Below are 66,277 nucleotides of genomic sequence, written 5' to 3'. Positions count from 1 at the left end.
ACTGGGGGATCCTGGGCTGTGAACAGTGCAATGTAGAAGGCAGTGCTTGGTGGGTGCCTGTCCACCACAGCAAGCACTTGAAGTCTGTGAAAGCATGGTCTCTCCTGCTCACTGGAGGCCTGCAGCACTTGCCTCAGGTAGGATCCCATGTTCCAGACTCACTGGGCTGAGCAGGAGCCTGTGTATGTCTGATGTGGAGCAGCTGACTTTCAGCTGGGGCCGTAGTGCCTCACATCACTTATCCAAGTCCCCTCAGCTACCTGGGCAGCCCTGAAGGCCCCAGGGACCTTTGCACTCTACAAGCCACAGCCAGGCACCAATGCCCTGAGCTAGCACCACCACATAGGTGCTCCCTGACTCGCAGGGGTACAAGTGCCCTCAACCCAGTAAGAACAAAGTGCAGGTTGCTGCACTGATGTTGGCTGCTGACACAGCAGCAAACTGCTGGACACCCTGGAACCCCATCACAGAGGGGACTGGGATACAAGCTTCTGCTGCTGTCACTGCCAGCTAAGAGAGTGTTGTTCAGGAGGGGGTGGTCTATGAAGGCTCACCTGCATCCTGGAACTGCGTGCAGAAGGGCAGTTGCTGACTCACCACTGTGAATTTTTAAGCAAGGCTTTTTGGACACAGCTCTTTAAAGAAGGAGAACAGACTTGCACAGACAGGGCAGGATCACCCCCTGCAAAGGAGCCTTGAGCAGTGAAGGGAAGAAAACTCTGCGATCAGCTGAAGACTGTCTAGTGAACCGTCTCATCTCTGCCACTCTCATCTCTGCCAGTTGCCAAGAACGGCTCTCTCAGTCAGTTTAAAGAGGGGACGCAGATACCACAGGGCTGCCCAAACTCCTCTGCGAGCCTCCAGGGATCCACAGCTCAGGCTTCAGAAGCAAGTGGGATCTTGGATTTAGTTGAGGTAAGTGGATTTTTTTCTCCCATTAAAGTGTTTAATTTCTTTCTGAATGTATACAAACTTTGGGAACTCTCCATATCCTATGTGAAGCACCAGAAAAAAAAAAGAACTAGTTTTTGGTTTGTAGTTGTTACCTGTTAATTTATGGGCTGCTGCTGCTTCTTATATTGAAGGGACAGTGAGAAATCATACTGCAGACAACCTCTGTATGGCAAACTTGATTTTATAATCCTCTTCAGTCACTTCTTCTCCAGGCTGAAGAGACTATCTACTTTTTGCTCACATGGAAAATATTCTTTGTATTTAATCATCCTTGTTGCTCTTCTCTGAAATGCTTCCAACTCTTTTTCTTGGGAGGCAGAACAGGGCTGCATATGGTAATCACAGGGCAACTTCCACTGTGGATCTGTTCAGTGGCATAACTATGATATGGTCCCCATTATTTTCCTAATGATTCTTAACAGTTTGCCTTTTGTGCTGCTTCTAGGCACTGAGCAAACATTTCCATAGAACCATCTCTATCTGGCTTTATCTAGCCTAGCCCCAAGCCCTCACTCCTGAGGAGGGAACAGAGCTACAGCAGCTGGGACTGCAAGGGAAATCTTGTAAGAAAGTGCAAACATCCCAGAACTCCAGCAGGATAAAGACCATCTGGCTGTGCACTGCACCTTCACCACAGGGACAGCTGCTAAACATCTGAAACCAAGGAACACTGAGTTCGGATGATCCTAACACCACTGCAGCCCTGACCTCTTCCAGGCACGTCTGCCCTCAAGCATCAGCCTTGCCTGAAGCTGCCAACACTGTCGGAATTGCTCAAGAACCTGCTCCTTGCTGAAGCCAAACTCAGGGTCCGTCCCAGCAGAACCACTAGGAACAGCCCATGTCTGCCCTGCACGTGGAGCATCTCCAAGCAAAACACCCATGCCCATGGAACTCAGGCACCCTTTTAACCTTATGCAAGGATTCCTTCCAAGATCCCCATTCACTTCACAGCAAGCACAAAGGCTGATGCCATACATGCTACAGGACTGGCACACAGATAACGCATGTTCTTAGTCCTTCTTTGCATTTTTTTCCTGTAAATTCAGAGTGAGCAGGCAGGGACCACGCAGGGACCATGCAGTCTGACCTTCTGCACCTGCAGTCAAGAAAATTTCACCATGTCATTAGCTAACTCAGTAACTTGTTTGACAAAAGCAGCTTCTGCAGGCGCTCAGTGGGGCTTGAAGACATCAAGAGATGGCAAATGCTCTGCTTCCTCCCTTGGCAGTCAGCCCATTTGCATCACGCCTACTGGTTTTTTTCCCTCTGGTTATTGCTGTGCCACTGGAGCTAATGAAGCTTTCTATGCTTTATCTTTTCTGTATCTTAAAATATTCCTTCCTTTTTGGTCAAAGACTGAAGATTAACTGTAAGGAAAGGAAGGGCATGAGGATGTTCTCTTTCTGCCTTCATTTTTGCGTTCCTGTGCCCACCCTCTCCAACGGGGTTCTCCCTGTGATCCCCACTGCAGGAGTGTTTTTCCACCTACCCAGCTCTCTCTGGTTTCTCTCTGTTTTCTGCCTCCACGTTTTCCCCTTTTCCCACCTGCTGCTGCATGGCACTGGTTTGGGAGAAGGCCCCCTGAGCCGATGCTGGTGTACCTGTCTGGGTGCACCATCCATCTCCTAGCAGCTTAGTAGCTGTAACTGAAGGAACAGTGCCCAGACCTGAGCAGCACTGCTTTTCCTTCGCTCATTCCTTCCTTCTTCCAGCAGGATTTCTGCTTTCTGATTTGTGGCTCAAGGTTCCTTACAGAAACGTGGCAGATCCTGCACAGCTTATGCGTGGTCTTAACCCTCAGACATGAAACCAAGAGACAGCTTGTGGTAGCAGTGGTGGTGATGGTTGCCACGATGAAGTAAGTACAGGACAGTACTGAGCAAGGCACTGCCAGCGCGTGGCACTGAGGTGGAGGCAGCTCCAGCAGACTGGTGCCCTTCATGGTTGCCCTGGTGTCTACCCATGCATTCCCCTTACCCCAGCCAGAGGTGCTGAACAGCCAGGGCTGGAGGACAGGGGAGACACAGACTCCATGCTCCCACTGACCACAGCTCCTCTCCCACCAGCAGCACCAGGCATGGATGAGCCAAGGGGTCTGGTGCTTGAGCAATGGGGCTGTCAAGGGCTGGCTTCTGCATGACCGGGCTGGGTGGCCCCCACACACACCACCAATCACTTCAGCACCTCCTGTGTACAAGGGAAGGTGCGGAGTGCCAAAGGGACAAGAGAGGCACAGAGCACTTCTGCCTGTGCCAGCAATTGGCTGGGGCTCTCAGCCTGGGCTGGAAATGCAGCAGGGCAGGTTCCGACCGAGCTTTGCCACTGTAGCTGTTTCCCCCTCCTCTGTGTTTACACAACCATTTATTCGTTTCTCCCTTCTCTGGAGGGAACCCTCACCAAGAGCCGCAATGTTTTTTTAATAGGTATTTTTCAGGGGGCTGGCTGGGTCCCTGGAAAAGATAATGAGATCATTTTCACTGCAGAATGCAAAGCTATGCGAGGCTTTCCTGTTATTTCTCCTCTGTAGGCTCTTGACCGTGCTTCTGGTAATTTATGCCTGTTGATGTTCCTCCCCACCCAAACACAGAGTGCCCCACACGGTGCCCGGTGCGATGAGACCAAAGCCACCAGCGTCCTGCCTGCACCCGGAACTGGGAATCACCGCTGAGACTGCACAGAAATAACCTTTAAGGCCATTAAAATTCCACGAACGCAAACACTGTTCCCGTCCTCCCTCTCTCGGATCCAGCGGCTCCGCAGGGGGGGCACCGACCCAATGTCCCCCCGCCCGGGGCTCGGGGTCCCGCGCAGCGCTCCCCGCACCCTCCACAGCCCGCCCGGGGCTCCGCCGCCAGGGCTGGCACCGCCGGGGAAACGGCGCGTCCGGGAGAAACCCGGGAAGGGCCCCGGTGCAACGGGCGGGTGGGGCAGCGCCCGCGGCACGCGGAGGCCTCGGGCCCGGCTCGGAGCGGAGCGCGGAGCACGGAGCACGCAGCGGCTCCGGGCAGCGCGGCAGCACCGCGGCCCCGGCAGAACAAAGGTCCGGGTCCGGCGCCAGCAGCCACCGCAGCGCGGAGCGACAGCGACCCCTGCCGAGCGGTCACGGCACCCGCGAGCTTCCGCCGCACGGAGCGAGCCTGCTGCACCGAGCTCCGGGCGCGCAGGGCGGCCCAGTGCGGAGCCCGCTGCGGGCGGCGGTAGAACAGAGGCCGAAGGGGGCTGAGGTGCCGAGAAGGAATGTGGGTCCGAACAGGGGCGGGAGGCCAACAAGAACCGGGGGGCTGAGGCCGTGGGACACCAAAAAGGGGTGTGAGGGAGGCACAGCAGAACACAGAGGATGAAAATGCGCAGGAGGCTGAAAATGGGAGGGAGGCCAACGTGAAGGAAGAGACTGAAGAGGGGCAGGAGGCCAAATAGCAGTGGAAGGCCAACGAGAACATAAGAGGCCAAGACGGAGTGAGAGGCCAACAGGAAAGTAGAGCCTGAAAATGGGTAGGAAGGTTAGAAAGGGATGGGAGGCCAGGAGCAAAGCAGAGGCTGATGCCAAGAAGATTGTGAAGGCTGAAAAGGTGTGGGAGGGAGGCCCACATGGGCTGGGTGGCCAACAAGAAAAGAAGAGGCTGAACAAGGTTGGACGGCCAAAAAGGGGTGGGAAGACAACAAGTAAGCAGAGGCTAGAAACATGTTGGAGGGCTAACACATGGGAGGCCAAAAGAAGACATTAAATGGTGAAATTGGTTGGAAGTCCAACAGAAAAGTAAACTGAAAATCTGGGAGGCCAAATAGCTGTGGGAGGCCAACAGCAAAGTAGAGGCTGAAAATGGGTACAAGACCAAAGAAGAGTGGGAGACCAACAAGAAAGAGGTTGAAAAGGGTGAAAGACCTGACAAAAGCATGGAAAGCCACCAAGAAAGCAGAGACCAAAAAGCAATGGGAGGTCAGCAAGAAAGTAGGGGCTGAAAATGAGTGCAAGTCCAAAAAGGAGAGGAGGCCAAAAAGAAAGTATTAGCTGAAAACAGGTTCATACAAGAGTGGGAGGCCAAAAAGAGCTTGGAGACACAAAAGGGGTGGCAGCCTGAATAGAGGTCAGAGGCCCAACAGTGGTATGAGGCCAAAATGGGGTTGAAGGCCAAGAAGAAATAGCTGCTGGAAAAGGGTGTGAGGCTGGAGAAGAGTGAGACACCAAAAACTGTTGAAAGACCAGCAAGAATGGAGAGAATGAAGAGGGGTGGGTGGCAGAAAAGTTGTGAGAGGCTAACAAAATGAAGTAGAAGCTGAAAGCACTGGCAGGCTGAAAAGGGGTTCAAGGCCAAAAAGAAGGAAGGTCGACAAGAAAGTAAAGGCTAAAAAGCAGTGGAATTCCAAAGATGGTTGGAGGACTAAATGGGATGGAAGGCTGGCATGCAGTCAGAGGCTTTGAAGGGGCAGAAGGCTGAACAAGCCAAAATGAGATAGGAGGCTGAACCAAGATGGGACGCCAAAAGGTGGGTGGAGGCTGATGTGATACTTGAGATCAAATAGGGGTGGAGCCAGAACCATGGCTGGATGCTAAAAGTGTATTTGGAGACCAGAAATATGTGAAAGGCAGAAAAATAGAGCACAAAAATAGAGCCCAAATATGACACAAACATGTCTTTGGTCCCCTCAGCACACATAACCACAGGTCACCTGTGACACTGGAACAGCTCCTCTGAGAAGGACCAAAACCTGAATAAAGCTTCCAGCCCAGGCTGTCTTTCAGCTTGCCCAGAGCCTGGGTCACCCCTAGAGCGCAAGCCCAGTGACAAGCACAGGGATGGGGGGGGTCTGTCTCAATGTACCAGTGGATACCCAGCACATCTCCCACCCCACCAGAATTAATGTCTGCTTTGGCATTGGAGACTGGTGAGCAGAGGTGGAAACACACTGTCCAAACTTCTCTTTCAGTGGCCACTCATGGCACGTCTGCAGCAGTCCCATTTACTCTGCTAAGAGGTAACTACTAATTCATATGGGGTTTTTTTCCAGTTTGTTTAGCTTGTTTCCTCTTGCAGTCATCAGAGATGCACTTTCCTCCACTAGATCCAAGAGGGTTCTATTATCAACTCTGTTGTCCACAAAACCACTCACATATCCACATGTGAGCAAATTATCCATTGTTCTCCCTCACCAAACCCTGCGTTCAGCATCCCTGGAGTCCTGCAGGCTGAGGCAGTGCCTGTGACTGCTCCTGGAGCCCTTCCCAGAGCTCCAGCAGCCCCCACACCCTGAACATCATGCCACCCCCAAGAGCCCACAGCCCCTCAATGAGCCAACTCAGCCATACTGTTGCCTCATCAGCCTCAGCTGCCTCTGAGCACCCACAAGCCGTGATCAGTCTCCAAGAGCACAGCAGCTTCCACCCTGCCTGTGATCCTGAACAAGTCACTGTACTGCTGGGAGCAGGATTTTACATTTTGCACTGACCTGGTATCATCTGCCTATTCCTGTCACACCACAACACCCAGAACTCTGAAGTGGCGGGACGCCTCCTTTGTTGTCCCCTCATCCCTGCATGCAGGAGCATGTCATTAATTATTTGATCAGTCTTGTCTTTGTTTTCTTTCATTTGTTAGGTAAAAACACTACCATCTGCTTTGATACAGGTCCCTTGCATTTGCGGAAGTTCACCATTCCCTGTGCTTCCAGGAGGTTGCTCAAGTTTAAAGTGATCCCATCTGGGCTTTACTCCAAACTGATTCTTCCTTTCCATTTGCTCAGCTGCAGTATATTGGGCACGGGTACAGGGACCCTGCAGTCCAGAAACCCATGTGGGGACAGTGAGGCAGTGTTTGGGGTGGGGGGAAGCGGGCACAAATGTGCAGGGTCTATCCCACATTTGGTGGGAAGGCAGAAGTTCCTTATGTTAAAAGGTGCTTCTACCTTTTAGCATTGCCCCCAAAATCACCAAAGACCATTCCATCAGTGGGGTTGACCCACTCTGGTGCCAGTAAATATATCTGATCAAAACCAGACAGGATTCTGGGGGTGTGATTATTTGCATACACATCAAATACTGAAATATAACTAAACTGACTCTCAGTGGCTCCACAGCTGTGGCATTCCCTCTTTTCTGCAGAGGGGACAGTGAAGAATGGGCTGTTGGAGAAAGACAGGTTAAAATGCAGTTTAAAAAGAGAAGGCTCCTTTTAAAGTACCACCCAAAACTCTCAGGTGTGTTAAGAAGTTGGACCTCAGGACATGAGCGCTGCACATATCTAGACAGCATGAGATAAGAAAGCAAACAAAGCAAGGATTTAAGATCTGCCCTGCCCAGGGGATTTTCCTGTTTCCTGTGTGCAGAATCATGGCCATTGCCTTCTAAAAACTGGCCATTTAGGCTGGCTTCTAGGAAATAACATGCAGCCACAGATACGGCTAGCGTCGGTGGGAGCAGCAGAACTCAGAAGCAGAATGAGGAGCAGCACTCAGAGCCCCTCCACCAGCAGTGAGCTGCTGTCGGGTCCACGCAGGGGGACAAGGTGACATTTGCTGCAGGGGCACATTCCCAGGTCACTGCAGGTGATTCCTGTTGGCAGCTATCACAGGCAGGATACTCTGACCTGCGCTTTGTTGGCTGTCGGTGAATGCTGGCAAACTGCCCCTTGTGTGCACCATGGCTGGCGCTGCACCATGGCTGTGCTGCAGCCGGGCTGGGCGTTCAGCTGCACAGCTGCCCCTTCCTGCGTCCAACACACTGCTGGTACGTGCAAATGTGATGGCTGCTGCTGCACAAGCTGCTTATGCATTCACATGGTTACAAGCGAGACCTTAACTTATCTGTGCTTCGGCTTCCCTGCGCAAAATGGGGATGATAATAACACTTGCTCATTTTGCAGAAGGGCTCTGCAGTTCAGTTCATGAATATCAAGTAGTTTGAGATCCTCTGATGGAAGGTGCTAGAGATGGACAAAGGGCCACTAATGGCACAAAGCTGACTAAGTCCCGAGCAGTAGTCGCACCCAGTGGCACTGTGTTTGCTAATCCAAGTGTGTAATCAGCGTATACAGAGGCGACATGTTGGTTCAGGCTGTGTAATACACAACTTCAAAGCACTCTCCCAACGTGAGCTCCTGCTTCCCGAGAGGGGCAGTCGTTGGCTCTGCACAGTGTCTGTGCACAGTGTCTGCAGCCACAAAGGGCTGTCAATGCGCACATGAACGTGGAGAGCTGCCTGGCAGCAAGAGCACAGGATGGGTGTTTGTCTAAATACAGACACGGTGCTGCTCCCTGGAACAGAAAACATCTACATGTCCCTCCTCCCTCCCCACCTCTGGCTGTCAGCTCTTCCAAATGAAGTCCCAGCTTTGTTTTCCTGATTTCCATTTTGTATCCTAAAATATTCACTCCAAGTTCCGCTTGACAGACATCCCTAATCTAATCTCCATGTCTGCTTTCTAATTTTCGCAGTCAGGATAAAACAAATTGGCTGGCGTTAATTGCCTGTGCAGCGGCCTGGAGCTTTGAGCCGTGATTTACGAGCTCGGAGCAGGCGCTCTGCAACACATTTTTCTTAATTTATTTTTAATGAGTCTCTCAATTAATTTTCTTGGAAACATCTTAATGATGTTAGAGGCGGGTGTTAATGAGGTTTGTACCAGTGCTTCATTTTGCATATTTTCAAGTACTGAATGGCATCCCAAACCAGCACCTAGTCCTAAACCAGAGAAAAGGCTGGAGAAAGGTCTCCTGCTCAGCTAACACTGCTCTCTCGGGCTAGGCTTTCAGGCTGCATTGGGTGGTGGGTGATTTAGAACATTGAGATGAAGCCGGCCGAGCTCACAGGGACAGGGTGACCTCAGGAGGCGCAAGGGGTTGCGCTGGGACACGGCTCGTGGCCGGATGCTTCCTAACAGATGGGATCAGGGCCTGGGTTCTGTGCCTGTCCTCAGCTCCTGGGCTTGGCTCCGTCCCGCCATGCCCCATAACTGGGCACCCCGTTGTGTCTCCCCAGCCAGATACGGTGGGAGGCAGCACCCTGGGTCATGGGGCCTGCTGGGGCATGGGGCCAGGCCACCTGGGACTGTGGGTGCTCGGGGTGTCTCTGCGGCTTGCAGGGTCCCCAGTCATTGCTAGTGCATGTGCGGGTGAGAGGTAGCAGCTGATTGCCTTTGTTTTCTCTCAGCATGTCAGTCTTCATTAAACCAGAGGGGAATGAAAAAGGATTCACTTTTGTCCCAGCCAGAATGTGGCAGCTGTTTAATTTCAATTAACGTGGTACTGAAAAGAATAACATTACTGCAGTAATTAAAGTGAGACAGCTCCCACCCCAGCCCTGTGCAGTGCTGCTCAGCAGAGTCCGGTTTGACTTCCCATCCTCCCAGCACTAGGCGAGCACCAGCAGGCAGCTGTGGGTCCGGGCCGTGGGGCTGCCCCACAGGCTCACAAGGAGCTGGAGTAGGGCTGAGCACTCCCAACCAGCCCCAGGGCAGCAGGATCGGCAGCACATCAGCTGCAGCAAGTGAGAAAGCCACATAAGCAGTGGCTGCAAGTGGACCAAGGTGCTGCTGGCTGCATGTGGGTGCGCTCTGCTGCAGGACGACAGCGCAATGCCAAGCTGTGCTGAGCTGTGCTGAGCTGTGAGCCATGTGCCGGGCAGAACTGTGCCAGGTGAGCGGTTGGGGCTGCTCAGAGCTCAGTCCCAGCATGGGTGTGACATGTGGGGTGCTGCCAGGGGAGGGCAACCAGCTTTAACTAAAGCAGCAATGGCGCTGTGACCAAGGCAGAGGGTGGCACCATGGGGGTTCCGTGTCCTGGCTGCCCCTGCCTGAAGAGCACTGAAACCCACAGAGAACACCCCAGTTCCCCTGCACTGGCAGAAGTTGGGACTAAACTCAGTAGCATTGCGCACGGCGCGGTTTAGGTGGCTCTGCTTGCGGGACTGTTGGTGCTGCATCTGTCCCACTGCCTGTGGCTGCAACCCGCCGGTGCAGCGGATCGTCATGGCAACTGATGGTTCCTGAGACTGTACATCTGTGTTCACCTCCTGGGCCCAGGCTGGCCTTGGCGATTCCCGTTAGAAAGCTTACCTGTGAAACTGCACGAGCACCAAGGAGCGGCAACGGCACCGGGAGCTCCAGGGTGCAGGCAGAGCCAGCGGCTGGTGTGTGCCCCAGGCACCCCTGTGCAGCCACACTAAGGTGGTGCTGGCAGCCGGTGGCACCAGCGCTGCCACCTGCGTGTTGTGTGGCCCTCACAGTGCAGGCAGAGCAGCCACCCTGTGCCCGGAGCTGATGAGCCATGAGGGCGCTGACCGGGGTGCAAGGCTCCCCCAAACTCAGCACCGCATACCCCATTGCACCAGCCAGCAAAACCATCCATTGTGCCTCTACGGACTGGACTTCACACACCTGCACTGCTGCACCCATCTACACTGAGCTAGCACTGCCTTTCCCTGTCTGGCCACCATCGCACATGGTCCTTTGGCAGGTCAGTGAATTGCTCCCCAGCTCCCACTTGCTACAGGGTGCCCCTCAGATAGAGCAGGTCTCCTGTGCCCCGGGAACTGGCTGGAAGTTACTGCCTGCCAAGACAGGCACACATACCTCCTGCCAGGATCTGTGCACCATTCTCCTAGAAGCCCTGGGTGCAGTATCCTTGGCAGGATTTCCCTTTGCAAAAGCACTCGCCCTCTCCCCAGCAGGTCAGTGTCACACGTGTACCTGCAGGTTTGGGTTTCTGTGGACACCCCAGCCGGGCTGGCAGCCAGGCTCATCCCCATCCTCAGAGCTCCTCCTCACCCATGGGTGCTGTGCTTGCTCCAGGAAGCTTCTGGGGCACGCTCAGCCTCCACACAGAGACTGAGAGCAGAGAGGCTGCCCCGTGCAGCAGCAGCACACAGGCTACTGCCATCACTGAGCCAAATTCATTCGTGTTTACCATAACACACACAGGCAGAGAGTTTGTTTTGGGTTTGTTTTTTTTCTGGTGCTTTAAGAGGGGAAAACACATTTCTCCCTCTCTGTCTAAACACTATTGATCTATGCCGGGGAGCCGCATGGAGAGGGAAGGGCGTGGAGAAACTGAAATTTCATTTCTGACAACTTGTTTCTGTTGTTTTTACTTTTTTTGGACAGCGAGAAGCGGGGCGCAGCGGCCTGGGGCGATGCGGTCAATAGCTCCCCACCCAGCCGTGGCCGAGGGTGCTCACCGCGCGCACCAGCGCGGCACCGGAGACACCTCACCGGGAGGGCTCCCCGCTACGTGAGGTCACCAGGTTCCGGTTCTGGGCGGTGTCCCCGGGCCGCGGCCGGGCTCGGGCTGCAGGCAGGGAGGTGCCGGGGCGGGGGGGGCCGGAGCGCGGCAGCGATGGCGCGGGAGGGCTGCGGTGAGGACACGGGCAGCGCTGGGGCCGTGCTGCCATGGAGGGGGCGCTGGGCCGCTGCGCAGCGCTGCTCTGCCGCTGCAGGAGCCCCAGGCCCGGCGGTTGAAGAGCCAGTGCCACAGGGCGGTGGGGCTGCCCCAGGCCAGGCCGGGCAGCGCATCGAAGAACCCCGCTGGGACCGAGGGTCGTCGGGGCAGCAGGCAGGGCCTGAACCGTGCTGTGTCCTTCCCGCAGCGAGAGAGTGGCCAAAGTGTGGCACATCCAAGGAGGCTCCTGCACCTCCGGGCCAGCCCGAGAGTCCCAGCGAAAGGCTGCCGACACCGGAGGGGGCAACGTCAGAGCTGAGCAGCTCCATCCGCCAGCTTCACCAGGAGACAGAGACCCAGGTGAGCGGTGCCAACCCCACTCCCACTCCAGGTGCTGGTTGTGGGTCCCCGGGCTGCTGGCTGGTGGTGCAGGAGGCCCTGGCCAGCGCTCACGCCTGCCAGCAGACGGCTCCTCCCCAGGGCTCGGGGATGTCCGCTCCTGCTGCAGCTGCACTGGTCCCACTGCCGCGATTTCCCACAGCAGCCACAGCTCCTGCTGGCATCACTGCAGTGCCAGCAGGGTCAGGGGTTGGCTTCGTGAGCCCAAGAGGACTTTAGAGCACACACAGGGTGGTACTGCCTGGGGTGGGGGGGGGTCTGCACCCACCAGTTACCAACATACCCCAGTGCTGCTCTCTGGGCTGCCAGCAGCCTCATCCAGCCCTGGTGCGTGCCAGGAGCTGGAGGAGGGTCTGGCTGGAGCAGTGAGCAAGAGCAGTGCTGCTCATGCTGTGTCCTAGGGCCAAAGGCAAGCGTTGGTGCCAGAGCCATGGCAAGGGCAGCCCCAGGCATGCCAGGACACACCGGAGCTGGAGCCAGCCTCCATACGGGCACTGCAGCTGTACGTGGACTTCTGCAGGGGCATGAATCACGAGCTGCTGGTGCAGCTGCAGCACCAGGAGAGCACAGCAGAGCAGCAGCAGCAGCAGTTTGCCTTTCTGAGGCAGCAGTGCCAGGCGGTGATGGGCAAGGTACTGCTGGAGGGTGCCACAGGCCAGGCTGCAGGAGTCCCCCACCCTTGGCCATGTTCTTACATCTTGGGCAAGGCACCATGCCTGCCCAGCAGCCTGCCTGTGGGAACTGCTGGTGATCAGTGCTCAGGGACGGGCAGGATATATCCTGCCAGCCACATGTGGGACAAGGAGTTAGCACCTCACCCTGTATGGAGCACCCTAGACATGGGCCAGGCATGGCTGGCATGGCCCAGTAAACCCAGCTGAGCACAGCTGGAAGACTGCAGCTCCTAAGGGCCCCACTGACACTCTGGGCACCATCCAAGGGCTGGGCACCCACAGGTCAGTGATGCACCTCTCCCCAGGAACAGAAGGATGAGGCAGTGCAGACAGAGGTCACCTTTGACGTGGCTGCCCATGGCCATGCGGACAGCAGCTACAACATCCTGGAGAAGCACACACTGCTTCTCGAGCAGGTCAGTTCTGGCACACTGGACCAGACAGGGGCCAGCACACAGCATACAGCAGTGCTGCTCACATAGGCAATGGTAGATGCAGAAATGAGGCACTGCAGGCAGAAGAGAGCAGCTAAGAAGTGCTGGTACTGACACAGAACACAGCTGGGGTGTGCGGCTGAGCCAGGCAGTGCTGAGGAAGGTGGGTGGGTGAGGATGGGGCATCCAAGGCCTCTGGGCTGGAACATGTGAAGGCTGCAGCAGTCTTGGGCTGCCACAGTCTTGGTGGCTCCAGCCAGAGCTGCAGCCCATGCATGCCCCAGTGGCAGAGAGCAGCAGCAAGGAGACATTTGGCACCCATAAAGGCCAGCATACATGTGGCTGGAGGATGAGGCACAAAAGGACCCCAGGAGGCAGCAGGCATCAGTTACTGCATGTTCACACACTGCAACACTCTGTCCATCCTGGTGTTAACAATGGGGAATGGCAAGACCCTGTGGTCACCAGAGGCTCCCTGTGCTTTTGGGTCATCACCAGTTGCAGAGTTAAGGGGCAGACAGGGTTTGCCTCTGCAGTCCTGGGAGGGAGGATGGGCAGCCCCTGAGCCTGGGGGGAAGCAGCCAGGGGGGCACAGGAGCCACGAGTGCCCCAGAACCACAGCGGCGGCTCCTCCCTGGGACAGGGGGAGGCAGTGCCAGCCGCGCTGTCTCAAGCAGCCGAATTAGGCACTGCCAGCCTGGACTCCCCGCAGCGCACAGGGGAGCAGCCGTGCCGGTGCCTGGGGGAGGACCCACAGCAAGATGAGGGCTGCGAGGTGGCAGCCGTGCTGCAGGAGAAAGCGGCCAGCAGCAGAGCAGAGCCGGCTCAGAGCAGGTGAGCCCCACACAGCCGGAGCACAGCAGGGCTCTCCCTGTGACTGCTCCATCAGAGGCGGGCAGCCGGGCGCTGCAGCAGCTCAGGCTGTGCCTGTGCCCACAGGGAGCTGGCAGAGCAGCTCAAGGCAGAGCTGAGCCAGTGGCAGTGGAAGCATCAGGTGACCCTCGAGCAGGCACTGCAACACATGCATGCTGCGGCCCATGCTGCAGAGGAGCTGCAGAGGAACCAGAAACAGCTCCAAACCCTGAGGGAGCAGGTAGGGAGCAGGCAGGACCTGCTGTGGGGTCCCTCCGTCAGCCTGGGCCCGGTCTCTTCTGCCCCTGTGGGTAACCTAGGGCCCACCCAGTGCCAGCAGCAGGCTGCCACACCATGAGAGCTGCAAGGGGAGCTGCGCTGTCAGTAGGATGGGAAAGAACAGCTCTAGCAAGAGCTGCTGCAGGCAAAGGAGTGGAAGAGCACTCTCGAGAGTTAATAAAGCCCTGTACCAAAGCCTATGCTGCAGGAGTGCACAGTGAGCTGGGATCAGCAGCAGGAGAGAGGGCACAGACCTCACTCGAGCACAGCAATGCTGCATTCCCTGATGCATTGCCTTCTCTCAGCTGAGGACACAGGAGGAGCAGAGCCAGGGCCTGCAGCATCACCTGGCTCGGCTGCAGGAAGAGCTGGGAGCCACCCACGCCCGGGAGCAGCAAAACCTGCAGCAGCTGAGTGAAGCCAAGGAGACCATCCAAGTCCTGCACCAAGAAGTGGCCTCCAACAGAAAGCACATGGCAGAGCTGCTGCAGCAGGTGAGGGCAGGGACAGGGCAGCCCTTGGTGCAGAGCTCACTCTGCCCCTGGGCAGCACTGCCCCTGGGTAGCCCAGCCTGCCATGGCCTGGCCAGCACCCTCTGCCCCGTGATTCTGCACACAGGTGAGGGACATGACCACCCTGCAGGCAGAGCTGGCCCAGGCCCAGCAAGAGAAAGCCAAGCAGGAGGAGAACATTGCAGCCTATGTGACGCAGAAGCAGCAGCTCCACTGGGAGCTGAGGAAGCTGCAGGGGTCCCAGGAGCAGTGTAAGCAAGAGGTAAACATGTCCTGGGCCTTCCCACAGGGCACCAGGAGTCTGTGCTCAGCCTGTGTCCCTCTCACTGCTTCTCTGTGCCACCAACAGGCCCATTCCCTCCAGGAGACGCTATGTGAGCTGAGGAGCCGAGCCCAATACTGGCAAGAGCTATATAAGGACAGCGCCCAAACTCTGGCTATGCGAGAAGAGGAACTAGTTGTTTGCAAGGTGGAGCTGGCTTTCCTCAAGGAAGAGCTCAGCAAGGCCATGGAGCAGATGCAGGTTAGAAAGAGGCAGCACCACAGCCCAAGACAGGAGCACAGGATGGGCCCCCTAGTACCAGGGAATGACAAACATCCTGGTCCACAGGCAGGGGAGGGGTGGAAAGGAAAGGACAGGGGACAGCATTCTGCTGCTCCCAGCTGCCAAGGGAGGAAGCTGAGGGTCTGACAGCAGCAAAGCACACCACCTTCTCCTTAAAGTACCCCTCCTCACTCAGCTGCGAGAAGGAAGCACCTCTGCATTAAGCTACCATGTTAGAACAACAGGGCAGTAGTGCTGAGGTTAACAGTGGTGCTCCAGAGCAGGTCTCCTGAGGCACCACCCTCTCCTCAGCCCAGCTCGCTGGTCCAGCACAGCCTGGGTTCTCCAACTGCCTTCAGCCCTTAGCGCATGGAGGCTGGGAAGAGCAGTCACAGGCACTGCAAGCACACATGGCACTGTGGTCACTCTTTCCAGGTGAAACCCCTGCACTCTGCCCAAGCTCTGCCATGCTCCAACAGTGGCAGACTGCAAAAGGAAACAGAGCTGCTGCTGGTCAACATCAGCCAGTGTGTGAAGGAGCCAACGTGAGTGAGAAGCCTTACTAGAACACAGGGGCAGGTGGCTGCCGCCTTCTCACACCGAGTCGCTCAGCTCATACCTTGTTTTCAGGCATTCAAATGAGAAACTAAGGCACAAGATCCAGTGGGAAATCAAGCAGACTGCAGAGCTGCTAGGTGAAAAGGAGGAGTAAGTTTTGAACACAGGAGTGGAGCTGAGCTAGCCCAAACAGCAGTTACTGCTGCTGGCAGGAATGTATGGGACACATGGACAACTGCTGGACTAGTCAAGCTCCTGAAACACCAGCAGATCAGGGTTGTCTTTGCATCATTGCATCCCCTCATTTCCTCTCCCTTTCCTCCAGGCATGTTCAAGACACACTGCGGGAAGAAGACACGTACCTCATGGTTGGAACAGATGAGCAGCAGCACAAGTGTGAGCAGCTGAAGGTGAGAATTCCTGGCACAGCCTGGCTTGAAACAGGGTTGGCCCTGTGGGCTTTTGTGGGCAAGGGCAGCTGAGCACAGGCTGTGGCAGAACTGCCTTTGCAGTAGTATGGGCCAGGGCGCCTTTGCCCTCTAGGTCAGTGTAACACTGTGCCTTGTGTCCTATAGGGCAACAACTTCACATTACCAGCCCCCCACAATTCTGCAGGGCTGTTTCCACCCCCCTCTTGCCCACGGGACAGGAAACAGTGCAAAACAAAGCAAGGACTAGACAACTTTTAAACAAATAAAAGTCTTTTCTCTTCTGTAGCAAAATCAGTGCCAAGCACTACATCCTTTCTGGGCCACAAGCTGTAGAGTGCCTCAGAGAGTACAGTGATCAGAGGAGGGGCTGGGCACACATCTAAGACTCAGCTTCTCCTGAAAGTCTTTAAGCTTCAAAACAATGGGCACTGCTGCCTTAGAGGCCAAAGCGTGCTGGGGTGCGTCGTGGTGTCAGGGGCTCGCCCTGCTCCTTCCGCCCAGGGGTGTAGATTTTAGTAGATCTGCCAGGAGAGAACAAGGGTGATTAGCGGAATACGTAACTTTTCCCTGCACCACAGCACCCATGAGAAAGTTGGCGTGCTCCATGCAGCTCACTACTCCTGCTCCTCAGCAGGCATCCCACGGCCAGGCAGAGCCAGCACCTACCTGGCACTGCCCAGAGGGTTGCGGCGCTCCTGCTCCTCCCGGCGGGCACGCAGCTGCTCCTCAGCCAGTGCCATCTCCTCCTCCATGGCAGACACTTCCTCCTTGGCACGGCGGCGGTTCTCCTGGAGCAGGGCAGGGGAGGTCAGGGAGAGGCAGAGCGGGCCAGCAGCCGACTCGCTGCAAGCCCACAGGCCTGCTCCCTCCACGTCAGAGAGCACACACCGTGCTGTAGAGCAGGTATGCAGTGGGCCTGCTGTCTGCCAGCTCATCCTGCACAGGAAACTCACCTGACGTGACTTGCCAGCATGCTTGATACTGTAGAACATGGGGCCCAGCTCTGCCAGCCACTCTCCATCCACAGCGGTGACACACTGCATGTATTCCTGCAGGGACAGAGGAAAGGTCAGAGTAGCAGGATGGCACTTGCAGACTGGGCACCATTTCCAGAGCCATGGCAGCTCCCCCCCTCCCCCACTTGCTGATGGCACTTTTCATGCTGGGCTACACCCCTTCCAGATCATTCCTGCCAGCCTCAGAAGCTGCTACGGGCTGGACTTGGTGAGACTGCAAAGTTCAAACATGTCCCACACAGGTCAGGGAAAAAAAGGAACAAACAGGACTCTGCAGATGACATAGACATGCCTGGTTGGTATAGATGGGAAATGCTGATAACCACCCCTCCAACAACTCCTAGTATCACGGCAAAGCCCTCCCACCTCCCTCATCATGACAGCACTCATCAGCCTTTCGGCCAGCCCTCAGCTCAAGCTCACCTTGGTGGTCATGACCAGCTCATGGTACACAATGTAGTCTGGTGTGTAGCCCATGCCAAACAGAGAGCTTGTGGGGTGCAGGTGGCAAGGCATGCCCGTACGGATGTTCACATACTCCCCAATGCCCTGCAAAGAGGAGTATCGTCAGTGCCCCAGCTCCCAGACAGGGCTTTTCAGCCTCAGACCAGCAGAGACAACTCTCACCTTAAGCTTTGCAGCTTGATGGAAATACGCAGCACAGATGCACTTCCTGACAACATCCCAGTCAGTACCACAGGATGCCAGGCTCATCCGCTGCTGCACCATGATGTCCTTGAGCTGGGCACGCACCTCCCGCACCTGCAGGGGTGTGTGACAGTCAGACCCCTCTCCTGTGTAATGCTCCCACCCACAGCCTCATTGCCACAGCCTCACCTTCCGCATGGCCTTGGCATGGATGAAGTGCTGGTTGCACCACAATGTGGAATAGCTGTTGTTCTTCCACTGCAGGTAAACATTCAGGTAAGTCAAGTGATCACTCTCGGGAACAGCAAATTTTTCCCGCACTTGGTCACTCTCCTCCTCTCGGCCCTGAAGGGTGAGAAAAGAACACAGGTTAGTCAAAGACCAGGCTGGACAAGGCCTTGGGTGATATGATTTAGCGAAAGGTGTCCCTGCCCATGGCAGGGGGGTTGGAACAGGATGATCTTAAGGTCCTTTCCAACCCTAACGATTCTATGATTCTAAATATCAGCGGAAAGCCCCAGACTGCTGAAGGAGCAAACAAGTACCTTAGGCCGATAAAAGATGGCAGGTACAGACAACATGGAGACAATAAGCAAGATCTCGGAGCTGCAACCCATGTCACAGGAGACAATGAGCATTTTGGAGAGTGCAGGATCCAGTGGAAACTCCACCATGAGACGTCCCGTTGAGGTCAGACCACCTATAGGAACAGCACAGGGGTCAGCAGCTGGGCAGGTCCCACTCCCACAGGGTGACAGCTTGCCCCAGCAGCCAAAGTACCAGTGTTATCCAGGGCTCCCAGGATCCACAGCTGATACATGGAGTTAAGCATGTTGTCCTCAGGGGGCGGATCCATGAAGTGGAACTGCAGCAGGTCCTGCACACCCAGGGACTTGAGCAAAAGCACCACATTGGCAAGGTTGGTGCGCTGGATCTCAGGCACTGTGGTTGTCAGCAGCTCATTCTTGTAGGCACTCTGGGTGTAGAGCCTGGAAAACAGATGACAAGAGCATGTTCCTCACATTCAGGCCATGGTGTCCACTACTGACTCACCCACCGCTGCCCCCCCCAGCCAGCAGGACATCAGAGAGGAACTTCTACCCTGGCCAACATGTGGCCTCCCCAGCGCTTAAGGGTACCCGTGCTGCAGCACAGTGCACACCCTTCACAAGCACAGTAATTCCCTGGGCACAGACCAGCCTCAAAGCAATGCATTGAGAAAGCTGCTTGGCTTGGCTGTTACCCTCACAGGATCAAGGGCAGAACAGCCACAAGTGAAAACAGGCAAGGGAAGAAACTGGAGCATGGCCTTTCCTCTGCAGAGGCACTGGGTCCAAAAGACAAGGGCTCAAGACCTGCCTACTGCTCTCATACCTCCAGAAGTTCAAGACAACAAACAGCTCCAGTGAGAAAAAAGTATGTATAACCTGATGCCAAGCTGCAGATAGGACAGGAACAGGAACACCATTATGTGCCTACCTGAAGCAGTGGCCTGGGCCCGTTCGGCCAGCTCGGCCTGCCCTCTGGTTGGCGTTGGCTTGACTGATGGGGTAGATCTGCAGTGCATCCATGCCTATACGGGGGTTGAAAACCTGCAGGACATAAGCAGAACAGAGTGAAGAAAGAGGAAGGCTGGGTCACTACCCAGTCACAGAACCCCCTCAGACCAAACCCAGAGATGACAGACATAAATAGTACAGGAAATCATGGCTTACCTTCAACTTGCAGTAGCCAGAGTCAATCACAAACATGATGCCGTCCACTGTTAGTGAGGTCTCTGCAATGTTGGTGGCAACAATGCACTTCCTGACCCCATCTGGAGCCTGCAAGCATACTGCACGTTAGTCACAAAAGGCACGCCTGCACCTCTCACTACCTGTCTTCCCTGTACTAGTGTCTCCTACCCCCACCCCTACCACAAAGAACACATCAGCACCTTCTGGAAAATCTTGGCCTGCAAGTCCGATGGCAGCTGTGAATAGATAGGCAGAACAGCGAGCGCAGGCGCCTTCTCCAGCTCTTCGAGGTGCTCAATGATTTGCTCTGAGGTCACCTAGGCACAAGAGCGGTGTAACCATAAGATGGGGTGTAATCATAAACAACAAGGGGGTAGGATAGTGCCTACCCTTCCAGCTCACCTCTATGTCCTCCTGGCCAGGCATGAAGATGAGGATGTCTCCAGGAGCACCAGACAAATGGACCTGCAGGGCTTGTTTCACTGCAGCTTCCACATAATCCTCTTGTGGGGTCTGAAAGGCACACCCAGATTTCAGACATCAGTATGTGACCTGCCCAACCCTTCGTGCAAGACTGCATCACAGCCCAGCTTCTCCTCCTCTATCCTTTGACCACCACAGAGTGCTGTACACCCGAGAATCAACCCCCTTCTGTCACAACAGAACTTTCCCCTGCAACATTGACCATACCTTGCTGAAAAGAATATCAACAGGGAAGGTGCGCCCAGGAATGTGGAAAATGGGAACGTTTCCAAAGAAGGAGGCAAACTTATCCGCATCCATGGTGGCTGAGGTAACAACAAGCTTCAGATCTGAACGTCGGGCCACCACCTACAAAGCGGATGAAAGGAACAGTAAGAAAAGGGCCCTTGGGCATGGCTGCAGGATGCTTCTATTGTTACTGAGACAACAGCACAGGACAGAGCTTCTGTACTCTAGAGTCACTGGCTGTTAATGCCAGGGAACACAGATGCAGTTAAGCTTATTTAACTGCTCTGTGCAGTTAAGTAAGACCAACCTTGGTCCAGGAAGCCTTAAGCCAGCAAAGATCTCTGTACCTAGTGACAGCTAGCCAGCAAGCTTCTGGCAGCACTTCTGGCATTAGGGGAGATTTAACAGCTAATTAAAACTAAGGGTTAGAACCACAGGCTAGGATGGTGGAGCAGCAATGCAGAGATGTGGCAGAGCTGCTTCCTTCTCCCAGACCTGGTAGAGAAGGCCCATCCCTGTCAGTACTTTGCGTTAAGACCAGCTCATGTCCTCTGTGCTGCTGTTGTCCTGTCCAGGCTCACATACCTCCCGAAGCAAGCCAAAGAGCACGTCAGTATTGAGCGAGCGCTCATGTGCCTCATCCATGATGATAGCACTGTAGTTGTCCAGGTCAGCCTCTCGCAGGGACTCACGAAGAAGAATCCCATCTGTCATGTATTTGATCAACGTGTTCTCGGACGTGCAGTCCTCAAAGCGGATGGCGTAGCCCACCTGGGAGGGTAGAGATACAAGTTGGTCTCTGAACAGTCCCATGCACTCACTGTCCTCAGCCCACAGCCCTGCACCCACTGCCAGGCTCACCTCCTCCCCAAGCCGCACGCCCATCTCCTCACTGACCCGCTTGGCAACGGACATGGCTGCCACCCTGCGGGGCTGCGTGCAGCCAATCATGCCGTAGTCGGTGTACCCATCCTCATGCAGGTACTGTGTCAGCTGTGTCGTCTTCCCGCTCCCCGTCTCCCCCACCACAATCACAATGCTGTTGTCTCTAAAGAAGAAAGGGAAAAAGTATTTCTTTACACACCATGAAGGGCTTTTGCACTCACAGCCCTGGTTGGTCACCCATGCATCACCCCCCTCAGACGGAAGAACTGCCACCAAGGCAGCGGGGTTTGTTTCCTGAGGGTGCAGCATCCAAACAGGCCATGTAGCTGGGAGAATTTCTCACTTGGGTTTCTGAGATATAGGTCAATGCCCTGGGAATGCTCTCTGACCAGCTCCCTAGCAGCCATACCTGAGGATGGAGAGCAGCTCCTGCTGCACAGCAAAGATGGGCAGATACTGTCTCTGCTCCAGGATTGATTTCTTCTTGGCAAACTCGCTGCTGGCTTCATTTTTTTCTTTCATGTGTTCAGCAAACTTCTGCTCAGTCCTGAGGAAACACCAGAAGTCCACACACTTTGTTAAGCAAATGGACCCCATATAGACCCCATTACTGACTGAGCAGGAGTAATTAAAAGCAAGCTCATACTTGTAATCCACTTTGCCATCTTCTGTCACCATCTCATCCTTCTCGTCTTCTTTCTTGATCCCCATAATGTCTCCCAGTTTTGTGCCTGCCAGCTCCCAGTGCTTATGCTGAGCCTGGAAGGAGAGAGAGCACCATAACTGCCACAGCAAGCCCTGACAAATCATTCTTCTCCAATCCTATTCATAAGACTAGGAAAGCATGTTAGCCCCACAGTTCTAGTGCTAGAACACAGAACACATACCCCATTCCTATACCAAGTCTCCCTCTTCCAAGTGAGCCAAAGCAGAGCTCTTTAGACACTGGTCTGGATACAGAGAGTATCCAGACAGATATGCTGGATAAACAATATCCCAGGTCACAAAAATATAAACTCCTTATTATCACTTGCTGCCAAAGCCTATACTCTGCAAAGTCCAAACAAAGGCTGTAAAGCACTATATAACATATACAGGGCAGTAGTAAGTCAAAAAAAAGGTCACAGCATACCCTCTTACGCTCCTTTTGCTCCCTGTGCTTTCGCACCAACTGGCTGCCTTTCCGGGCTATGATGGCCAAATCTGAGGTGGCGTCCTTGACAGGGATGACTGGCTCCGGCTAGAGGAAAGAGGTACTGTTTCAGCATGAAGAGCTCACACTTCTGGGGCTCCCTGCCACCAGTCTGCAGCCACAGTTTTTACCTGCTTGGTGAAGACAATCCTTCCATCTAGGAAAGGGGGCACCAGGTTGTGCACCAACAAATGCACTTTAGCTGAGTTATCCTCCTCAAAATCGTCATCAATTTCAATCCGATGGACCACACCGCTGGTCAGCATCCGATTTGTCTCCCAGCGCTCGTTATCCTAAGGGAAACAGCATGTTAGAAAGAATACAAAAGCCTCACAGAAAGCCCAAAAGATCACACCAGAGCTTAGGGGTCTGGGACCCACACTGACAATAGGATGAAACTGATGCTTCCAGCCTAGGAAGCCTGAAACCAAGCACTTAGGGAAGAATCAATAACTGGAAGCAGCAGGGTACAGGAAACGCAGTCTTGACCCGATGAAGCACATGCTCAACAAGGCTGTCTCCAAGGAAATGCAGGAGAGGCATTTTCCACAAGGCCCCTGCCATACTCAGAACACACCAGGAAGCCAGGACATAATCCTGCTTGTGCTAAGGGCAGCAACCCCCACCATCACTGGGCCAACAGCAGACAACCCGTGCGATGTAACTCACACCCCAGAACAGCAAGAGCATAGCCCTTCACATTCCTGTTGCCCTGCGCACTGTGAACCACTGCAGTTACTCTGTGCAGCAGGTACAGGGTTGCACTGTCCAGGGGAGCTTAGCAATAGCTTCCCTGTGAGCCTGGGCCAGGACACACACCGTGCTTCCCCACCTCGCAGCAGAGGCTTAGCTTTGCAGCCACCAACCAGATCTACGGAGGGACAGCAAACCCCACTCGTTCACAACAGCCCTTACCTCGTTGATCTGCCGCCGCTGCGCTGAGATGCGCGTCTGCCTCTGCTTGTGCAAATGCTGCTCCCGCTTCTTCACGTACTCGTCGGAGGAACAGGCCAAGGGGTTGTGAAACTCGTCGTAGCCCTCATCCATCATATACCAGTCCCGGTCAGCTTGCTGGGAGGGGAGAGGCGCTGCCATGAGCTCCCTCGGCCCCGGAAGCCACCAGGGCCGGGCCGGGCGCTGCCGCTGCTCCCGATGTGGCCGCCGGGGGGAGCCCGCCCGCCGCCCGCACTGCTGCCTGCCCGCCCCGAGACCCGCGGCTCTCACCCGCTGATCGTCCTCCCACTGCTGCCGCTCCTCCTCCGTCTCGAAGGCGATGCCCTCCTCCCCGTCTGTGCGCCGGCCTGGAGGGGCGAGCAGGTCAGTGCGGCCCCAGTCCGGGCGCGCAGGGGGAAACCCTACAGCACCCAACCTGGTGCTTCCCGGGAGAAGGGAATTTCCACAGTGCTTTCCCAGGTAGCTCAACCCTGGCTCCTCACCTCTCCCTCTGGACAGCCGTGGTGTAGACCCGAGGTGTCTCCGGTCATCAGCCCACTCGTTGTATTTGTACGATGGTGTGGGCAATGGTGTCTTATCTGAGTACCTGCTCCTCACAGACCTGGAAAACAGCACAAGGGAGGAACTGGTGTCAACAGCCAGGCACAACCCTCACATACACCCTCCCCTTTCTGCAACTAACAGCTCAGCCCCAGGCACTCATACCTGTCCCGGTCTCTCCGGTCCGTGTCCCGCTGTGATGATGGCCGGTGGCTGCGCTCCGAGTCTCGGGAGGAAGGCATGGGCGAGGGAGATTCCCACTGTGAGCGGCGAGCACTGCTGGAGCCAGTGTCATCCTCCTCCCAGCCAGAGCGAGACGGCGTGGCTGCATCTAGCAGAGAAGATGGGGTTTGGCACCTGATGTTCAGTGACCTCCTAATGACCAGGAGCCACTGTACACCTAGCAAGGAGCACGGAGAGAGGGTACCCATCTGCCCCTATCTAAAACATAGGACTGGGCCAGAATTCCAAGGAAAATTGCCAAGTGACCACATTTCTTTCACACAGACCCAGAACAGACCCCACTGCACAGAGATCAGCCAGATGTCCACACACATGGCTGGCAGATTGCTCCTGGGCCCAGGTCAGGCTAGGAGTTTTAGGTTTACCCTAACCACAAATGTTAAAAGATACAGGCTTTTTGACCCACACTTGTCGTGACAAAAGCAGCAGAAAATATTAACAACAAAAAGAACAAACCCCTTCCTGTTTGGTCTCACATAAGAATTCTGCTGGGTCCCACTCCTACCTTTGGGCCGATGCCTGGGACTCTCTGGTTCACTCCTCCTGCTGCTGCGCTCTGATGAGCTGTCCCTGTCTGACCTGCTGCTGTGACGACTTCTGTCCCGTTCCTCTGCAAAAGGAAAGTGAGATCATGGGGTAAGTGCACAAGCAGGCTTCCCAGATCTGCTGCAGAAACCACCATGAACATTAGCTAAGGACTGCAAACAGGCTGAGGGATGAGCCCAAGCCCTAAGCAGTAAGAGGCACAAAGGCCTTTGGGACAATTACCACGGTGCCGTTTGCGATCATGGTCCCGGTCCCTACTGCGTTCCTTCTTCTGCTGTTTCTCCTCCTTGGAGGAGGCAAAGACACCATGTGCCCGACGGTCCCTTTCACGCTGCCGGTTGCGTTCCCAAAACTCCTCACTGACGCCCCCCGTGTAGGAAGGTGATTCCACATGGGTAGAACGGTAATGCCTGCAAAGACAGAGCAGAGAACAAAAGCTCAAGAGTGCTGAGGAATAGTTGGCCTTCAACTTGACTCACAGAACTCTACTTCTAACCTCTGCCGTAGCAGAAGCTTACAGCTGAAAGTGCTCTCTCTATCCTTTGCTAACAGCACACCGCGTCTCTGATGCTCTCACATGCAATTCTGAACAGGCCGCAGCCTCCAGGCTGGTGATTGCAGGCCTGACAGCACTTACCCTTAACACCCCAGGCAGGGCAGCAGCGAAGAGCCTTGCCCAGAGTTCCTCAAACCTAGAGGTGCCCCCGGTCCCACCCGAGGAAATTCGCCGCCCCGCCGGTCACCGGCGCAGTCCCGCACACCCTGACGGTGCTCACGCTCATTCCCCCACGGGGATCCGGCAGCCGCGGAGGACCTGGTGGCACCGAACACCCGCCCGTCCCCGCAGACCTACCTGTGAACGCCGTGGCTGCTCCGGGTGCCCTCGTCGCTGTCCTCCTCGGCGTTGCCCGCCTCGCCGCGGCTCTCTTCCCGGTCCTCCCCGTGCGAGGCGACCCGGGACCGCTTCCTGCTCACCTCCTCCTCCCCTCGCTCCCGCCGCTTCTGGGCCGCCAGCACATCCAGGCCCAGCAAGGAACCCCGTGGTGCCGGCGCCTTGAAGACGTGCAGCTCGGCGGCGGCGCTGCGCTGCCGCAGAACCAGCCCGCCGGCCTCGCCGTCCGGGGTGGTCCCCGCCAGGCGGTGCAGAGACCCCTCGGCCATCGCCATCGCCGCCGATGAGCGGGCGAGAGGGGTAAGCACTGGAGCTCTGCCTCTGTCTGCGTCTGCCCCTGTCTCTGTCTGCGTCTGCCCCTGTCCCTGCCCCTGTCGCTGCCCCTGTCCCTGCCCCTGCCCCTGTCCCTGTCCCTGCCCCGTCCCCGCCCCTACCCTACCCCTGCCCCTACCCCGTCCCCGCCCCTACCCTACCCCTGCCCCTACCCCGTCCCCGCCCCTACCCTACCCCTGCCCCTACCCTACCCTAACCCTGTCCCTATCCCCACCCCCGCCCCTACCTCTGCTCCCGCCCCCACCTCTCCCCCCACCCCCACCCCCGCCCCTACCTCTGCCCCCGCCCCCACCACTGCCCCTGCCCCTGCCCCCGCCTCTGCCCCTGCCCCTGCCCCGCTTGCGGTTGCCTCAGCGCCGTTCCGCCAGCTCCCCCGGCGCCGAAATGGCCGCCCCACAGTGCTCCGCGGGAAGAGCCGCTCTAGCCGCGCGCACCACAGACACAGGGCCCAGAGCCTATAGGAGCGGCAGCCACCATAGAGTGCAGCGCCGCTGGACAAGACGCGCTACCTGTCCCTCGGCGGACTTCCGGGGCGAGGGAACAGCGCGGGGTCATGTGGCTCCGGGGCACTTCCGGGTGCGAGCGGCCGGGGCTTCCCGTGCCCAGCGCTGAGCACGGGGCCGGAGGTGCGGCCTGGTAACGTTACGTTCTGAGTCACGCTAGTTTTTATGGCTTTGTAACGGAAAGGAACGGCGGTGCTTGAAGGTCGTTCGCATAGCTTTGTGTGCTTAGGACCGTAGTTAAAAAAGCGTAAGGAAAGCAGAACAGAAAAACGGGAGCTGGGGATGGGGAGCGTCTGGGACTTGCAGATGTCCAGGGTGAGCACAGTAAAAGTGATGAAGAGAAGGACAGGGTGATGGCTGTGTTTGTGGTGTTAATGAAGACATTGAGCTCGTGTAAACATCTGCTGGGGAGTATCCGGGCCTAGCAGATGTCCAGGATGGGAGCAGTTAAACTAACTGCTAAGTAGAAGGACGAGATAATTGCTGTGTCTGTGGTGTTAATTAAGCGGGTGATTCAAAGACTGCCAGAAGTGATGATTGTTGACAGAAGTAAACGACCCTCAGAGACCACCACCACATTTTTGTATACATGCCGGAAACTTTCCGGAAAATGATATAATTCGTGTGTAGCCTCATGAATATGCATGTATGCCGAGTGACTGTATAAGGCCGGCTTGTGTAGCAATGTGGTGACACGCGTTAGGAGGAGCTCTCCCCCGTGTCTCCCGGCGCCGCAATAAAGAATACCTGCTTGTCAGCTTGGAACTCTGTTCGAGAGTTTGTTCCTGGAGTTTTCTCTGAATCGGGCCTCACCAGTGCCCAGTGCAAGGGCACAACCCTGCCCTGGCCCTGCTGCCACACTGGTGCTGATACAGCCCAGGATGCTGGTGGCTGCCTGGGCACAAGCTGCCCAAGCTCAGCTCCATCAATCAGCACCCCCAGCTCCTTTCCCATGAGCAGTTTCCAGCCACTCTTCCCAACCACCCACAGACCCCCACCAGTCTCTGGGGTTCTCACAGACACCCACGCAGGACAGGGGGGGAAGGAACCCCACAGACACCCCACACACAGGGGGAAGGGGAGAACCCCACAGAGCCTGATGCAGCCCCTGCAGACAAGCTCCCCCCAGGCACCACCACAGGGGAGCACTGCACAGATCCCACAGGCACCATCCCACCAAGGGCATGCACACACTGTGTGCAGACAGATACACAGACAGAGATTGCTTGTGGTGGGTGCAGGGCAGCTTTATTCGTGCACGGCCCTCCCTCAGCTGGCTGCCACCGTGTCCTTGATCCAGGCCAGGACACGCTGCACATCCACATATACGCCATACTTGGAGGCCCTGCAGGTCTTGTCATAGCTGAGGATGCCAGCTGCATACCATGTGTCATCATCGGGGTCCTGCACGGCGAAGGCACCACCAGCATCCCCATAGCACGTGTCTTCCTGCAGCTCACTCATGCCCACACAGAAGGTGTCATTGGTGAGGAGGGGCTGCACCCAAGAGGATGCATTCCGTGCCCCATAGTACTGCCGGCACTTCTCCCCCTCTGCCACTGGCAGCATCACATACTTCAGCATGCTGGAAAAGGCAAAGGTGGCACCACGGCCCCAGCCTGAGACATAACCCACACGCCCTGGCTGCACATAGTCCTTCTGTGGAAGGCAGATGGGCATTATCTCCTCTCCAAGGAACACCTTTTCCTTGAGCTTCAGCAGGGCCAGATCCACAGCCTCTGGGTAGCCGGGGTGCAGCACCACGTGCTCAATGGCCAGGGCAGGCTGCTCCCGGCCACCCAGGAAGAGCTGCAGTGTAGGGGCAATCTCCTCTGGCTTGGTGCTGTCGCTGTGGTTCAGGTACACGTTCCTGCCCGTGGTCAGCAGCCACTGGTCACTGATGAGTGTGGCCCCCACAGTGAGGTTGTGTCGTGTCACCAGCCGGCCCTGCCAGGGAAAGCTGCCCTTCCCAGCCAGCAGGCCCCCGATGATACGCTGCATCTGCCTTGGGGGGTTCTTTGGCTTCCCGCACACTGCATGGGGCAGAGCATGGCCCTGGTGAGCCCCTGAGGCTGGCAGGTGCCAGCAGCAGCCCCAGGGAGAGGCGCTGAAATTGTGAGCAGCCCCTGCATTCCCTTGGCTGCACAGGCAGACACTGTCAGCCTCCTGCCACCTTGCTTGCTGCAGCCCCTGCAGCTCTGCTCTCACCTGGCTCGCAGACAGGTGCTTCCTTGCCAGCTCCAAGGCTCACCCATGCTCGATTCTCATCACACTTGTATGTCCCTTTGGAGGGAAACCAGAGTCAGCACCTCTACTCTGCACAGGGGAAAGCCCCATAGCCAGGGAGGCACAAAGGTGCTTGTACCTCCCCAGGCTTGAGCGAGTAGGGGAGCTAATTGTAGCCCCAAGGAAGCCAGGGGGGACGGGACAGGACAGGACTGCATCATCCAGCACTGGGGCAGGGGCAGCTCTGTGCAGCACCTAGAACAGGGGACAAGCCCCATCCTTGGGTGCTATGCCCAGGCCCTGAGCCTCACCGTCACCAGCGCCACGCAGTTGATAGTACGGGTCACAGTGGTACTTGACAAGGTGCTCCACGTACCCATGCTCGATCTCCGGAGGCTTTACACAGCTCCACTCTGCAGGAAGTGGAGGCTCAGCTGGCTGGGAGGAACAGCCCAGGACAGAGCCCTCATCTCCAGCAGGTCCCCCCCAGTCCCGTCTCCCTGCCCCACCTGCCCCACACCTGCCCCACTGCCCATGCCTCTGTCTGTGCCCCTGAGCTCCCACCCATGCCCTGTAAGGTACCGGAGGCAGCTGCAGTCTCCAGCACAGTCCAGGCCAGGCCAGCAACCAGCAGCACTGCAGGTCTGCAGGGAAAAAGGGACACGCTCATCAGAGGACTCCTACCCCTGCTCCCAGCCTGGGCTCCACCACGACCAGTGCCGCAGCCAGGCCCATGCTCTGTTCCAGAGGCTCTGGGCACCAGACACAGGCTGGAGAAGTCACCTGGGTCAGACCCGAGCCCTGCTGCTGTGGAGGATGAGGCTGCAGTGCTGAGACCTGGAGCACCTCCAACCCCACTCCGGTCCCACCGCAGCCCCCAGCAGGGCCAGGTCCTCAGGACAAGCCGGGCAGACAGTGCATTGCTCACCCCATGCTCATGGCTCCCTCTCCTCCCGCAGGCTGGTGCTGTCCCGGGCTCCCTCTTCACGCCTTTTATTGCCACCTCCCTCTCCCTGGGGCAGCCCCCGCTCCAGACCTCTTGACCCGCACTGCCTGCAGCCAGCACCTTTCCCAGCAAGGAAGAGCACAAATCCAGCTGGCTCGGGGCCAGCCTGGAGCAGGTCCTGGAGCTGGCCAGGCCCCCGAGCAGCCCCATGCCAAGACATTCTGGGATCCTGCAGCTACGAACATGCAGGAAGGGATCTGACCGCAGCCCCGGGTGCCCTGGCACCGTGACACCGACTGAGGCTTGCAGGAAGCAGAGCCAGCCCCGCAGAGCTGCCCCACGCCATTGACTTGCGCACATGCCAGCCCCGCAGAGCACCGGCACCCACCCACGGCTGGCAGGTGATGGGCACAGGGCCCGAGCCCCATCCACCCTGTGCCTGGCTCTGCCCAAACACCCAGCACCCTTCCTGCCAGCCCTCACGTCGGGGTATACTCTGCACCCCACCACCTCTCACATCGGGGTACACCCTGCTGCCCCACAGTGCCCTGTGCAGCCCCAGCCGGGCTGGCCGAGGATGCAGCATCTCCGTTCCGCGGCAGGGCCCAAGGCACCGCGCCCGGGCCAACCTCTTCCCGCAAGCACCCGCCCCTTCCCGCACGCCCGCGGTCAGAGCCCCTCGGGGCACTGGTTTGTCCTGACGGGAACTGGTGCAGCGGCCGCTGGACAGAGCCCAGCTGGAAGCGGCCGCAGCGGCGCGGAGCAGCACAGGGCAGCCGGCGCCGGGCGCGGGGTCTGCTTCCAGCAGCGCAGCCAAGGGCAGCGAGCGGGGGCCGCGCACCCGCTGTCACCACTGAAGCTGGGCCTGCCGGGATCTCACCAGCACCCTCCTGTCCTCCAGCCCTCCGGGGCATCTGTCTGGTCCCACACTTCAGCAAAGGCCTTCCCACCCTGTGCAAGCCTCCTCCCCTCCCACGGGGTGCCTGTGCCACAAACCACGCAGGGCTGGACAGCTCTGGCCCAGCACCAGTCACACTCGTGCAGCCACACTTGAAACACACAAAGCTGGAATCCAGCACATGATGCATCAGGGCTCTGATCCATGAACCGCACCAGCACTCAGGAAGGCGCTGTTGCACTTGGCAGCAGGCTTAGAGCAGCAATAAGCAGAACACCTCGGACATGAAGGAGCAGAGGGCTGCAGGAGCAGGAGGGAGGCAGCCCTGATGTGAGCTTGGGGCCATAGAGAACAGGGTCAGCACTCCTGCTCCTCCTGTAAACAAGGCTGGTGAAGAGCTGTGTTGCAATCCCGCTCTGCAGGGCGGGCTGTGGGGCGGAAGAGAGAACACTGTGTCCAGGTCAAGCTGTGTTGCTCAAGAAAACCTGGAGGACTACAGGGAGTCCAGGGTAAAGACGCAGCCAACACCGGAGGCTCCAAAGGCAAAGCAGACTCCAGAGGCACGAACAAACAGAGCCTTTTCATAACAACCAACAGGGCATAACCACAGCTCTCTCCAAACACCTATGTACTGTCAGCAAAGGGAGGAAACGCCACCTAGCACCTCCCAGGACCCAGCCTCAGGCAGAGCTCTCTACGAAGGAAGCCCTGGTGAGTTTTGTGCAGATCCATCCCAGAGCCGGGCTAGCACATGGCTTCTGCCACAGGAAAAACATGCTCTGACAAGGAACAGCAGAGCTAAGCCCTCTGGACTGCATCCCTCTGACCCCAGCGGATCCCCGAATCACACACAAGACCAGGGGAGTCAAACATTTATTGATGCTCAGGCAGGACCAAGGTCTGCATCAGTACCACATCTGGAGAAGGGAGGGGGGCAGATCCTGCTGTGCTGCTGTGGTGCAGGACCAGGCACCAGCAAGGGCAGGGGCTGTGGGTCCCAGGCAGGAGGACACTCCATACACTGTATGGCCCACAGCTGTGGCAGTAACACAAGGGAAGGCAAACCCTCCGTGGGAAGTGCTGCAGCAGGAGCTGGACAGAGGACAGCCCACAGTGCACAGCGCTGCCCCTTGGGGGCCTTTCTCGCCAGCCAGCAGAGCCTTACCCCATGCTGCTTTGTGCTGGGGAGCCCAAACACAGGAGAGCCAAAATACAGCCCTGGGCAGCAGCACCAGCAGGAGGTCCCTTCCCCTGCTCCCCATCAGCACTGACCCTTCCCAAAGGCTGGGACCGGAGCTTCAGCTTAGCCCCAGCCTGCCCAGCGCTGGAAACATCAGACATATCCCTGCTTGTGCAGAGCTCCTCCAGCATGACCTTGGTTCTGCAGCATGTCAGGACTGGTGATCAGCTCCAACTGCCTCCATGACGTTCTTGAAGCCCTGCTCCCTACAAGGGACAGCGTGTGCCCACAGGCCGGCCTGGCACCGTGCCTCGGCCCAGCAGTACTGTGCCCGAGCACTGGCATATGGCTGCCTGGAGCTGCCCTGGGGCTCCATGGGGACGTGTCTGGCCCTCACTCACCTCAGCAGCTCCTCCAGCTCCTGCTTCACTGCCTGCACCACTGGTGGCCCGTGGTACACGAGTGCTGTGTACATCTGCACAAGCGAGGCTCCAGCACGGATCTTCTCCAGGGCATCCTGCCCGCTGCTCACACCACCCACCCCGATGATGGGCACCTGGCCTGTGGCAGATACGGGGTCAGGACAGCACAAACGACACTGGCCCAGGCCCCCAGGCCCCTGCCCCTACCTCGGGTGAGGGAGTACATGTCCCTGATGGTCTGTGTGGAGAGCTCCCGCAGGGGCTTCCCACTGAGGCCACCAGGCTCCGAGCGCTGCCGGCTCTGGAGGCTGCTGGGACGGCTCACCGTGGTGTTGCTGACAATCAGCCCATCCACACCGAGCTGAGGGGGGGGCAGCAGCATGAGGTCCACGAGCAACCCCCGCTCTCACCCCCCAGTCGCCAGGCCAGCACCCCTTAGGGACATGCACCAGCAACGTGCCCCGGGACAAAGCAGCCACCTCCCCCTGCCTCTGGGTGGCACAGAGAGGCCCTCATAAACTCAGAGCTACAAAGGGCACTGTCCCTACAGCAGCCAGAGTGCTGCAGGTCTGCGTGTCCCTTCGGAGGTGACTTGCCAGGAGCACAGTGGTCCTGCGATCACGCTGCAGGACACAGCACCCCAGCTCCTTGCCAGCCTCCCGCTCCCCCCTCCTCACCTCGCAGACAACGCTGGCAATGTCCTGCTTGTCCTGAGTGCTGAGGTCAGGGGCAATCTTCACCAGCACAGCTGGCTTGCGTGCGCAGGGCAATGCGTCCCGTGCTGCCAGTACCTGCAGGGCAGCGCATGAGCCACAGAGCAACATGTGCTGGGGACATGTGTGCACCCACTGCCAGCAGCAGCACGGGACGGGTCCTGCTCTCCTCATGTGCTGCCAGGGCACGCGACCTGCACAGGCCCACAGCGAGTCCCAGTGCCGTGGGGCAGGGAGGCAAAGCGGAGGGCAGTACCACACTGCTTATGTGCTCCTTGATGGAGTACAGTACCCCAGTGAGCCCTGTGCCAGCAGCTGACCAGGGGACATCTTGGTGGCTCTGCCCACCTCTCCAGGGTGCCACCATGCTCCTTCCTGTGCTGGCAAACCCGGCCGGAGCAGAGCAGGCACTACCAGATGCACCCACTGGTGCAGCTGTGGTCTGGGCTGGCTGTGAGGGTCACCCACCTTGGTCAGCAGGTCCTGCAGCTCAGCCTTGCCCTGCAGATGCCGCAGGCCTGGCGTGTTTGGGCTGGACACGTTCACAACCAGATAGTCAGCCAAAGGGCCCAGTGTCCGGACCCCAGCCACATAGTCAGCTGCAGCATCAGTGGAGCTCTTGTTCTTGCCCAGGTTGATTCCAAGGGGCATCCCCACTGGAACACAGACATGGCTGAAGCATAGCAGCAGGACCACCCACCGCCCAGAGCACCTGACACAGGAGCCCCGGCAGCAGCTAAAATCAAGATGGGGATATGCAGACCATGTGTTTCATGGGGGTTTGCCTGGGAATGTCCTGCAAGCACAGGAGCATCACCACAGCTGCCCCAGTTAACACCTCCAGCACCGCAGCCTCCAGCCTGCACACACAGCAGAGACTGCTCTTGGAAACTGCCCAGCTCTGGCTGCTCTCAGCAGCAAACGTAGCCTCTGTTGCAGAGCAAATGCCTGGAGAAAGGTGCTGATCACAGTCCCAAAGAGAAGAGCTACAGCCCCAAGAGGGTTCCTGCTGTCCGAGTGCACCTTGGTCTGGCCAGGGCCCTCCCATGCTTGGACACTGGCTTTACACACTCTTCCTGGCCTACATGGAACCCATGGAGACAAAAAACTACATGGGAGACCCCAAACCCACCCTGCAGACTCCGAGAGCAAAGGCTGATAAGCTGCCTCACCACCAGTGAGCCGGAGCTGTGTGTCCTGGCGGGCCCGCAGCCTGCACTCCACTGCAGCGTGGCCATGGCTGTTGAACCCATACCTGCACCACAACAGGCAAGGTTCAGGGCTGTGCTGGGGCCACAAGACCCGAGCAGGACACAGGAGAAACAGGAAGAGACAGCTCAGCTCTGCTCAGCACATCCCACATAGGAGCCACCACAGCAGAGCCAGTACCACCCAAACAAACACCCAGCCCCGTGTGGGCAGCCCATGGGACCCTGCAGAGCTGCACCCTCGGGTCCCACCTGTTAATGACTGCCTCGTCCTCCACCAGCCGGAACACCCTGGGCCTGGGGTTCCCCTCCTGGGGCTGGGGCGTCACAGTCCCGACTTCCACAAAGCCGAAGCCCATCTTGTACAGCCCATCCACGGCCTCGCCGTGCTTGTCGAAGCCAGCCGCCAGGCCCACCGGGTTGCAGAACCGGTGCCCGAGCACTCGCACCTCCTGCAGGGGAGGGGCCGGGTCACACACGGTCAGCCGGGAACCAGACCCTCGTCCCGGCCCGTCCTCCGTTTCTTCTGCCCGGGGGACCTGCGCTCCGGCCGGGGCCATCTTCTGAGCCCGGGACCACGCCAGGAGCCCCGGCGTGCACCTCCGCGGACCTGCCCGCTCTCTCCGCCGTGCCCGCTGCCCCCCGCCCGTCACCCGCCCCGGTGTCCGCCCACCGCAGAGCCGCACCAGCGCTGGGCCGTCGGGACGGGCGGGAGGCAGCAGCCCCAGAGCGGCGACGCGTAGAGCCAGCCTGTGCCCCAGCAGCAGCCCGCAGCCGCCCAGCGCCGCCGCCAGCGCCCGCAGCCGCCCCTACGGGAGATGGTCAGCAGCGACATCGTCAGGACGGCGCCCGTCCCACAGCCCCCCCCGCCCCGGCCCCAAGGACCCCCACCCGGCCGCCCCGGCCCCGCCCCGCCCCGGCCCGGCCCCATTCCCCTACGTCCCCCGCCCATCCGTGGCCCGCCGGCAGCTCACACGCAGCGGCGCCGCCATCCCCCCGGCCCGACACGTGGAGGGTCACTTCCGCGACCCCGCCCCGGTGATTGGCTGAGGCCGGACCGTGCAGCCAATAGCGAAACGGCAGCGCTCGGGGCTAGAGGCGAAGGGGCGGAGCCCGGAGCGAGCCCGCCCTCACCCCGCCCCAGCCCGGGGCTCCCGTCCTCTCGTCCCCGGTCCCCGCAGCACCGGACACGACCGCTCCAGCCCCGGCTTTATTAGGAACCGACCCGCACCGTACAAATCACCCGGGCGCCAAGGAACGGTCCCGTGAAGCGCTACGTACAGAGACACCAGAGAGCGCCACAGCGGGCACGGGTACAACCAGCACCCTCCACCGCGCTCCGTGCGAGCAGAGCTGCTGCCACGCGTCCTGTCAGGGCTCCTCAGCCTTGATCAACCGGCGCACTCAGTGCCCAGTCAGCACCCCAAGTTCCTCTGTCCAGCCTGCTTGCAGCGCCCGCGGGGTCAGGACAGGGAACGGGGCTGAGGACATGGCCAACACCCTGGAGAAGGATCACGTATCCAGCGGGAGTGAAAGAGGACATCAGGCAAACTGCGACCAGATACAGCTGGAGCCAGGGAGGTGGCAGATGGGCACAGCCTGAAGGGCAATGCCACACCTTCTCATACAACCATATTCCCCACCTCAGCCCCAGTTAGCTGGAAATGCTAACACAGAGACTTAATCACCCTGACCACAGATGCCATGGAGCAGAGAGGGGGAGCCTGTGGGCAATGCTGCCCTCGAGACTGAAGGCCAAGCACAGCTTCCCTGTACAGCTTCCCAGACAGACAGGAGCTGTTTCCTGCTCCAGTCTCACCAGACTTCCCACAGCTCACCTCCTGGACCAACAAAGGTGAGGACAGTGCCAGCAGTTGGTTTAAGTACAGTGAGAAAAGAGCTCAAAAAAAAAGAGTGCATTCATTTGAGGTTAACAGAGAAAACAAATTTCAAGGGGAGTCAGTTTCAGTGAGAAGAGCCATCACAGCTCTTACCCCTCACCTTGGGGTTACAGCCCAGTCAGTTTTATGTTTTCTTCTTCAGTTCCTCAAATCTCCTGGAAAGATCATCAAAGTCAATGTCTTCAGAGGCAGAAGAGTTGGCGCCAGCAGATGCTGTTGGCAGCGTGTCTGGTACAGATGGCAGTTCAGGCAGCACAAAGTTATCAACAGTATTAGGAGCTCCAGCCTGTGGTTTAGGAGAAGCCTCTGACTTGGGCCCGGGCCCTATTTAGAGTAAGATAAATACCATTTTACCTCAGTACCACAGACACAAGAGGGCCACACAAAAGAAAGGCTGTTCTACCAAAAACGGCAGTACCAACGTGGTTTTCAGAACAGGACCAGTGGTCAGGCAGCTCAGATTACACAGATTCACTGGGGAAAACCACAACATCTCAGCTTTAGAAGGCTGGAAGGAGCAGCAGCAGAGGCAGATCCAGACCCGCAGCCCTGTGCTGAGGCTGCAGCAGAAGCCCCCCCGCAGCCTACAGCCGCTGCGGCCGGGCTGGAGTTGCCCTTGCCTGCAATGGCGGGACTGTACCACCAGGATCCAAAGCCCCGGGCTCCTCACTCCAGCACCTCCTGGAGACACGCCGGTATCACACTGTCACACAGCTGAGACTGAATCATACAGCCAGACCCAGTGCACCCAGACGCCTATCTTCTTCAGCACACATGAACACTCCCCACAGAAAACCTTGCTGGAGCTGGCAAGGGTCTACTTACTCTAAAAAGCCTCTCAGCCTTTATCAAGTGCTAGAGATAACAAGTACTTTCAAAACACACAAAGCAAAATCACAATGCACAAGACAGGAGAATTTTGTTATGATCTAATTACGCTGCAAGAAGCACCTTGTAAGACTTTAGCTGTTTTCCCTTGGTCCACCTATCACTACTAGCCCTGCTCTGCTGTATGCAACTTCAACACTGACATTAATACAAAACCTGTCTACCCTCTTGGTACATACTTCTTTCATTCTCTTGCTGCAGAGCAGTATTATTTACAGTGTGTAAAAATATATTACCACTTAGAGCTGTTGTTTCCTCATTTTATCATGCAACACCCCATTTTTGCTCTGACAGGACAGCTTAAGCTGGAGACCTAGTACTGACTCCTATGTCAGACTCTAGTTCTTGAGTTTCTTGGTGGAAGTCTGGATCTGCCCTGTTTAGAGAGGATACTCTGCACTTCTGTCAGAATCCGCTCCAGACTCAAACCATGCTCTCAAAATGCATCAGGTTGTACAAATTTCTCCCTGTGTGGAAAGCTTCCTTCCAGGGACACCAGGATCCTGAGCTAAGTACAGCCCCTGACCATCCCAGGTTTCCCAGACTTCTGGATGTACTCACCAGGCACCGGCGCAGGAGTGTCCTTGTCAGCGCTAGGCTCGGCAATCTGAAAAAGACTCTGTTACTACAGCAATTTGCTACACGTCAGAGGATCTCACTGATGTGTAGGCACTGCTCATGGGCAGCAGCAGCCACACTAGTGGGCTGGAGGCCATGGCTCCCAGCACACTCACAGGAACCTGCCTTTCTACCCTAGAAAAAGAGGCAGTGCTTCGACTTTCCCTCCCTGTCAATTAAAGCATTTCCACTGGCCATATTCCAGAACTGGATTAACAGAGCATGTCCACTAGCAGGTCTGAAATATCTATTACAGACACAGTGTGAGAAGACTGCCCTTTTCATCCATGGCTGTAATCACAGCCACCACTTCCTTTCTTTCATAAAGGACAGACATGTCCTTGTAACCAGTAGCAAGGTATGAAATGACCCCATCTCAGGTCTTCGTCCAGTTGGGACAAAGGCCCATTGTCAGCTGTGCTGGCATAACTCCTCATTCCCTGCAGGCTGCAGCCAGTGACATCTGTCCCCACCCAGCTAACAACTCCTGTGTCTGTGCCTGCACCTCTTGCACCCAAAGGCTGCTGTACAGCTGGTACAAGGTGTCAGCACTCAGGGGTGCTTGGCGATGCTCATGCCTATACCCAGGATACTAGAAAAAGAAGCAGCATATCACTGAAAGGAAGATGGGAGGCGTGGTCATCAACTGCAGCAACAAAAACATAGACAAGCAGAGAAAGAAAAGAGTACATCCTCTCTTTTGTTGTCCCCAAGGACTGAGAAAAGTCTGGGAGAGGAAGTGTTTAAACATATATCATCTAAGTCAGCCAAAATTGTTATCCAGGCTAACTATGTGTTAGTTCAAAAGCCGTAATTAAGCAGACCAAAGGCAATATGCCCTCACATTAAAAAAATCAGAATTTGTGGACTCTACTTGTTAACTGTTTATCACCATTTTAACAAAGCAGTAACATAAATCTTGGCTCTCTTTTGCAGGCAAACCACACAGCTGAATGAGGTCACAAGTCATCCTCCCATCACATGCACTCAGTGATTCACCACACTGTAAGCAACACCAAGCACCACCCCCAGAGCTACACAGGTCAACAGCAATGTGCTTCATCAACATTTGCTTTTTCTGTGGCTACCACAGCCCTCTTTTTGCAGTTCCCTGTGCTGCCTACAATGGTGATCCAGCTCAGGCACTTACAGACTCATATGTTGGTGGGTTTGCTGGAACTGGTGGTGGATGAATGTTGGTGAAAGGCTGGTAGGTCCCCACTGGTACACCACCGAAGTTCTCCTGTACAGAGAGATTAAAGTCATGCACCAAACTACACACCTGGGAGAGTACCCATGACACCTATAGCTGTTGTGCGAGTCAAAGAAAGTAATCTGAGGTAAATGCAGGAAAGTACCCAACCCAGTATAGTTTATACTTATAAGGAAAAGATTTACAAGTATTAAGCCAGATGTAGTCACCTAGAACAACCAAATCCAGGTAACAGCACTGTGGGCTACTCTAAAGAGCCATCATGACTTCACCTTTCAAGGTATTAGGAAGTACCAGGACAAAGAGGGCAATACCCTGCATTAAACACACAAGAGCTATTTTCCAGAGTGCAGCATCACAAAGGACAAAGGAGGTCTCCGGCTCACTCAGGGCTTTGTATTACCCTTACTTCTAACACAACAGTGCCTCAAAAGACCTATATTTGTCACAAGTCCTCACTGTATTTATGCCTGGGACAACAGCCAGCTGATAATGCTTGGCCCAGATTCTGTACAAAAAACACTGCAGCACTGCTGGAACCATATAAAGACTCCAACCCATCCCACTGTTCCCGCCGCTTTGCAGTCTATACAGATATCCTGTGAATGGCTGAATTTGGAGAACACTGCTCTTTCCAGCTCCCACCTTCCAGGCTCACAATAAGACATCTCCAAGAGCCACTGGCTGGTCTCCTTCCCTTGCAGGTCTGAAGGCAGAGCACTTCTGCATTCTTATGTGCTGTTCCCACCCTACAAAACTCACCTCATTTCCTTAACTGAATCTTGGCAAACTACCAGCCTACCAACGTCAAAATGCAGCTCCAACTCATGGTCAAAAGTCTGGCAGTCAGAAGACTGACTCAAGAGTTAAGTCTGGACTCCCCTGTTCCCTGAAGGCAAAGAGGGCTGGCTGGAGAACAGGGCTAGGAACCTCCACAGCCAAGAAGCAACATGAAGCTTCAGCCGCACTGACAACAGTTTCCATCCGAACATGATAGCCTTCTGACACATCAAGGTATCAGGTACAGACACTCTCAAAGCAGCAGGCATAAGCTAAGCACCACAACTGGAGTCTTCCACAGAAAAAGGAAACAACAAAGCAAAGGCACTTACCGGTCCCTTTGGAGATGGATAGGAGAAGGGCGGAGTTGGTGTTGGCATGGGCATAGGCATCATCACTGGCATGGGTACTAATCCATCATGACCAATCATTGGGGCTGTAAACCCACCACCTCCTCCCCCTCCTTGGCCACCCTTCTTCACATCATCTGTAAATCCCACATCAATCAGATCTGCCTCCCCGCCTGCAGGGGCTTCAGCCTGGAGAGGGTGGAAGAATTCTGCTCATCAACATATCCCTATTCTGATCCCATCCCTCTGAAGAGCATTAGATGCAGCTTGGAGAAGATGGGACAACACAATGAAGACAGAACAGACAGCAGCTACACAGTGATATTAATGGGAATCACAAAGGTAACCGGACTATAGCATGGCTAACTATAGCCACATGCTGCAGGGCTGTGGGAAGGAGCAGGGATCACGTACTCAAAGGCCGTCTACAAAATACCAAAGCACGATTATCACTGAGCTTGCTGCAATGCCACAGCCCTGTGCTCTGAAAGCCCACACATTTCAGCCACTGGAACACCAAAAGGAGCTCCAGATTTGCAGATGCCTCACTCACCATCACCACAGAGTCAGGTTCATAGGGCACATTGTAATTCTTAGCAATCTCGATGAGGTATCTCTCCACCAGAATCTTGGGTGGTGCCTCCACACTCAGCTTGTGCATCAGCTAGAATACAAGGTAGAGAGACACTCATGGGACTGGGCAGTGCAGCAAAGGTCCATCCTGGCTGCTACAGGGAGGGATGCCCTTCCTCCCAGAACAGCACTGCTGCAAGGGGGGCTGCTGGCAGCCACAGGCCAGGGCTCCATGTGTGCTGCTCCTTTTCATCTGCAGCCAACACAGCAAGGCCCCACCACCAGGGACCTCAGCACTGTGCCCCAGTGCAGGCAGGACCCTACCCTGCATGAACCACAGGCATCAGCCACTGGTGACCCAGAAAGGGAGCACAAAGCCACAGCAGTCATGTCTATTCTGCCAGCTCCAGCTGGCTGCTGCTGTTCCACCAGTTCATTACCCTGTCATTGACTGTCCCAATCTGGTTTGTCCGGCACAGCTTCCCATACTCCTTGCTGTACTTGGCACAGAGCTGGTCAGCAACCTGCAATAGGAGAAACCACACACTACATGTCTGCTGTATTGCTCTCATTTCTGCTACTGAGTGCCCCAGCTGAGCAGTCTTAGCCATCCCTGATGCTTCAGGGACACCTATACTGGGGTCTCAATCTGCAGAGCCCATAAAAACATGTCCTCTGCCTTAATAACAGAGGCGCAAAGACATCCATCAGCTTCTTGCAGCGTCACCCCCACCCTGCACACGTAAGACCCCTCAAATAACCCTACTCACAATCTTCAACTCAGCCACTTCTGACTGGAGTCGTGGTGCAGCCCAAATCAGTGTAGATACTGCTTCTGCCAGGCCAGAGTCCAGCTCCCTATGGATAACAGAAGACAATCCTATCTCCACACCAAGCACTTAAGTCTTTGCTGCCCTCAATCTGCTTAGTCTGAAGGTCCCATCAACCTTGCTGGGCTTGAGTTTTCCCTGCCTGAGAAAAAAAGCTCTCTGAAATCTCTAGAAAACCCAAACATAGGTCCCCTTCTGTACCCCAGGCCTGCCCCTAACAGCATTCCTCCTTGAGCCCAGGGGCCTGGACCCTCTCCCACAGCACACCCTCTGGGCCAGAGCTTACTTCATGGACTGAATCAAGCCGAAGCGGGCTAGCAGCAGGTCGCAGTACAGCTCCAGGATCTCCATGGCCTCCACAAGGTAATCTTCACGGATGATGTGCTCCACACGAATCCTGGCACGCTCATCTTTTCCGGCTGCCAGATAATCTGCAATCTCCTTCCTTGCCTTCTGGGCCAGCTCAGCTACAGCACATATCCCCAAGACCCGTCACTGTGTTGGCAGAGCTGCTGCCTCCATACCCATCCACAGACCCCACCACACAGTCACCACAAGCTTCTCTCTCTCCTTCATTGAGCTTCTGCAATGCAAGACACTCCACCATGGCTTGGTTGAGCCCTTGTGTCTAAGTCCTAGCACACTAACTCACAGAAGAACAGAGAGTGGGCTTTTAGGTGCCAAAAGTAACTCCTATACCTTCAATTTCCCTGCAGAGTCAGTCAGAACCATAGATCTTATCCATGCCCAAGCAGGGCAGGCAGGGAGAGCCTCCACACCATGCTGTGAGTACAGAAAGCCCAGGAAAGCCCCTCCTGGGGCAAACTGCCATGTCCCTCCACACACAGCCCAATGCTACCACCCCATGTGCCCCACAGACTGCACACCAAGGAAGGTGGCCAGTCTGCTCCTCTGGGTACAGCAGGGCAGACTGCAAGGCCTGGGTCCAGCAAGGGAAAGCAAAAGACTGCTCCATAACTGGCCCATGAAAGTACCCCAACTCCAGAATAGTCTCAAGGCTCCTGAGCTCCAAGACCATCCTGGGTCGCACTTGTCCCCTCAAATACTCACTCTTCTTTTTCTCCAGCAGTTTGAGGCGATTGATGACAAGGCGCAGGTTAACTCGCAAGCGCTCAGCCTTGAACCCAGCGCCCAACATGATAGATGCTTGCTGTGGGAGAAGAGGGAAAGTCAGTGGAACCAAGACCTGCCAGTCAGGAGGAGCAGTCACAGCTTTACTCAAGGACAAAAAAAAGACCCAACAAAACAAACCCAAAAAACCCTATCAGTGAATTCTCCAAACAAACAGGCCCAGGCCTGCTATTCCAGAATATGAATGGAGCTACAGCACTCATCATTCCCTTTTCCATTTTACAACCCTGCACCTATCCACAACACCAGGGAATAGAAACTTCCTGGATAGTCCCACTCTGATAGACTGAATTTTGCCCCCCAGAAACAGATTTATGATGATCAAAACCTGGGATTACCCCATAAATATGAACAGGGTTAGAAAACACATCCTAAAACAAGAAGATAAGGGCCTGAGTCTCTTTAACCTAGGTAAGTGACACCAGCCATTGATGTCAATAGCAGTGCACAGTAAAGCTTTAGGAACATTAGAGAAACATCTACCAGCAGTGGTCTAGAAAAGTGTGGCTGTGCTCATTTCAGTACACTGAGCTTACTGAGATGTGTTTTGAGGTTCAGCTCCAGAAATCTAAGAAGCCTGAGTAGGGAAAACCCATAGATTTCACAATAAATAGCACAGCTGCTAGAAGACATGCTTTCGTTCCCTGCTTTGAAAGGTGAAACAAGTAAACCAATGCCTCAAGATGCCATCTGTGACAACTAACACAGCCAAATCCTGTTACTTCATAGACAAAACCACATTTTTAACAGAAATGAAATCAATTGCAAGAACCAAGCCTATTAATACGTAAGCTGTAAATTAGCTGTATAATTAACCCAAGGACTGTACAAACTAAGGTTGTTACTATCCTGTCATCAGGAGGAAGAAGCTGCTATTTCATATACCCCATGCTTCCTACTTCCTACTTCCTGAATGCATGCTCTGGCATGTGTCCAGTCTCTCATGAGTTCAACTCTTCAGCCCTACAGAAAATTAACTTAGAAGACATTTTGTTACAGCATTTTGTTATGCCAAGAACCAGTCATCAAAAATGCTTAAGAACTATCACACTGAAAGACTTTAACTTGTACCTGAAGAACACACTTGGTGAGGCTTTTGGATAGTGATATCATTTTGTGTGTAACAAGTGCTTTGCACTGTAACAAATCTTATCTACAGTACATCCAGTTTATTTAGCTGATCTATTCAGTTATTTGAGCTATGCACAGAACCCAGCAAGCTCAAAAAATGCTGCTGCAGAAATTATGTATGCATGATCCAAGTCTGATGCCATAAAAAAGGTTCTGCCCTTCTGTAACTCGAACATACTCCTACAACATTAAAAGAACTTTATAGTACGGCATGAAACAGTCTCAGCACGAGTTGCAATGTCTCTGTAAAAGTACCTAGTAAACATCTATTCCAATTAACAGCCTGTTTAACAGATTAACTCAAATGTAGCCACTAAGCAGCTAGCTCATTGCTTCTTTTCCAACCATCCTGCCCCTTTAAAGAGCTCTGTTGCCCCCACTGCCCCGCATGAGGCTCCAGCCACGCTGCTGCAGAAGGGCTGACCCAATCCTTTCCTCCCTGCCTCACCTCCCCGTCCCTTCCTACAGACGCGCAGCTACTGTGACCAGACTTAAACCAACCTCTCCCCGCAGCGCAACGAGGCTCTCGCCAGGGCGGCTTCCAGCGCGGCGCCAGCGGGCCCGACCCGCCGCGCAGGTCCAAGGGGCCAGCGCTATCTCCCGGCAGCGGAAGGCCCAGGCCTGGCTTTATCGGCGCGGCCGCACCGTGACGGGGTGAGGGCAGAGACCCCGACCCCTCCCCGATCCGTCCCCAGCGAGGCGGCGCCGAGAGGTCTCACAGCGGAGGCGAGGCAGGCTCCGGACCTACCTTCGGCCCCGCCAGCGGGCACTCGGGAAACGCGCCCCCCCCCCGCTACCGGCACCGCCCTGGCCCCCGATCGCATCCCGGCGGCGGCAGTCCCGGCCCCACTCACCGCCCGTCCTCCACGCAGCTTCCAGTACCCAAAATGGCGGCCGCCGCACAACCTCGCCGCCCGCGGAGGGATCCGCGGGGCCGTCCCTCCTCACACCGCAACCGGCACACGACCGATCCGGTGCAACAGCTGCACCGCAACACCGTCCGCGATGCCGCCGCTCCAGAGCTAGCGTCCTGGGGAAGGAGAGACAGCGGCGCGGAGCCGGAGAGGAGACATTAAATGGTCCAGCGGAGCGATCCACCTCTAGCGAGTGCGTGAGTACGACAGCCAATAGGTTCCCGCCGGTACCCGCCCCCGGCGTAGAGGTTCCGTCGTCAGCTCCCATGGCCGCGGGTCCCGCCCCCACGGAGAGGGAGCCGTTCGGTGGAAGGCTCCGTGCCGGTCGCAGGCGGGCGGAGGGGTCCCCGGTTCCCTGAGGGCCAGGCGACGGTTGTGGCTCCGTGAGGGAGGGTCGGGCCGAGGCTGAGCCGGGTCCTGGTGCCTGCAGTCCTGCCGCCTCGGGTCTCTGTGCGGCGCAGTCCCGAGGGTAAGCTGGCCCGGGGCGGGCTGCTGCGGAGGGAGAGCTCTCGTGCAGAGAGGCGCCACGCCGCGGGGCGGTTCGGTTCCAGGCAGGTGGTTGGGCTCACACCGCGGCGGCTTTTGGATGACTCGTAACCCGTAGCTCTTGCTTTTGCAGGGCACGAGACTCTGCAGCTCGGGCGGAGCGGGGCAGCCGCTTCCCGCCCCGGGCGAGAAGAGAGGCAGCGGCCAGCTACGGGGCCGGGACTTGCGAGACCCGTAACCGGCGCGAATGACCCCTCGCGGGCGGCCGGGGGCTGCGGGCTGGGACGGATCCATGAACAACAGGTGAGATGCTTCGGGGAATGGAGCGCGGCCCCTACCCGCCGGCACGGAGCTGCCCGCACCGGGCCGAGCTCTCCGTGCCCGCGCCGTGCCCGCGCCGCGCGCTCTGGCGGCGCCGCCATCTTGCCCGTCTGTCTGTCCGGCGGCCCTTTGTCTGTCTGCGGCTCCCGGCGCCTGCAGCGGGACCGGGTAAGGCGGGCCGGGCGGGGGCCGGGGCGGCTCCGCCGTGACCCCCAGGGTCGGTCCCTCTGCCTGCGGAGCCGGGCCGAGCCTTCCGTCCGTCCTGGCGGGCGGAGCGGTCCCCGGGTCCTATGTCGGGACCCTGGGCGCAGGGTTCGTCCGGCCGTGCCCCTGCCAGGGCAGCGGCATCCGTGTGTCCGCCTGCGGGCTGGATCCTTCCTGCCGCCTCCTGGGTGCTGTTTTGACAGCTGGTTCCTTCTGTCGGGGAGACTGGTGGGATCCCTGTGTCCGTCTGTCTGAGGAGGCTTACAGAATCCCTGTGTCTTAGGAGGCTGTCGGGAGTCCTGTGTCTGTCTGGGGGCAAATGGTTTCAGCTTCTCCTTCTGTCAGTCTGTCTGAGGGCACTGTTGGGATTTATCCCCTCCTCTGCCCGTTGAGGACGGGGGGGCCATGTTTCCCCCTTTGTATGGTTTGAGGGGGTCGGTGTGTCCCTGCCTGTGAGGGACAGGGGCAGCGCATCCCCGATGTGAACTGCGGTGTCGGTGGTCCCTCCCCAGGTGAGGACACGGGGTGTGTGCCCAAGTGCCTGCCCCAGGCCTGCCTGCCCAGGAAGGGCGCAGACCCCTGTTCCTGCCCCCTGCGCCTGCCCGCAGGACGGTGAGGTCAGTCCGTCCAAGAGGCGGCTGTCTGAGATGGGTCCTGTCCCCGGGTTGGCTGCTGCCACCGTGTCTGGAGCTGTGACCACAGGGCTGCCGGCTCCCTTGTCTGCCTTCTGCGAGCAGTGAGGCCTTGTGTGCTCTCTGTCTCTATCTGGATGTGAAGCCAGAAGTGGGGCAGGGTCTGCAGGTTTGATAGGGCTGTGGGAATGGACAGGAGGGAGAAGGGTGTTTGGGATGAGATTGCAGTCAGTCTTGAAGTAGGGCAGTCTTAGCTTTTTGTATGCTGGGGACAGGTTTGCTTATAACTTTGCTTGAGAACTGAGTGGGACTGTCCATACACGGTGGTTTGTGAAATGCCTGTAAATCACATTGAATGCTGGCACTGAAAATGGCTGTGGTGATGTAGAACAAGCCCTGTAGGCAGAAGGGTGGGGAATGACCCGAGGAGCCAGCTGCATTTGCCCAGAGGTTCAGAAGGTTCCAGTGGTGTGCGTGACAGGCTCTTCTCTTCTCAGGTGAGCCCTCTGCTGAGGGAAGGAACAGTCTGTGCTCCCAGGTCAGGGAAACATGTCCCGTCGGAAACAGACCACTCCTAACAAAGTTCACTGTGAGTATTATGTGAAACAGCGTCGTGGGATCCTTGCCCTAGCTGGATTGCTGTGGAGTGAGATGGGGAGGAGGGAAATGATGACAAGGTACAGTTTGTAGGGGAATGATGGTTGCTCACTTTTCGTCTCGGGGATTATAAGAAACTGAGCTTTATGCATCAGGAGAGCTGGCTGTGTCCTGGCATGGCAGGGATAGACTTGAACAAATAGGTAATGCTGTAAAGGTAGGTTGCGTATGTGCAGGGCCTGCAGCTGTGCTTTGCTTTCACACTGTCACAAGTGCAAATTAGTATACTAAGAAATGTGACTTGAGGGCCCTGGCCCATCTTGGGTAGCAAAGGAAGTTCTAGGCCAAAGTGTGTAGCAGAAAGCCAGGAATTCTTGGGTTCTGATCTTTGCCCTACCACAGACTCAACTGACTGACCTTGGACACATTCCTTGAGCTCACTCTACCTCAGCTTCCTACCAGATAATGTAAGTAAATGTAAGTAAAGCCATTCCTTGCAGGGAATGGGCAGTGGCCAAGTAATTTACTGGACATATAAATGCTGTCAGCTTATTTTTGAGCTGAGCTGATAGGACAGATCTCTGTTTCTCCAGCACTGCCAAGCCCCTGGCAGTTGAAGAGCTGAGGATGCTGTACATCAGCACTTCTTGTGGGCAGGCTACAGAGAGCTGTTAGCGGAGCTGGAGATGCGTATGGATGTTTGGCTCAAAGGGGAAACTGCACATATATGGCTTTTGTTTGACTGATTGCAGCTGAGGAATGCTGGGGGACTAAAGCTATGCCCTTGTTCATATCCAGCTGTGTTGCTAGAAACATGGTTAGAATTTGGGCTAGAATGAGGAAAACAAATTCCTGCTTCTGTAGATCTGTGAAAGCAAGCAAGGCTGATGAGAGGGCCCTCGGTATTGCTAAGCTTAGTAGCTACCAGGGGTATGGGACGGAGAGTTGAATGCTGCAGCCCTAACACTGCCTCACTTTGCTGATGCTGCTGGCTTGCATGTTTCTGCCTGTTTCTTTGTGTTGCCTTTCCATATGGGTATGGCAACAGGAATCTATGCTTGCTATCCTCTGTACTAGGGGAAAATACACTGGGATATAGCCTAACACTTTGTACACTCAGTGAGTGTACTGGGGAAATTTATCTCTGCTGGGACTTGAAAGCCCCATTGGCTGCTAGAGCCAGGCATGGGGTAGCTGACAAAGCTTTCCTTGGTGGCCATCTAAGAATCTGAGGCATAGCTTTTGGCATCTGCACTGACTTGTGCTTTCCTGTTCCTGCTTCTGGTGCTGGGTTCCACATGGGCAGAGTGTAGCTTTGATTTGCCTGATAGCATTTTAATGACTTTGAAATTGTCTCCCTTAGAGAAATAAGATTTGTCCTGTGCTTTGTCCTGTGATGCCAGTATCATATCTTTTGCCCACACACTTTTGCTTCTGAAAGTGCCCAGAGATTACTCCTGGCGTTTAGATCAGACTTAAGTAAGGCATGCATTTACACTGTCTCCCCTGGTGTAGAGTTGTGGTCTCTCGTGTGTGGAAACCAAGGGTATTAAGCTCTACTGGTGCAGGTAGAGTTTCCATGAATGTTTAGGTGAGCAGTTTTCTGCACCTCACATGAGAAAACTCATACAGTTTCCCACGTAAGGGTGATGTTTTTCAGAAGCTTGAACTATTATATACAAAGCTATACATATGATGGAGTTCAGTTGTATGCTATTTTCATGGTGAGCAGCAGCTTTTTTTATCTGCAATACAAGCGGTTGTACCTCCAGTGTTGGTCTTGGGGGAAGCTATCTGACAAATACACTACCAGTGGGCATGATGTTGAGGTTGGCATCTGGTATGCCATAGAGGGGAGTTCTGCGACCTGTTCACCTCCTTTACATGCAGTACACTGCTACAGAGCAACTATTCAACAGGAGCCATCAGAAGCAGTAAGTAGGACCACAAGAAAATAAAGGGACCGAAGGATACAAGAAACATGTCAATGGTGATGTCTCCAACTTGGGTTGGGAAATCTTGCCTGTCTTATGATGAACGCCATTGGGACTTTTCTGTCTACCTAGCCTGCTGTGTATCTGGAGGGCCCAGAAATGCCATGCAGTGCACTCACGAGGAAAATCGCAAAGAGCATCAGCTCCACGAACTGGGTGAGCCAGCAGAATGAGGAGTCAGGCTGAGACATAGCAGACACGTTACTGAGACTTCTTCACAGGGACTGAAGTGGTTGGGAGGAAAGGAGTAAAAGGGACAGCAGGTATGCAGCTTTTTGTGCAGTTGTCTGCACCTGGGGTCTGATTTGGCAGGCTATGGGGCTGGGGAAGTGCTTTTGGATTTGCATAAGTACCACTGTGAGTATCTAACTGGACAAATCTGTGGGAGGACAGTGCCTACTTCTTTCTTGCATGGCTACTCCATGTTAGCTTCTTTCTTGGATTCACAAGGGCAAGCGGCAGCTGCAGATCTCCTCTCTTGGCTTGCTTGGTGCCACCTCTTTCCAGGGTTACTTTCAGGTTTGGCATGGCCCCCGTTTAACCTTGTTCTCACAACAGCATGGTTTGCTGTCCTCGCTTAACACATAATCATTCTGTTTAGCATGCAGATTGACCAGCTGGGTAGTTGTGTGGTTACAAAACAGTTTTAAATGGAAGTGAAAAATGTGTGAGGAAATTCAAAATAATACAGAAACAATGATAAAAATTATCACAAAAGTCTCCTGGTGCATGATGGCCAGTCCTTCTACAGTATTAATTGTAGTCATTACCCCTTTGGCACGGCTGCAGCACACAACTGGTTCTTAATAATTTAATTTTGTTTTGCCACATGGTGCATGAAAAGCACACCTGGCAAATAGTAATACTGTAATAGATGGCAGTGCATTACCCATTCCATATTGAACTGAAAACTACAATTAACTGAATTGTTCCTGTGAAGATACCTTAATTGATTCGTTTTGATCTTTATTTTCTCCCAGAGTCTGAAGTATAAAGTACAGAATCTCTCTAAGCCATTCATCTAATCTTGTGCTCAAGCTCACCCAGTGCTGTGCTTTCATCCCATCAATTATGCTGCTCTTCTGCTTGCCAGAAAGTTGCTGCAGGTGTTAGCGTGCACTTTTATTTCTGTCCCTGCTGTCCCATGGGCTGTTCTTTCTATTGCTTGTACCCCTTGCAATTGATGCGTATTTTAGAACTCTTGAGAACAGGTTTTGTTAGAGCTAGGAAGTGGGAATTAATTTGACTGTTTATCCTGGTACAAATATCCTATTAATCTTCTATTTCCTTTCCTCTCCCTCTGACACGCACACATTCTGGGCTCTTCAGTGTTCTTTGAATTCTGCTGTCTATAATATTCCCAGTTTGAAGAGAAAGTGTCTTGCAAGAAATAGCACCCACCATTCAAACCCGAGCAGAAATGTTACTTGCATCAAAATCCTTTGTTCTTAAAGGGCTCTGTGGGCTGCTGTTGTTAACTCTTTCAATTGTGTTGTTTTTCATTTCAGTAACCACTACAGCAGTGTGGACAACCCAAAATAGCGATGGGGCAGGTGGACTAGATCCACAGTGGTGGAAACACATGCAGATTTCAGGTCCAGGAAAGGAACACAGAAGACCTACATGAACAGGGACTTTAAATTGATGTATGAGGAGGGAATAAAGAGGCTCATCTGAGAGACCTTTCTGTTTAGGAAGGAAGACAGGGGAATGATGCCATTTCTTTTGATTTTGTTTTATGGATTTTGGGTTGGGGATTGTTTGTTTGTGTGTTTGTTTTCCAGAACACCTGAGAGTTATCCTGCATTCATACAGTTCAAGAAGGGAAGGGCTCAGGAAAAATATCATTTCTGGCTACAAAGTTGATACAGCACCAGATCCTAGCAGTAATGCCCCTGTTGCACAGTTCCACAGGGTTGCCCCCTACCTGCACAGCTGCTCACATGGCATCCCACTCCATTTACAAGAGTATGGAGAGAACTGGAATGCAAAGCAGAGGCATTTTTATGATCTTTTATTGTCCTACATTTCTAGCTGCTTGTAAACAAATACACTGACTTGTTTTGGTGTTGTAGTCGGACTGTTTCAGTGTTGTGGTCAGCCTGCAGCCATTTTTGTATTTAATAAAGAAACTTCTGCAGAAGAGTGTGAGTTCACTATTGAACATAATATCCTTTACTGATAGTAGTGATTGTAAAGCTATCGCCTGTCTTACTCCCTTTCCAAATGAATAGAAGTGGATTCAAAGTGGGGTGGAGGTGGGGGTGTAAGTGTCTGCATGTGGGAGCATGTGTGTGCAGAAACAAGTGTAACTCCATACTACCAAATAGTAGTCCATCAGTAGATGAACAGGACAGTATTCCCTAAGTTCTTTTGGAGACAATATTAATTTAATACATAAGAAATTCTGTATAAGCTAAAGATAGCATTTTTAAAAGTTTGTCTTTCCCAGTCCCATGCTGCCTTTTTTTAGATACAGGCTACTGGAGAATGCACAAGATGTCATCTGCTAACACCACTGGTTTAGTTAACAATTTGCATTTCTGGCTGTGAGCTGACAGTTTTCTGCAGTGCGCTGAATCAATGCTAACTTGGTTCTGGGTATGTTGTACAGAAAGGCCACTGGCAGACACACTCTTAGTTGTTGTGGTTGATGCTAGTGTTACTGACAGGAGGAGTTTCCTTCTCAGCTACATCATGTAAAGATCACACCTTTTCAAATCCTGCAGGCTGTCTGCATAATCTGTGTATCTGAGCAGAAACCTGCTGCCGTAGTACTCCAGGCTGCTGCTCAGTGGAAACGTAAGCCATCTGGGAGGGGAAAGGGGAAGAAAACAAGAACCTACCTACTTGCACTGGGACATACAGTGGTGTTTGGGAATCCTGTTGTGTAACTCTGCCACAGGTAGCATGTCTCCCGCCACTGTTTTACATCTGTCCTGTGCTGGACAGGTTTCCTCATTCACCGTACTTTCCTTTGTCTTGCAATGCTTTTTTAGACTCTGCTCTTTAGCTTTTGTCCTGGTGGTTGGTGCATATCTGCTTCCTGGAGAGGCACTGTAATTCTGTAATGTCTGCTGTTCATACAGTCTGTATCTCAGTCCCACCAGTGTGCGGTTGTGGTCCAAAACTAAAAGCAGCACTCCAGGCTATGAAAACCATTCAGTGTTGGAATGGCTTCTGGTGGGGGTACATGTGTCACAGCAATCACGACAGTACCTGCTACTTTTGGTGACAAATACACTTTGGGTACTCCTCAGCACCTCTCATCAGCCCACATGGATTGTGTTCTCGAGTCTTCTCCACAGAAACCTCTCTCACATTTCTGAAACAGAATGATAAATGCCTTCAAATGCCTTTGGGGGGACATTGGGAATTAAGACTCCTCTCCCACAGTCTCCATGAAACTTCTGAAGGTCTTTGAAATCTTCCTTAAATTACTGCTTTTTAAAGCACTGTCGGAAACTGGGAGGTAAGCACCAGAAAGGCAGTGTGAATATGAACACGGGGCAAAGCTGGCTGAAACAGGGTAGCATGTAGGAATGTATCTGTCCTTGTAACAGGGCTGGTGCTGTCTTCATGTCTCAAGAATGCAGTGCCCTGGTTATGCTGTTGTCAGTTGTGGCCTTATACTAAAAGGTACAATTTTCTTCTGAAAGCTATATTTTGGCTTTGCTTTTATGTGAAGAATGCACTGCATCTTTGTTAGCATTTTTGCATTTATGCTTTGAGTGATTCTTGAGAACTTAGACATCAGTTGATAGATTTAACCCAAAGCTGGCCCGCTGGGAATTTCAGCATCTTGCCCCAAGCGCTCCCAGCTGATCCACTGAGGGGTAAATCAGGACCAGATTTGGAACAAAGACATTTGATTAAATATGAAAATTAATTGTTGCCCTTTACTGTTATTCTTCAGAACCAGAAGTTCTACTTAGAAGAGAACACTGTAGGAGGTTTTCTTTCAGAGGCACAAATAATAGCTTCTTTCAATTTGTTTGCCATCTCTTATTGAGTTGAAGTAGTAGTGATCAGTGTCTTTCAACAAACAGACTGTAAGCTCTCCTAACCCAGCATCTCTGCTCCCTATTTTCAGTTCCCTTAGTTTTCTGTTTTGAGCATTGAAGTGCCACTGAGGTTTGTTTTAGCCAGAGCCATTCCTGGGCAAGATACGGTGGTGAAGCAAGTTACCTGTCACTTAAAAGCAGGACAATACCAGCTCTGGGCGCAAACACCTTCCTGAAGGGCAGCGTGTCCTCAGTCTAAGACAGAGGGTGGTGACAGAACATGACAAGGACAAACCTTGATTTTGATAGCACTGTGGAGGGCAGGTGAAGTGTCAGGAGCACAGGAAGGTACTGGTTTTGTGCAAGTTGCATGTTCTAGCAGGGAATAGGACTTCATGATTTTCAAAGCCATATAGCACTGTGCCTGATCTGGTATGCTGTTGTAATCCTCCAGCGGCTTCCCTTCCACCCAGAGCTGTGCTGTAGCTCTACTGGGAGATAGCTTGGTAGCAGAGAAAGCCACCTGGCTATGTACAGCAAATAGATGGGATCTCACAGGGGTTTTGTGGCTGGAGTGGTGTATAAAGAGTATGCAGAGTGCAGCGCAATGCTGGACGTTTCTACTAGCAAGATTGTTCTACACACAGGGGCTGGACTCACCTCAGCGGGTACGAGAGGCTGGTGTTGCAGGGTAGGCAAGCAGAGAGTTACTTAAATGCTTTCTGAGAGGTGACTTCAGAGGTGCTGCACAGTGCAGGTGAGCAGCCCCATACTTGTTCTGGTTTTGGCAAGCCTTGGTGGTGAAAGCAAGGCAGTGGCATCAGTCTGACTCTCTGTCCTTGTGGCTGCCAGGGGAGCAAGTCTTTGCAGGGCTGGAGGAGCAAGCCCGACAAGCCATGATGAAAACCAACTTTCCTGGAGCTCTTGGTGACCAAAGGCCAGCCATTTGTCAACTGCAAGACCCCGACTCCAGCAGCAGTGAGTTCTGCCCCTTCCAATAATGGCAAGGTAGTGGACTGGGGACACCGTGACAAGGGGCTAGGTGCTGCACAGCTTGTGGGGGTCCTCTGAGGGCCATCTTACCCGTCTCCTCTGGGTTAGCCCTTGGCTCTTGTGCAGGATTGTCTGCATACAGCCAAAGCAGGGCTGCTCCCTACAGGGATGTAAGCCCAGAGCCAAGGACCACCGCTCCCCAGGGTGGGCAATGACCTCACCACCAGGATGCAGTCTCAGTTCAGCAGAGCAGGGTGGTAACAAGAGGAGGTTCAGAGGCAGCCCAAGTGATAGTCAAGCAAGGCAGGGTAACAGGACATGTCATCTGAGCACCTCAGTCCTTGTCCTTAAACTGAGTCCAGTGCACCAGCCTGAGTTTAAACAGAGCCCCTGGTCTGAGGGGTGGGTAGAGGCCCCAGGTAATCTTAGTCAGGACAGTTAAGGCTTATGAGTGCTCTCAGGGTCCTGACACTTGGAATTACTGTTCTGCATGTTCTAGGTAGCAGTGATGACGAGGAAACCACTCAGGATGAAGTTTCTTCACATACCTCTGAGGAGGATGGCTCAGTGGTGAAAGTAAAGAAAGAGTTAGAGAATGCTGAACAACCTGTGGCTGAAGCCCCACTGATGGGAGAAAATGAGGCAAGTGTGTACTGGTGCTGCACTCACCTGGGCCTCCCAGGGGTGAGACAGGTACCATCTAAACACCTTCTCTCCCCATCATTGTTTATCTTTTTCTCCCTCCCACCTCCTCCAAACAACACCTTCTGGCAGGAAGGGAAAGCGTATGAGGAGTTCTTGGGCTGCCAGGAGCAGGAGATAACCTGCACAAATATGGTTCTCCTGGCTGGCCAAGATGATTGTGCAGAGTGTGCCCCCTTCTTTAAGTCCTCGTGGCTTTCTCTGACTGACTTCCCCTCCCTTCTGCTACAGAGCAGGCCTTGCCTACCAGAGCCACTGTGCTGGAAGAGCCTGTGTGTGCGTGGAGGCCTTGAGGCCTTTGCCTGTTCTGCAGACACCAGAGTTTTGCTCAGAGGCTACATAAAGTAATTTTCAGAGTGCAACAGCATGAACCAGCCCCAGTGGGACTGGGCACACAGCCCTTGGTCTGGCCAAGTCCTGCCTGGCGGTACTGACCAGATACTAAGGGAAGGTGGTGTGTCTGCCTTACACCAGGGTGGCTTGTCTTCCCTGTAGGTGCCTGGGAGTTTGAATGCTGACCCTACGCTGGGACTGTCACAGTGCCCCCTCTGCCAGCTGGAGTGTGGAGGCAGAGAGCAGCTCATCACTCATGTATACCAGGTAAGGGATATCTCTGGCCTTAAGCCCCAAATTCAGCAACAACCCAAAGCACAGGGTGGCTTTGTTCTGGTCTTTGCAGTCTCAGAAATGATCTTATAGCTAGGATGTGACTGAGGTTTACAGCAGTAGACTGTCCAGAAGGTGTCCTGGGGAAAGAATCAGGAGGGCACCAGTCTGTAGAGCTGAAAACACAACTCAAGCCCAAGGCAGTCTCTGCAAGTACTTGCAGGCTCAGACCAGGCAGTCCTTCAGATTAAACATGGAGGCAATTTTTACATTATTCAGTGAGATAAGAAACCTTCCTTCTGATCAGTCAGTTCTTTATTTTGTATCTTTATCCCAGTTCCTACCCCTGAAAACAGCTGTTCTTCCTCTATTCCAGTATTGCAGGAAAACCATGCTGGAATCTCACAGGTTTTGTTGTCAGTGCTCTCTTCACAGCACATCAAAGTCTGTAAAAGAAGGAATGAAGCAGAACAGGCCACTTACCTGCACAAGGTGACTGCCTCCATCTAAGTGCTTCCTCACCAGTGTCATTCCTATTGTTAGTCCAGTCATGCTCTGTGCAGCAACGGCAGCTTCTCAGATGCATTTCTGAAAACAAGGGTCTTACAATCCAAGTGTTTTGGCCTTAATTGTTTCTCTTGTATCAGAGTGGAGCTGTAGAAAGGTCTCCTCCTTGCTGTTTGACCTGTGACACCCTAGGTGTCTTGAGCTTAGTCTAGGAGCTGTCTGACAGAGGTTTAGTGGTAAAGTGTTCCCACTCCAGGAGGCTGAGCTGACTGGTTTGCCGTATCTCCTGAGCCCATCTCAGACTGGGCAGTTGGTAACTAGCCACCTCGTTGTTGTTTCACAGCACAGTGCGGCAGTGGTGAGCGCCAAGAGCTACATGTGCCCTGTATGCGGCAGAGCCCTCAGCTCACCAGGATCCCTCGGGCGACATCTCCTGATCCACTCAGAGGACCAGCTGTCCAACTGTGCAGTGTGCGGGGCACAATTCACCAGCCACGCCACGTTCAACAGGTCAGGGTCACCCTGGATGGGGAGTGGGCTAGAGTACCCACAGTAGAGATTAGGTGCCTTAAATGAGACAGAAGTCATGGCTCTAGACCTACTGAACACCCCCAGTGAGTAAGATTCCCTTGATCCCTTTCTCCCTGTAGCTCTGCATCACCTGCTAAGACCTCCCTGGGCTGTGCTGCTGAAAGAGTGTTCCTTTGCTGTGTAAAGAGCTAGAACTGTGCAAAAAGCACTGGGGTCTCCAGTCACTGGAGAACAACCAACTGCTTCCTTTGCCACTTCTATCAGAGTAAGTCTGTACTGCCCAGGTGGGTTGATCATTTCCAGAGCAGGACTACAGGCAGAAACCAAAATATTCATTGTGTCCTGCCTGGTGGAAGATTAACCACTGACCAGTGGAACAGGACTGGGCAGTCCTACAGAATAGAAAAGAGAAATCTAGAAATGATGGTGAGGAGCAACTTGCTGCCTAATATCTACTCTTGCACTCTGACAATCCAGATATGCTGCTTTTGACTCCTAGATATGACATTGCTTCATTTTAGATGCTCACACAGGTCTGTGGGCAGGAATGGTTTAGCAGAGGCCTCTGTTGCGGGCTGTAGGAAGGCGCCCGGGCAGTCTGAGGTGGGGATGCTCCTGTTAGCACCGAGTTTCTGACTCTTCTCTTTCTGCTTTCCAGTGCGAAGCTGCCGGAGATGCTCAGTGCCGACCGGCTGCTGGCTCCACAGAGCCAGGGCCCCTCCAGTGCTGAAGGGAAGGACGTTGCTTTTCACCCCACGGTGTACCCTGCAGCCATCCTGCTGGTGTGCAACAACTGCACAGCATACCGCAGGCTGCTGGAGGCGCAGGCGCCCGGCGTGCGCAAGTGGGCTCTGCGGCGGCAGAACGAGCCCCTGGAGGTGCGGCTGCAGCGGCTGGAGCGTGAGCGCACGGCCAAGAAGAGCCGGCGGGACAACGAGACGCCTGAAGAGCGGGAAGTAAGGCGCATGCGGGATCGGGAAGCCAAGCGCCTGCAGCGCATGCAGGAGACGGACGAGCAGCGGGCACGGCGGCTGCAGAGGGACCGGGAAGCCATGAGACTGAAACGCGCCAATGAGACCCCAGAGAAACGCCAGGCCCGGCTCATCCGGGAGCGTGAGGCCAAGAGGCTCAAGCGGCGCCTGGAGAAAATGGACATGATGCTCCGGGCACAGTTTGGCCAAGACCCCTCTGCCATGGCTGCTCTGGCAGCTGAAATGAACTTCTTTCAGCTACCAGTGAGCAGTGTGGAGCTGGAGAGCCAGCTGCTGGGCAAAATGACCTTTGAGGAGCAAAGCAACAGTGCGCTGCATTAAGCTACAGCCAAGGACCGTTCCACCTCTTGTATGGGCACACATGCATTGGTAGCTTCTCCTCTCATGAGGCTGCTGTGTGTCCCTGGCTAACACCCTGACAGACAGTTCTGGCTTTCTCCTGAGCACAGGAGGGGAAGAGCTGAGGGGTGCCTGCCAAAGTATCCCTGGTGGGAGCAGATTCCGAGGATACATTCTGCTCTGCGGACCAAGTCACTGCTTGTGAGCAGAGGGAAAATAAATTAATGCTCATGTTTATTTAGTTCCCTTCTTTACCTTTTGTGCTTTGTCCTGTTCTTGCATCCTTGCCCCATTAAATGGGTTTGGGCTGCTGCAGCTCTTGCAGTTCTGCTGTAGGTGAAAGCCTACAAAGTGCGAATTACGGAGCTGAGACTTTGGTAGTCCACAACTCCTCCAGAAGTAAATTCCTTGCAGTTTGTGCCCATAAAGACAAAGCAAAGGAGGATGTTGTCTCCCTGGAAATGGCTGTGCACACCCTTTTTCTTAACACTATTATTATGTGCCTTTTTGCAGTATCATTCATGGAAAAAACTAAATGGAAACTAAGTTCCTGTTCTAAGATACCCCATATAAATGCTAATAGAAAGGTTGTCTGAGGTAAGCAGACAAGTTTGGTTTACTCCCAAGTTCATTTTCACTTAAACAGCATTTCAGGTTTGCAAGGGAAAGAGTTGATTGAATGGTAAACAGTAAGGGTAAGTCAGTACTCTGGTACTGTATGGATTTATTTTTCCCTTTATTCAGCAGTGGTGAGGCCACACCTGAGTGTTGTGTCCAGTACGGGGCAAGAGTGCACAGTGTACACTGTGTACAGTGCAAGAGAGGCACAGATGTACCAGAGAGTCCAGCAAAGGGCCAGTAAGAGGGTGAACTGGAACGTCTCCTGTGAGGAAACGCTGAGAGCTGGGCCTGTTCAGCCGACAGAAGAGTGGGCTTGATTTTGTCAATGTGCATAAATACCTGAGGGGAACATGTGAAGAAAATGGAGCCAGGCTGCTTTCAGTGATGCCTAGTGACAGGACAAGAGGTGATGGGCACAGACTGAAGCACAGGAAGTTCCCTCTGAACATCAGGAAACACTTCTCACTGCCCAGGGAAGTTGTGGAGTCTCCCAGCTTGGAGATGCTCCAGAGACACTGTTCTGGGCAGCTGGATGTAGGTGGCCCTGCTGGAGCAGGGGGTTGGACTGGATGAACCTCCAGAGGTCCATTCCCACCACAACCCTTCTGTGATTTCATAGTAAGCTGACCTTGTTCAACCAATTCAGTACAGTCACATGTATTGATACACAGCCCATGTAGGACCACGGATCACACTCAGGTTATTAATTCTCATAGTGACCAATAGTGACTTTCAGTGGTCACTGCAGGTCACACTGTGGGGTGAGTGGGGACCACTGGCAAGAAGAAACACATGGGTCGAAAGTTGCTTTTGCTCCCACACTCAGCAGCAAAACTACTGTGAGGAATGTGGAAAAGCGGTGAGCTAGGGAGGAGCTGTGGAAAGCTCAGTAACCAAGTCTGGAAAAACCTGCTGGATGGCAGGGAATGTAAGCCATTTACGTCATTCATCACATACAACTGTCATCTGTGAGCTTGGGAAAACACCAGATCTGGAAAGGATCTATTCAGATCCTTTGTTCTCTGAGCTGATCTCTCACTTCTGTTCTGAGCTCTGTCTGGTTTCATGCTCAAACGGACAGAGGTTGCTTCTCACAGTGTTTGCTGGTGCTGTGTCTGTATTGCTTTGCTAGCACACATGCAGCTTCACTGCCACCTGCAGCTGGGACCCCCCCTGCAGTGTTACCGGCACCTGATCATTATTGCAAGGGGTTCAAGAAAAAACATAAACCCAGAAGTATCTGAGCACGGAATTATGGCTGTAATCCATCTGTCATGCAGCCTGTACCCTGCCCTCATCACAATCTGCAGATCACTGTGTAAGACCAGAGAAGCCACATCCTCATGATCACTGATGCTACAGATGAGCAAGAAGTCTCAAACACCAAAGGAAAAGCTATTGGTTTATATATAGATATATATATATAGATATATACTGTGTTTACAGAGTCAACAAGTTAAATGCAATATTCATAAGAGCATTAACAATAAAAATACAATCTGTGTGTAGCCAAGTACAGACTTAAAATGGTAAAACAGGAAAAAGGATCTCACCAAAAGTACAAATATACAGTACAAATTGATTTATTTAAAACAGTTACAAAAAAAGCACAACAAAATAGAGATTATCCTTATAATTATTAATGCTTTGTTAAAGATCAGGTAGAGGAGAGGGGCAGGAGCAAGGTTGGAGTGGAGCACCTGACTAGTTCTAAGGCTTTAGATACAATGCGGTCGGTTACATGTTAATACAGCCATTACATAACTGGGATTATAGTTGAGGGATCAGCACTTATCTACAAAGACCTCCCTGCCTCGGCAGCCCGGCCCCTTCCCCAGGGCCACGTCTCTGCTCTGCTTTGCTGGGGCAGACCCTCCCTGGTGCCTTGGAACAACCAGAGCATGCACGGTGTGCTTGCAAGGGGCCCACAGCAGCCTAGAAGGATGTTAGGGGCAAGTCCTGTCCTCCATGGACAGATGTGAAGATCATGGAAGGGCCTTGACCATCAGCATTTTAAGTCATACATGGAACACACCCTGGGCCAAACTCTGTACAGAGTGTGCATTCGGAGCCATCTTAGCAGGTTCTGCAAGGTTTCAGGCCCTAGGACAGCCTGAAAGACAAAGAGCAGTTGTGAGTGACGCTGGGGAAAGGCACGTGTGCTGCTGTGGGCAGGAACTAGCACGTGGGCTACTCAAGCTGCTGTCATTTCTGTTACAGTATTTTCTGAGTAACAAGGGGTGTTAGTTCTCTACTGGGCAAAGTGACTTCAAGTGTGGGGTGGGGACCGGGGGACGGGGACACTTAATGTGAAAAGTGCATTATACTTGCGCTCCTGCTGGAAAGGGGAGGCAGAGGGGCCCCTGCAGCTTTCCTTCTTTCCAGGCAGAGCTTCCTCTGCATAGTCTGCTCGTGATGAGCGCTTGTCGCAAGCCTCGTGTTCCTGGAGCTGCAGTGATGCAGAGCCTAGAACCAGGCCTGGCCTCTGCTGGGCAGCGGGCCCCAGGAGTGGCTTGTGAGATGGGACAGACGGATACAGACACCCATTATTGCATCCTACAGATTCTTGCCATGGAATGTCAGCTGGGTAAGGCCAGGAGGCCTCTTCCACAGCTCCCTCCCCTTCACAATAGCAGCAGGAAAACAGTATATTTCTCCAAAAAGCCTATCACATCTCTGCCAGCAGAAAGGCCCAGATAACCATCTCATTCCACAATGTTTTCCTGGCTTTACCTCCTCCATTCCCTGTAAACCTAAAAAATAAAAGCCTCCTCCATGGGCTCATTTACAGCATTTCTGCCTGCAGCAGTGCCTGCCTCACAATCCCCTATCTCAGGAGAGCCTCAACGCTCAGCACAACAGCCACCAAGGGCTGAGCAGCACAGGCCAGCCGAGCCAGGACAAATTCCAGCAATCACGGGCACTGCCAACCTGGGTCGGATGGCAGCCAGTGGCCCCTCCTGCCTGCCACCTCTGGGGCAAGCAGTGATGCCCAGATCCCTCATGTCACTGCCCTGCCACGAGATGTGCCCGACCACTGCCTCCATAGGAGAGCTGGCAGCAGTGCTCAGCAGTGGGACTGACAGGGAGTCTGGGTAGAAGCACCGAGGTCAAATTCACCCTGGCCTGTTTCACAGAGCTCAGAACCATGCTCAAGAGATGAGCAGCAACCCAAAGTTCAGGCCAATGGCCAGGTAAACACCGGGGCAAGCACCAGAGCAAGCACCTTCACAGCCCTTCAGCTGCCTACAGTACAAAGCTATTTTAGCCACACAGCATCTCGCCTCATGCACCAGTGTCTGCCCTTTCAGACCACTGTTCAGTGCTGCTGGGATCTAGAAGTAGTTACAGTAGTTACATGAGTAACTGATCTAGGAGTAATTACATGAGATAGCGCAGGCCCTCCAACCCTCCCTCTGAAAGACAGAGACTCCTGTGTTCAGGGAGGCACGCAAGGGGCCCTGCACCCCTCAGCTGCTCAGGCATCCCCTCCATGCGTGCAACCAGCCCGGCTACATTCACACACTGTGCGTGTGCAAGATCCTTTTAGCTGCCTGCCACAGCTCTGAACTCCTCTCATGCACCATGCAAAGCACAGGCAAGAGAGCTCTGGCTCTTCTGCCTTTGGCCACAGACACCCTGGGTATCCTGAGCATTAAGTACTAACCAACATTAATCGAGGTCTTTGCGTAGGAGAGTCCAATGAACAGCAACTGTAAAACACACACAGGGATGAGGCTGGGCTCCTGGGCCCAGACAGTACATTTCAGTGACACATGAAAACAGCATCTGTTCCCGCAGCTGCTGCGTCCAGGGAGGCAGTATCTTCACATGACAGCATCACCACGACAGCATACACTGCACATGCAGCTGATGAGATCAGAAGCAGTGTGGCATCTGGGGGAAGCTACATATGATACAGGCAGCATCCTCACCCTGGAGAAATCCCCATGAGGCACAAACACTGAAGGCATGAGTAGCACATATCTCACCTAAGGCCTGAAAAGAAACTGTCCTGGTGCAAGCGTTTCAAAGGCAACAGAAATGGCTAGCAATGTGCTAGGAAAACAACTGGTGGCCTGGATGGAAGGGACATTCTGATGACTCTAATTTGCCTATACCCAGGCAGAGCACGCCCTTGTCACACAGTCAGCTGAAGCCAACCAATTACAGGACACATTCCTGGGGTGTGCAGCACAGCCCCGAGACACCAGCACTGCCACTGTGCCAAGGAGAGGGACTGACACAGAAGCTGCTCAGCAAAAGAAAGGAGCAGTGCCCCGGCAGCCAGGCAGACCCCACGGAACACGTGAGGAGAGAAGGGAGACAGAAAACAGAATGCTGAACATCAGGAGCAGCACCAGCACACAGCAGGGACCTGCACATGGAGAGAAACTCTCTCATAAGCCTCGTCCTAGCACAGAAATGGGCATCTTAATACAAGGAACACTTAATCCAAGTTAAGTCAGGGAAGACTCTTTTCATCAACATGATAGTCACTACTTCCTATTGTAGATAAGTAGTTAGAGCTGGTGTGATAACACACCATCAGAGAGGGCAAATTAGTGTAACTACAGGAGTCTTCACTTGAAAAGAGTGTTATTACCATAACGAGGTATTAATATACATTTGTATTAAATCTCACCATGACAAAAGACTACTCTTGATTTTGCCTTGTTGTTCTACAGAGGAACTCCAAAGTGAAGTATCAGAAAAACTAACACAAAACCACCCCAAAATGCCCCATGGTGCTGTGGTATTTTTAGAGTCCCTACATTAATCAGAGAACCGTACTTAGCAGAAACTTTGTACCTTGCCCGCACATGCACTAACACTCCTCTTTTGTCTAGAGCTTATCCAGGAAAATGCCTGCAGGGAAGAATTAGCCATCTGGAAAGTGTTCTTCTGATTTAATTACAAAATAGTCTTGGTCTCCTTAAAGGATGTTTCCATCCCTCTCTGGTGAATGCTTAGTATGTTTTACTTCAGCTTTAAAAAAAAAACAACCAAAACACCAAAATCCAAACAAACCCCCATCCATCCACAGGCTAAGCCTCTGCAAAAGCTGTAAGCCCAAGAGATCTATTTTTTTTTTAATGTTATTACGATGGAAAGATTTCATTTGATGACAAATGATTAAATGTATTTTATAGAAGAAAACTGACATCTCCCATGCTAACTCGTGTCCTATTCCAAGTGCTCAAGTTTCCTGTTTACCTACACCTAAACCCATCCTTTTGGTCCTTCCCCTTGAATTTCTGTGATTCATTCACATCTGTACATTCCTTGCAAGAAGAAAGAACAGTTGGATTCAGTGGAAGAGACATTGAACAGAACCACCACAGATGCATCTCTGTCCTGCCCTCAAGAGCTCCATCGGTGAACGGTCCTTTTAAAGTGCATGTGTGAAGAAAAGGGATACTGGGAGTAGAGCCCCCTAAACTCCAGTGGGGACACATTTCTCCCCATCATGAGAAAAGAGGAATAAAATCTTCAGTAATTTTATCTGCTACCTTAAGCCGTGTCTGCCCTCCTCATCTCTCCACCTACCCTGAATGCTTGGACCCTGCTCTGCAGGGAACCAGTTATTCAGGGAGGTGTGAGAAAACCCCAGCCTCCAGAACACTCTCGTCTCAGGCTCATGAGCACATCCCTGGTCTCTACCCCATCTAGCCTGCTGCTGCTCCCTGAGGCACTGGAGTCCTCCTGATTCCCCAAGAGGAACTGGTCAGCCACTCAACTGGAACAAATCCAGTCCCGCAGGGCAGAAAGCAGCCTTGCTGGTGAACCTGCCACAAAGTCTGTGCAATTTCTCCATCCGACGGTGAGGCTCACCTAAAAGGGATGCCCTAGCTCACAGCCTCCGAGGGATCACTTCCCTGCATTAGAACGCCCTTCAATAGACAGCTTGACCTCCTGGGGAATGAAAGAGGGACGGAGCAGAGAGGGCCGCAGCTCCTCTGCCTGCACACTGTATCTTTGGAAGGCTGGGGCTGTCCAGCTGTGCTGACTGCTGGTCTCAGGCTGAGAGGGTTCCGCATGAGAGCTCTGGGCTGTGCTGTTCCTATCTGTGTGGCTCTTTCTTTCAGCAGCTCTGTCAGACGCTTCTCTGGACCCCTGAGCTGTTCTTTCAGCTGTCTCTCTAGTAGATAGCAACTGATCTGTGGGAGTGTAGTTAGCCTGAGAAGTGGAGTTGCCATTCACGCTCTGTAAACTGATTGATATACAGACATCCCCCACCTGCAGCCTGTGACAGGGCAAAGCAAAAAGCTGAGCAGTCCGCCCTGGGCTACAGGAGGACCAGCCCTGGCCATACACAAAGAAGGGATGCTCTGGGGGCACATCAATGCTCACTTTACTTTGTTGCTCCCCAACCACAAAATGCAGTGCAACTAGCCCAGGCCACTGGCTTTCCTGAATATCCACCACGGTGCTGGAGTCGATCTTCAGGCCCCCGCTCACCTCTGCACTGCGAACGAAGTCTTGAGTCTGCAGGTCCTCTACCCGCTTCAGCTCTCCTGTAGCCAGCTGGATGATGGCTCCTTTCATGAAATGAGAGGGCAAGTGTGAGGAGCTGGGTTGCTGCAGCTGGGCAGGATCCTTTTCCAGCACGCTTCCTCGAGCCTGTGCATCCGAGCTCCGCCCCACCAGGGCTTCTGAAATGGAAGGCCTGAGGGGCTCGGATCCAGCGGAAACCAGGACTGGCTTGCCGTTGGCTATTACCATTCCTTTGGTTAAGTGTCTTTGTCTAACCGGCTCTTCAGGGGACATTACATACGCACTCCTGGACTGGCTTTTCTCAGCAGCGGTCCTTTCCACTGTGTTCCTCAGCACATCTTTTGACTCCCCCTGCTGATCAGGGATATTATGGCAAAGGTTTAAAGGGCTCGGGTCATCTTTCCTCTGGGCTGCCAGAATATGATAATCCTGAGATGCCAACGCCCCCACCACCCTCTGAACCTCCAGATCAGCATCTGGGGTGCTTCTGTGAGCTGGCACAGAGTCCTCTGTTCCCACCGTCTGGTAACCTGAAAGGAATTGTCCATCAACCACACATCCTGCTGCAGACCCTGGCAGACAGTCGTCAGCTTTACTACTGGCAGAGTCCACAGCCTCACTGGTCCTCCTTGAAACATTATGCTCCAGATGTCTCTGTCCACCATTGGCAGCAGCTGCCTCTGAATTCAGCTGACTGTCTTGCTGAGGAGACTCTGGGCTTCTACCTGCTGCAGGTGTCTCATATGCTGAATACCCTGGTGGGAGGCGGGACATCTGATAATAAACAGGAATTCTACCTGGTGCAGTATCTAACGGCTGGGTCCCAGCATGGTGCTGCATCTGGCCAGAAGGAGAGACCGCAGAAGTGGATTTGCTGAACGTGTGGGTAGGAGAGGTAGTCTGGGGGGAAGGAGTGGCTTCTTCCGTGAAGAGAGAGGCATATGGCACAAAGTGGGGGACATGAGAGGCGGTGAGGTTGGTGGAAGGAGACAGGAGTGGACTAGGCAGGAAGCCAGAAGGGACAGCATAGGGCACTGTGTAATGCGAGCCGATGAACTGCAGGGACGTTGGTGTGATCTGCGCGTAGTGAACGGGAGGGTAGGGCACCCCCGGGTGCTGGATGATGGGCGAGCTCACACTGAAGGCAGGGGGCAGGGGGCTCACGTTCACCACGGAGTGCAGACCCGGAGGGGAGAAGGTGGCGGGCGGCGCTGCCACTTTGTAAAGCATCCCGTACTGGTCCACCGTCAGCCCCGCCACTGCTTCCGCGGCCTCGCCCGGGCCATAGCGCAGGGCTGCCGGCACCGGCCCCGCTGTCCGGGCCCACTCGGTGCCCTCGCCCGAGGCCTGGACATCCCCCGCCCGTCCCGCCTCGGTGCCAGCGCTGGCGGCGGGAAGGTCCCGCTTCTTTGGCGGGAGGCACTCCTGGCTCCGCTCGTGGCCCGCTCTCATGGTGCCCCACGCTGTCCCGGCAGCCCCGGCCGCGACGCTCGTTCATGGGGGCACCCGCAGGGGCTGCCACACGCCGGCTCCCAGATCCCCGCCGCCGGCCGCCGCCTCACCTGTGCCAGGAACAGAGGGAGCTGTGAGTCCCGGCCCTGCCACCGAAAACACCGGGAACGGCGGGAGCCCCGAGCGCCGGCCCTGCCCACAAGCGGGGCGATGGCCCCCAGCCCTAGTCCGGGACCCCGGGGACGGAGGGCGCCCGAGCCCGCTCAGCGGCCTCACAGTCCCGGCAGCGCCGCGCCCCGCCCCGCCGAGCTCGCAGCGTCGCAGCGGCCGCTCCCCGCCCGGCTCCGGGGCTCACCCGCCATCACCCGGCTCCTCCTCCGCGGCCCGCAGCAGCCCCGGCGCCGCCCGCGGCCGCCTCCGGACCGACCCCTCCCCGCGCCGCGGCGCACGGCGATGACGCAGCGCCCCGCGCCAGGGAAGCGCCTCACCCATCGGTCGGGGGCGGCGGGCCCACGGCACCCAGGGCTGACGTCACGGAGCGGCCGCTGCGCCGGTTGTCCTGGCAACCGGGACCGGCAGTGGAGGCCGCGCGGTGCGTGTCCCGCCTCCTGCCGGGAGTGCGAACGGGGGCTGCGGGGGGCGCGCCGG

At 54.7% G+C, this 66,277-nt stretch overlaps 7 protein-coding genes across 26 annotated transcripts; 2 read left to right on the top strand and 5 right to left on the bottom strand.

Moving 5' to 3' along the window:
• Window positions 1-12,225: 12,225 nt before the first annotated feature.
• LOC130594191 (transcription factor sma-9-like) lies at window positions 12,226-15,746 on the top strand. The gene is made up of 9 exons (XM_057399922.1): window positions 12,226-12,356; window positions 12,704-12,865; window positions 13,476-13,666; window positions 13,772-13,925; window positions 14,269-14,457; window positions 14,582-14,737; window positions 14,825-14,944; window positions 15,455-15,564; window positions 15,650-15,746. Exons 1-9 carry the CDS (start codon window positions 12,249-12,251, stop codon window positions 15,729-15,731), a joined length of 1,272 nt encoding a protein of 423 aa, XP_057255905.1. The 5' UTR covers window positions 12,226-12,248; the 3' UTR covers window positions 15,732-15,746.
• Window positions 15,747-16,257: 511 nt separating this feature from the next.
• DHX38 (DEAH-box helicase 38) lies at window positions 16,258-25,646 on the bottom strand. The gene is made up of 26 exons (XM_057399906.1): window positions 25,333-25,646; window positions 24,702-24,889; window positions 24,439-24,543; window positions 23,856-24,021; window positions 23,633-23,751; window positions 23,421-23,497; window positions 23,112-23,267; window positions 22,328-22,489; window positions 22,137-22,244; window positions 21,651-21,763; window positions 21,414-21,551; window positions 20,981-21,167; window positions 20,705-20,890; window positions 20,099-20,239; window positions 19,811-19,921; window positions 19,609-19,725; window positions 19,388-19,495; window positions 19,152-19,264; window positions 18,453-18,661; window positions 18,218-18,372; window positions 17,862-18,017; window positions 17,652-17,786; window positions 17,448-17,573; window positions 16,962-17,057; window positions 16,675-16,796; window positions 16,258-16,529 (listed from the first exon to the last, which is right to left on the bottom strand). The coding sequence occupies exons 1-26, from the start codon at window positions 25,644-25,646 to the stop codon at window positions 16,445-16,447; spliced, it is 3,693 nt and encodes a 1,230-aa protein (XP_057255889.1). The 3' UTR covers window positions 16,258-16,444.
• A 1,791-nt stretch (window positions 25,647-27,437) lies between these two features.
• On the bottom strand, window positions 27,438-29,396 carry LOC130594181 (haptoglobin-like). Its single transcript, XM_057399908.1, has 5 exons — window positions 29,362-29,396; window positions 29,016-29,077; window positions 28,745-28,846; window positions 28,416-28,490; window positions 27,438-28,240 (listed from the first exon to the last, which is right to left on the bottom strand). Exons 1-5 carry the CDS (start codon window positions 29,370-29,372, stop codon window positions 27,477-27,479), a joined length of 1,014 nt encoding a protein of 337 aa, XP_057255891.1. The 5' UTR covers window positions 29,373-29,396; the 3' UTR covers window positions 27,438-27,476.
• Window positions 29,397-31,165: 1,769 nt separating this feature from the next.
• DHODH (dihydroorotate dehydrogenase (quinone)) lies at window positions 31,166-34,807 on the bottom strand. Its single transcript, XM_057399905.1, has 8 exons — window positions 34,775-34,807; window positions 34,053-34,252; window positions 33,765-33,847; window positions 33,061-33,248; window positions 32,557-32,670; window positions 32,087-32,240; window positions 31,859-32,018; window positions 31,166-31,723 (listed from the first exon to the last, which is right to left on the bottom strand). Exons 1-8 carry the CDS (start codon window positions 34,790-34,792, stop codon window positions 31,669-31,671), a joined length of 972 nt encoding a protein of 323 aa, XP_057255888.1. The 5' UTR covers window positions 34,793-34,807; the 3' UTR covers window positions 31,166-31,668.
• An 897-nt stretch (window positions 34,808-35,704) lies between these two features.
• Window positions 35,705-44,123, bottom strand: IST1 (IST1 factor associated with ESCRT-III). Of its 2 annotated transcripts, XM_057399903.1 has the most exons (10): window positions 44,091-44,123; window positions 42,025-42,124; window positions 41,240-41,420; window positions 40,894-40,981; window positions 40,564-40,647; window positions 40,104-40,214; window positions 39,533-39,739; window positions 38,358-38,450; window positions 37,151-37,196; window positions 35,884-36,382 (listed from the first exon to the last, which is right to left on the bottom strand). In XM_057399903.1, exons 2-10 carry the CDS (start codon window positions 42,110-42,112, stop codon window positions 36,057-36,059), a joined length of 1,224 nt encoding a protein of 407 aa, XP_057255886.1. In that variant the 5' UTR covers window positions 42,113-42,124; window positions 44,091-44,123; the 3' UTR covers window positions 35,884-36,056. The 2 variants fall into 2 exon arrangements, with proteins under 2 accessions (XP_057255887.1, XP_057255886.1); XM_057399904.1 differs by lacking the exon at window positions 44,091-44,123 and having other exon boundaries at window positions 35,705-36,025.
• A 663-nt stretch (window positions 44,124-44,786) lies between these two features.
• On the top strand, window positions 44,787-57,295 carry ZNF821 (zinc finger protein 821). Of its 18 annotated transcripts, XM_057399902.1 has the most exons (7): window positions 44,787-44,939; window positions 46,291-46,382; window positions 53,241-53,370; window positions 53,885-54,023; window positions 54,579-54,683; window positions 55,540-55,706; window positions 56,386-57,295. In XM_057399902.1, the coding sequence occupies exons 2-7, from the start codon at window positions 46,343-46,345 to the stop codon at window positions 57,038-57,040; spliced, it is 1,236 nt and encodes a 411-aa protein (XP_057255885.1). In that variant the 5' UTR covers window positions 44,787-44,939; window positions 46,291-46,342; the 3' UTR covers window positions 57,041-57,295. The 18 variants fall into 18 exon arrangements, 1 of the variants encoding a protein (XP_057255885.1); XR_008971003.1 differs by lacking the exons at window positions 54,579-54,683; window positions 55,540-55,706; window positions 56,386-57,295 and adding exons at window positions 48,457-48,647; window positions 49,893-51,186 and having other exon boundaries at window positions 53,036-53,366; window positions 53,881-54,018; XR_008970997.1 differs by lacking the exons at window positions 54,579-54,683; window positions 55,540-55,706; window positions 56,386-57,295 and adding exons at window positions 48,310-48,647; window positions 49,893-51,186 and having other exon boundaries at window positions 53,036-53,366; window positions 53,881-54,018.
• A 1,773-nt stretch (window positions 57,296-59,068) lies between these two features.
• On the bottom strand, window positions 59,069-65,803 carry ATXN1L (ataxin 1 like). 2 transcript variants are annotated; one of them, XM_057399900.1, is made up of 2 exons: window positions 64,142-65,803; window positions 59,069-59,792 (listed from the first exon to the last, which is right to left on the bottom strand). In XM_057399900.1, the coding sequence occupies exons 1-2, from the start codon at window positions 65,627-65,629 to the stop codon at window positions 59,685-59,687; spliced, it is 1,596 nt and encodes a 531-aa protein (XP_057255883.1). In that variant the 5' UTR covers window positions 65,630-65,803; the 3' UTR covers window positions 59,069-59,684. The 2 variants fall into 2 exon arrangements, with proteins under 2 accessions (XP_057255883.1, XP_057255882.1); XM_057399899.1 differs by having other exon boundaries at window positions 59,069-65,803.
• Between the last annotated feature and the right edge of the window lie 474 nt (window positions 65,804-66,277).

Source organism: Pezoporus wallicus, unplaced genomic scaffold, assembly GCF_028554395.1.
Source record: "Pezoporus wallicus isolate ANWC-B61680 ecotype Strahan unplaced genomic scaffold, APGP_CSIRO_Pwel_v1 contig_448, whole genome shotgun sequence".
In the NCBI taxonomy this organism is placed as follows: Eukaryota; Metazoa; Chordata; class Aves; order Psittaciformes; family Psittacidae; genus Pezoporus; species Pezoporus wallicus.
Note: the sequence above shows the minus strand (reverse complement) of the source record. Positions and strands in the feature narration are given on the sequence as shown.

Coding starts and splice junctions, on each gene's coding strand:
- DHX38 (XM_057399906.1), bottom strand. CDS start 25,646: ATGGCGATGGCCGAGGGGTCTCTGCACCGCCTGGCGGGGACCACCCCG. Junction 24,544..24,701: donor TGATCGCAAACGGCACCGTG/GTAATTGTCCCA, acceptor TTCCTTTTGCAG/AGGAACGGGACAGAAGTCGT. Junction 20,891..20,980: donor GCGTGCGGCTTGGGGAGGAG/GTGAGCCTGGCA, acceptor CTACCCTCCCAG/GTGGGCTACGCCATCCGCTT.
- LOC130594191 (XM_057399922.1), top strand. CDS start 12,249: ATGAATCACGAGCTGCTGGTGCAGCTGCAGCACCAGGAGAGCACAGCA. Junction 14,738..14,824: donor AGGAGCAGTGTAAGCAAGAG/GTAAACATGTCC, acceptor TGCCACCAACAG/GCCCATTCCCTCCAGGAGAC. Junction 14,945..15,454: donor AGGAACTAGTTGTTTGCAAG/GTGGAGCTGGCT, acceptor CACTCTTTCCAG/GTGAAACCCCTGCACTCTGC.
- ATXN1L (XM_057399899.1), bottom strand. CDS start 65,629: ATGAGAGCGGGCCACGAGCGGAGCCAGGAGTGCCTCCCGCCAAAGAAG.
- DHODH (XM_057399905.1), bottom strand. Junction 33,848..34,052: donor GACGAGGCAGTCATTAACAG/GTGGGACCCGAG, acceptor GTTGTGGTGCAG/GTATGGGTTCAACAGCCATG. Junction 33,249..33,764: donor ACAGCTCCGGCTCACTGGTG/GTGAGGCAGCTT, acceptor TCTGTGTTCCAG/TGGGGATGCCCCTTGGAATC.
- IST1 (XM_057399903.1), bottom strand. CDS start 42,112: ATGTTGGGCGCTGGGTTCAAGGCTGAGCGCTTGCGAGTTAACCTGCGC. Junction 40,215..40,563: donor TTGGGACAGTCAATGACAGG/GTAATGAACTGG, acceptor CTTGTATTCTAG/CTGATGCACAAGCTGAGTGT. Junction 36,383..37,150: donor CACTCCTGCGCCGGTGCCTG/GTGAGTACATCC, acceptor GCGTGTCTCCAG/GAGGTGCTGGAGTGAGGAGC.
- LOC130594181 (XM_057399908.1), bottom strand. Junction 28,847..29,015: donor GGAGACTGCAGCTGCCTCCG/GTACCTTACAGG, acceptor CACTTCCTGCAG/AGTGGAGCTGTGTAAAGCCT. Junction 28,491..28,744: donor ACTGCGTGGCGCTGGTGACG/GTGAGGCTCAGG, acceptor TTCCCTCCAAAG/GGACATACAAGTGTGATGAG.
- ZNF821 (XM_057399902.1), top strand. CDS start 46,343: ATGTCCCGTCGGAAACAGACCACTCCTAACAAAGTTCACT. Junction 54,024..54,578: donor CACTGATGGGAGAAAATGAG/GCAAGTGTGTAC, acceptor TCTTCCCTGTAG/GTGCCTGGGAGTTTGAATGC. Junction 54,684..55,539: donor TCATCACTCATGTATACCAG/GTAAGGGATATC, acceptor GTTGTTTCACAG/CACAGTGCGGCAGTGGTGAG.